The sequence below is a fragment of the Podarcis vaucheri genome (assembly GCF_965113315.1).
Source record: "Podarcis vaucheri genome assembly, chromosome: Z".
Lineage (NCBI taxonomy): Eukaryota > Metazoa > Chordata > Lepidosauria > Squamata > Lacertidae > Podarcis > Podarcis vaucheri.
Genome location: NC_138758.1, coordinates 44,493,945 through 44,566,033, shown reverse-complemented (window position 1 = coordinate 44,566,033; position 72,089 = coordinate 44,493,945). Strand labels below are relative to the sequence as shown.

At 45.3% G+C, this 72,089-nt stretch overlaps 2 long non-coding RNA genes across 4 annotated transcripts; one reads left to right on the top strand and one right to left on the bottom strand.

Moving 5' to 3' along the window:
- Nucleotides 1-3,669: 3,669 nt before the first annotated feature.
- On the bottom strand, nt 3,670-8,372 carry LOC309524433. Its single transcript, XR_014215920.1, has 3 exons — nt 7,782-8,372; nt 6,336-6,413; nt 3,670-3,717 (listed from the first exon to the last, which is right to left on the bottom strand). It is a non-coding gene; the product is annotated as an uncharacterized lncRNA (long non-coding RNA).
- Nucleotides 8,373-12,148: 3,776 nt separating this feature from the next.
- On the top strand, nt 12,149-53,685 carry LOC309524412. Of its 3 annotated transcripts, none has more exons than XR_014215895.1 (5): nt 12,149-14,486; nt 42,263-42,406; nt 47,355-47,436; nt 50,329-50,442; nt 53,614-53,685. It is a non-coding gene; the product is annotated as an uncharacterized lncRNA (long non-coding RNA). The 3 variants fall into 3 exon arrangements; XR_014215896.1 differs by lacking the exon at nt 53,614-53,685 and adding an exon at nt 50,951-52,343; XR_014215897.1 differs by lacking the exon at nt 53,614-53,685 and adding an exon at nt 50,951-52,343 and having other exon boundaries at nt 50,329-50,508.
- The last annotated feature ends 18,404 nt before the right edge of the window (nt 53,686-72,089 follow it).

The following is a 72,089-nucleotide window of genomic DNA, read 5'->3' as shown; positions in this document are numbered from 1 at the left end:
TCTACAAGGGCAATCTTGGGATTAAGGAGGAAGAAGTTGACAGGCAGTGCCATCCCTCCAGTGGTTGCAAGTAAGAAGGCAGGTAATCCTGGTGGGGCAGTGCCCCATTCACTCTAACAGAGAACCTTTCACTGTGGGAGACCTGCCATAGGATTTCTTTGTGAATCCTTTTCTTGCTGTGTATATGCCTATTTTATTGCTATGACTGTATTAGAACATGTTTCACTGAGTGGGGATATGATAGCAGTCTTTATATATCTGAAGGGCTGTCACAAGGAAGATGGAACAAGCTTGTCTTCTGCTGCTCCAGAGGATAGTACCTGTACCAATGGATTTGAATTACAAGAAAGGTGATTCTGACTAAACATTAGGAAGAACTTTCTGGTGGTAAGAGCAGTTCGAGAATGGAATGGGCCGTGTTGGAAGGTGGTGGGCTCTCCTTCATTGGAGGATTGTAAAAAAGAAGTTGGATGGCCATCTGTCAGGAATTATTCAGATGCAATTCCTGAATTGCAGGGGGTGAACTAGATGGCCCCTGGTGCCCCTTCCAACTCTACTGTTCTATGATGTATATTTATCTTATAAGTTTCATTATATGTTTTTGGCGCTAGGACAGAGGGCGGGCATTCGTGTGAATAAGGAATGGGCCGCCCAGATTGGGCCTGACTCTCAGGAACCTACGGGTATCACAAACAGGGCAAGGGGCATTGTATGGCGAAGGGGCCAGCATTAGGGTTGTGCCCCTCAACAGTTTTGGGAGAACTAATCAGTTTCGGAAGAACGTATTCTGAGCTTCAGAAAATGCCATGGAAATTTATATCCTTAATACTCAATCCAGCATGGGGCGATGATGCTGCACCCCCAGCGCACTCGCTAATACACAGGGCCCCAAGGAAGGCCAAAGAATATGCAGCTTGGAATAACTGGACTTCAAAACTGGACCAACAAATACTGCACAACTTGCCCCAAATCAGCTGCAAAGTCTTGACAGTAATAGACTTCCTTGTGTCTGGCAACACCAGGTGCACATGACGCCAGCCAGTGATTAGCTTTTTTATGTGAAAGGTATTACAGGGATCAGGTATCCAAAGACATTTGCTAAAATAAGAGATAGCCGCCCTGTGGAGGCTCATGGTGTTGATTGTCAAGCCTTTCCATTTAACGAAAACCAGGTGTTTTAGAATGTCAGATTCCATAGCGGAATGCCTGTGAGATGAGCAGAACTGGGCTCTGAACCCTTCAAAGGATGACCATGCTCTTGTGTAAGCCCGCATTGTGGAGGGTGCAAGGCCCTGCAATAGTCCCTGTGTCACTTCTCTTGTTCAATTTCCCAAGGCTCCTTCAGGAAGGCATCTGGTAGCTGGGAAGCCTCGGGTGCCAGGTCGCAAAAATGTTCCATCTGGAAACAAGACAAGGCATCCACAATGACATTATTAAGGCCAGGAACAAACATAGCTAAGAAGGAAATGTTACCTCGAACGCATTCTAACACAGAAGCAAAGCACCCGGATAACTTGTTCCAGTTTGGTTGACTGCTTGGCTTTTATTTTTACCACTACCTGGTTGTCAGACCAGAAACAAACCCTGTTGTTCTTGAACTGATGGCCCAAGTGTGACTAAAATTGGGGGGGGGGGACTCAAGAAAAGTTAGATCATGTGTGATGTCTCCAGAATGCCACAATGCTTGCCATGGATGGGCACACTAGTGGCCCCTGAAGTAGACTCCAAAACCGCAGCGAGCGGAGGCATCAGAGTGCACCTGCAGGTCCTCTTTTGTGATTAACGACTCCTGCCAAAATGAGCCCAATAATTATTGAGGAACGTTGAAATCCTCTTTTATGCTGTGTGTCACCCTAATATGATGGTGAGGAACAACTCCCCCCGCCATGAGATGTGCAAGAGAGGCACAGAAAGCTCTACCAGGCCAATGACCTAACATGTAAAATTGAGGTGCCCTAGAAGTGACTGCACCTGACACAGGGTGGTCTTTTTGAGAGAAATCATGGAATTTAACAAACACCTAAGAGTATCTAACTTAGTTTGTGGTAAACGAGATGTTTAGGCTCAATGCCCAAGTATGACAAATTGCTGGCCAGACCCTCTATTTTTTCTGCTGATAAGGGTATGCCAAAATCGGTAGCAATTTTGATAAATGAAGCTAATGCCCCAGAGCAAGCATCTGAGTCCGGAGGACCCATTATCTAGCAGTCATCCAAGTACTGAATAACATAGGGGCAGCCTGACTTTACCTTCATAGCCCAGTCAACAAATGTGCTAAAAGTCTCAAAGTTGGCACATACTATGGAACAATCCATGGGCACGGCCTTGTCAAAATACCACTGATCCTGAAACTTGAAACCCAGCAACCAGAAGTCATCCAGGTGAACCAGGAGTAGTCTGCGGAATGCAGATTCAATGTCACAATTTGCCAAGATGGCACCAGGGCAACACTCTTTAATTTATTTGATTGCATGATCCAATGAGGCATATTTAACAGAACACTTCTCTTGCGAGATGATGTTGTTTACTGAACCACCTTTTGGGTAAGATAAGTTGTGAATCATGCGGAATTCACCCAGGACCTTTTGGGGTATAATCCTGAGGAGTGACACTATAAATTTGTTAAAAGGCGGATTTGGAAACAGATCTGTGACCCTGCCAAGGTCGCACTCCTTTTCAATCTTCTTCTGAGTGATGTGTAGCATTTCCCTCACTGACTTCTGATTTGGTGGGTTAGTTGTAATCAGAGTACTTTCCACTGGGATATGAAAGCCTTCACGAAATCTCTCTTCCAGGTATCTTACCGCCTTCCTGCTGGGGTATACGCGCCAGAGAGGTAACATAGCTGCAAGAGAGACTGGGGAGGGGGCTAGTGAGAAAAGCATGCCATTTTTGAGCAGATCCTTTTGCTGACTAGGAGCCCAAAGTACCAGCAGCCACTCTAAACTCCTTCTCTCCTGAGGTGAGTCCTGAGTTCCAGAAGCTATGAAAAGAGGTCCTGGCATGAAAACATTTAGAACAGGGATGTGAACCACCACAGCACTCACATTCATGAGGTCTCCGCAGCAACCAAAGGGGGAGAAGCAATGGCCACCGAACGGCATGGATTCGGGAAGATGGCCACCACTCGGACCTGGTGAGCTGGCATTATTGATATGTCATTGGGATCTAAATATTCTGAGCAGGTATGAATAGTATCATATTTATTATTAACATTAGAAAGAGACCACACATTTATTTTATATCCCATGTATAGATTTTTAACTGGTCCAACCCCCATGGGAGGGGGGATTTTTCGCTGGGACCCAAACCCAGGCACTCCCACACACAATTTTTTAAGCAGGACACTCTTTGCATCCTCCTGACGTGTGGCATCCCATAACAGCTCCTCTTCTCTCCTAATGTCTTTGCAGTGTATCAGGCAAGCTGGGGAGCCATACACAGATTGGCCGTGCCAGCTGAGGCACTTTCTCTTCACAAAGAGAAAGTGAGAGAAACCAAAACTGAGATTATTTCTTCCCTAGCTGGGACTTCATTCATTTCCTATGGGTCTCCTGAATTACTAAGGTTGTGTTTCCAGTAGATAGCTGGATGACAGCAATAAATATTATATGGTGGTGGTTCTTCCAAGTCATTGTTCCATTCCAACGTCTTTTTCCTCCCCCCCCCCAGATCATAGAATCTCTTAGTTATGTTCAGTGTAAGACAATGTTGTATCTAGAATAGGATTTAAGGAGAAGAGAGGTGGGAGGTGAGAGTGGTGGAAATAGGGTGGTAGACTTGTATATTATTTTTATTTTTTTTCAAAATTGGTATATGATTTCCAGCAGTTTGTGCCAAAGTGATTCAGTAAATGGACTGGGCTATCAAATAATCCTTTAGCACTTAATACATTTTTGTGATACCAGAATGATGTTTGGTTTAGGGTCTTTATTTTCCCTTATTTTAAAGCATTTATGTAAATCTTGAAAATTAGTATTTTATCTTTTGTATTTAGAGCCCCATCACAATCCGAGGTCCTAAACTGAAGCTTATTTAATTTGTGCATAAATACAGACCTGTATGTTGGTGAAACAGGATAGCTGACAATTAGATATATAATAATTACTTTTTGCATTAACAGCCCAGCTTTCCTCTCTGAGGATCTCAACGTAGCATACACTGTTTTCTCCCCCCCCCATCTTATTCAATCCCCACAACAACCCTATGAAGTAGGTCAATCTGGGAGGCAGTCACTGGCCCAAGGTCACTACTGCACCAGCACTGGCTATATATAAGAGGAGGAGAGGAGATAGTAACAATAGAGCAACTATAGAAACCAAACAGTTGGAGAACACGTGTTCCTCTCTTTCTCCTTTTCCCAGCTCTTATATTTTCCCCTAAAGGATGCCTATTGGCCTGGCTTTCTGTTTTAAGCCAGGCCTGGAGTTTGAGGATCATATCATGTCTACTGAGGTGCAATTGGTGATGTAATGGTTTGACCTTCCCCCAGAACCTTGGAAGCTAATGGAGGGTGTGGAGATGGGGGGAAAGAGACAAGATTCTTGTCTGTTGAAAAAGAACAGTCTGTTTCTGTGCTTATGAAGGGCACAGTGTACAACAGTTAAACACTTAAGTGCCATCCATTAAATTTGTAATAATCTCTAGTGGCCAGAGATCCAAGAAATGAATTTTCTGCCATACTCTCTGTTCTTAACACATTGTGATAGGTTAGTGGAAAGCTCTCCAGAGAGCAGACCACAAAGATTAAAATAGATAGGGATGTTTCTAAAATGATCCCAGTTTCTCCTGATGTTGTGGAGTTTTGAATTATCTAGACTTGTTTCCAAAGTGGAAATGATTCATTAAGCAAACCTCCATTTAATTTTTTTAAAATGAAAAAACTACAAATTTGGTACAGCTGCATTGGGGAACTGGTGGTTCTCCTGATGTTGCTGGACTATAAGTCCCACAGTTCCTGACCAATGACAATTCTGGCTTAGGCTGATGGTACCTGTAGTCAAATAATGTTGATGTGAGACCAATTTGCTGCATCTTACAATTCATTTGTGCTGGTTTATTCCACACACCCCTCCACTACTGTATCAATCTTCTTGCATCAACTGATGAAACATGTCCCCTACCAAATCAAGCAACATGATGGTATGTGCATCAATAACATTTGCACACATTTTTTTATTCGGTATGTGAATCAGTAAAACAGGAATGGGGAACTTGTGGCAGTCCAGCTGCTGGACTCCAGCTCCCATCACCCCCAACCAGTATGATTAATGGTCAGAGATGAAGACCAACATCTAGCAACATCTTGAAGGTGACAGGTTACCCACTCCTGTACTAAAACACTGTACAAAATGAATCTTGATCAGTGATTACCCGTGTGTGTGTGTTTTATTCACACTAGTAATGTAGGTGTATGTAAATGAGGAGGGAATAATGCAGTGGAATGGAAAACCGTGCATGTGCCAAGTCTGGAATTAATCTTAGAAATTCTCCTATCTGAACTGGAATTTAAGAGGAGAGGAACCCCAGAAGAATAATCAAGGAAAGGAATAGGAGAAACCCACTGGTCCATTGAATTACACCCCTGCACCCCCAGGTTTACTGCTCCCTGTACCAACTATATATAGACACAGATCGCTATGGGTTTGGTTGGATTACCCAGAGGGATCTGGCAAGAAGGAGAATCAGAATTTGTGTTTCCTACAAAGGTCTGAGACCTACCTGACCTTGCTTCTGGAAATGTCCAGGATTTGGGGGTTTCTTTTGGGCTTGGGCTTGGGCTGCTCCACAAGCCCCAGCCGCTGCTAGCCCAAGGAAGGAAAGAGGTGCATGGCTGTGGGTGCTCTGTATGCTTTGACCACTGCTAGCCTGAATCAAGGAAAGAGGCACATGGATACAACTGTGGTGGGTCTGTGCGCTCATGCCTACATGCCTCTTTCCCTGGCTCAGGCTGTCCTCTTTTTTGCTCTTCAAGATATGGCAACCCGACATTCATGAGTACCATTAGGCAGTTCTGTCAAGCTATGTGTTCACCCTCCAGAATCTCTCTAAGTGATGCTAGGTCAGGGCATTACACTGTTAAATCCATCCACCTATCCATGGTAAATCCACAATATAGGCAGGGAACAGTCTTGGCAACTGCCCAAGGATGCCACGCATTGATGCCACTCACAGCATGGAGAGCTATGCTTTGGGCTACACAAGCAACAACACTTGGAGAATTTTAGATCACTAGTAGTTATGAACTAGGTCACCAATGTGGCATCTGCACATGTGCCAATGTGCCAACCAATATCTCCTTTGGCACCTGAGAAAGGTCTCAGACAAAAACCCACCTGGGCTGAGAAACAGTTCACTCTTCTGGCTCAATTCCTGCTTCCATTGTCTCAGCCTCTCCTAAATTAAACACACACCTTAAAAAAGAGACAATGCATGTACTTTTGTAAACCAAGAAAATCTTTAATAATTTATTTATTTATTTATTTGATTATTTGGTTATTTGGTTATTTTAAAAGGGCCAGGAAAAAAACCCATCAGCTGTTCCTTCTAATAAAGCATTGGAAAATGAATCAGAAAATAAAGAACCAGTCATTGTAATATAAAGAAAAAGTGTGCACAATTCTCCACGTGTCAGGATTGGACACGTATTCTGAAAAAGTGTAGCAGTTGGCAGGGCCATCTTAAGCATATCCAGCGTCGTGGTGCAAAGCTCCCTCCGACACCCCCCCCCCCATTTCCCAGAGTGTTTTAGGGAGGACGGCGCTGGAGGAGGCAGGCAGTGGCTGGAGGGCGGCTCCTCCAGCAGGGAAGAGGCAGAGGCTGGATGCGGCTCCTCCCAGCTCAGCTGGCCACTTCGTGCCGTGGTGGCAATGGCAGACAGAGGCTCTGGGCGCAGCACTGCTTTGGCGCAGCATGGCAGAGGTGGGCGAGGGCAGCGAGCTGATGCCGGGAGGTGCTGCGTCCAGCCTCTGCCTCTTCCCTGGCACCCTCCAGAACTTGGCACCCTGGCGCCCCGTGCAGCGGCGTAGCGTGAGTTCTCAGCACCTGGGGCAATGCAAATAATTTGCGCCCCCTAACCCGGGGCAAGGCAAGTAATTTGCGCCCCCCCTAACCCCTAACCTGTGAGTTGCCGCTGGCGCTGCTGCCCAAACAACGACGCTTGCCCGGAGGGGGAGGGGGGCAGAGAGGCGAGGAAAATGCAACTGCCCAGCAGCTGCAGCAGCACCGGCGGAGGCGGGGCTGTGAGGAGGGGCTGCCTGGCGCGTCCTCTGCGGCAAGCGCTGAGAGCCGCTGCCTGCCGGGCGCCTTCAGCCCGGACGCGCACACAGCTCGGCGGTTCCGCAAGACATGTGGCTCCGCTACAGCCTGCGCCCGAGGCTCTTCGGCGACTCCGGAGGCAGCGAGCGCACCCCCCCAGATGTTGCGCCCGGTGCGGCTGGCACCTCTGGCACCCCCCACGCTACGCCACTGGCCCCGTGCCACTATCCTCTATGGGTAAGACGCCCCTGGCAGTTGGAAATGTAGATAAGAATAGCTGGTGAGGGTGAAGAATATTGTTTACACTCTTTTTTCAAAACCCCTTTTAGATGTGGCAGTCATTCTGTGTTATGCTATGTACCCGACAGCAGCCACTTTGTGACTGGCATCCACAACATTCCAAATGTTCCCAATGGCCTCAAAAAATTGGCAACTCCTGCTGCCTCCTGATATAGCTCCACAGACAAGTATCATGGCATGCGTCTTCTGCTTTTCCAGGGAAGCAACAGAAGAGGCCCACCCACCTGAGAAATGTATGATCCTGAAAAGAGCCTGCAGACGCTTTGTGTTTTATGACTTCATTGTAGTGCTGTTGTAATGCCAGATGACACTGATTCACAGTGAACCAGTAAATGAATAAGTAAAGTATTTTGTAAATGTAATGAAGTCCTAAGAAATACGAGATCTTACTGAAGTGAGTTGACTGTTAAATCTGTGTCGGGAAGCTGTCTTCTTCTGCCAGAATCTTGGGGGATAACAGTTATTAGACTGGCAAACTGACAAAGTGGAGAGGAGTCAAAATCTATTACTCAGGTTCTGATTGCTTCTAGGTGGGCAACTAGAGGATGTGGGGGGGGGCTGGGAAGTACCCCTATAAATTCTATGTCACTATAAACACTGTAGCTCTGCTGATGCAACAGATGGAGGTCTTCCAATGGGGCACTTTAATTGGTCCCCCCATGCCCCCTGAGGTGCAGATGGCCTGTACCAGAACCCAAGACTTTTGCGTGGCTGGCCCTGTGGAACTCCTAGCCAACAGAGGTTCAGCCGGAGCCTATCCCTGCTTCTTCTTAGTCATCTTCTTAAAATGATATTGTTCAGATAGGCCTTTCAAACCTGAGATTATTTGATAACCATTTCGTATTGGTGTGTTTGGTGTACTTATTGTAACAGTGTGTTTTTCGACTGCATACTGCCTTGTGATATTTCATATGAAAGTATAGTTTACAAATATATAAATAAATATAATGGAATTCTGGAGGGTTGGAGGCACCCCAGGGGTGGGGAGGAAATGTGTCAGTGAAACTATGTGCATGGGGCACTGGATATATAGCGCATTGTTTTGTGCGCCCATGCACAAGCTGACAGTGTATGGGGAAATTAATAGAGGTAATGGGGTTTAGAGAGAAATTGAGTAAAGGAATTAAGGCAATATATTTGCAACAATTTGCAAATGTTATAGTAAATGATAATCTTACTGAAAAGTGTTCAGTTTTGAAAGGTGCAATACAAGGTTGCCCATTATCGCAATTGTTGTTTATATTGGTATTAGATGTATTGACAAGACGAATAAGAGAGAATTGTAAGAAAAACACTGGGGCCTAATTTGAATAGTAGAGTGCCTGGTATCTGGTGGGTGGGGCTTGTGTACTTTGCTCCAGAATCAGCCCCTCTCTTCAGGGTGTGTTCAGTTGAGAGTGTCAGTTATGAGGGACAAACTGCCTCTTCTTGTTTCTTGCCTCAGACTTGCCTCATGCTATATTTAGCTCCTCGTTTCATGTTATTTTGTTGTAGTTTTCTTTATTACTAAAGCTTAGTTTACATTTACATGAGTGACTTATTCTTCTCAAAGAGAAAGAAAATGCTGAGGAAAGGTGTGGAATGTCCTAAACTGCACGACTGAGGTGATATACCCAGTTTGCCAGGAGGATTGATTTTGTTAATCATCCCCCACTGCACAACAATTGGGTTATGGGCCCCGTCTGGCAGAGAGAAAAGAAATTATGGCCATGTATATAAAAGCTGTGGAAGCCCTAGAGCCTGCTGTGCCTGTTCTCACTTCAAGTAAGCATCCTTTATGGAAATCTAGAATGGAGAATGAGCTGGTGAAGAAGGATTTGTGGGAAACAATTGAAAAATCTGCACCAGCAGAAGAGGCAGAGAAAGTGAAATGGGAAAAGCAGGACAGAAATGCTAGGGCAGGCAGACAGTTCAACTCATGTGAGTGACTTACACCACATAAGCAATTTTAAGATTGCCATGGAGTTGTGGCAAGGTCTGAAAGAGTTGTATGAGAGGAACACTCTGAATGAGAGACTGTATTTATCAAGAAAGCTGTTTAGTATTAAATTGAAAGAAAATGGAGATTTAGAAAAGTCAAGTGATAGAGTTGATGGATCATTTAAATACTATAGGCAAGAAATTTGAAGAAGAGGACAAAGTGATTTTAATTCTGCAAGTCTGCCTGAAAGTTACAATTCTTTGATATATGCACTAGAGACTAAAGATAAACTTGGGATAAAAGTACGTTGTATCAAGACTTAAAGAGGAGGCTGCTAGGAGAGCAGAAAAGGCAGCAGAGGGTGAAGTATTTGCTGTACAAAAGATTGGTAAGTATAATTTTAAAAATAAAAGTGCTTTTCAAGGCGCAGACAAAAAAGAAACAACTGGATGTTTCTCATGTGAGAAAATGGGACATTTTGCACAGAATTGTACAAAACAAAGTGGCACTAATAAAGATAGGTTCCAGGGTGGTACTATCAGAACTATCTAGCAATCTCAGGTTATAGGAAAACAGATGCTATTAACAGTAACTCCTCTAGTTGGTTAATTGATTCAGTATCTTCATTGTACATGACGTGTGATGCTAATTTTTTCAGAGAGTTAAATGAAAACGCATCAGAGACAGTTACAGTTGCAAATGGCCACAAAATATCTGTGCAAGGAAAAGGAGCAGGTTTGGATAAGTGTGTTGAAGGCAGAAAAACTGTTTGTAATGAAGTGAGAGATGTAGTTTACTTGCCAGAATTAACAGACAGTTTGCTGAGTGTGTCAACTCTGACCAAGCATGGTTTTGATGGAAATTTTAATCACAACAGATGTGCAATTACCAAAGATGGAGTTCTGTATGCACAATATTTTGAAAAGAATGGAATCTTTGTGCTAGATATAGGTCAAGAAAGGGTGAATATGGTCAAAAAGAATTCAAGTGCAACCTGTATTCCTCAATGGCAGAAAATGCTGGGACATAGAAACTTCAAGATTATTGCAGACCTGCCAAAGAAAGGTTTGGTGAGAGGAATGGAAATTAAACCTTGTAAAGTTGACCTGAATTAGTGAAGTATGTGAAAGTTGTTTGCTGGAGAACAATACCTTCTTTCCCCAAGCAAAACTGGAGAAGCTCAGCAGAGCCTTTGCAACTTATTCATACTGATATATATATATCTGGTCCAATTCAACCGATGTCTCATGGGAAAAATAAGTATATCTTAACATTTATTGACGATTATTCCAGATACTACACAACTTATCTTTTAAAGGACAAATCAGAAACTGTAGAAAAATTGAAGATGTTTGTTGCAAGCGTTAAAAATCAATTCAGAAGGAAGCCACAAGCAATACTTTCAGACAGCGGTGATGTTAAACATTTGCACACTACCCCATTTACCCCAGAACAAAGTGGAATAGCAGAGAGAAAGAATTGCTCTCTGATGGAGATGGTCAGATGTATGCAGAACAGACTGCCAACAAAAGCTGCAAATAAAGCAGCATTTGAACTTTGGTTTGGAAGAGTACCGAACATTAGTCACATTAGAGTCTTTGGAACAAAAGCTTTTGCATATGTGCCAGCACAAAGACATACCAAACTTAGCACCAGGACTGAGTTAGGAATATTTGTCGGCTTTGAGAAGGGGTGCAAAGGTTACATAATTCTTAATCCATGGACAGGAGAAGTGAAAGTGAGTAGTGTATTTTAGAGAAGGAGAGCAATCTTGTGCATGTGTTCCTAATCAGAACAATTTTAAAGAGAAACAGACTAATGCTGATTTGGTAACTGAAGAGGTTCCAGTAAAACTGATCACAGAAGTTGAAAGAACAGAGAAAACTAGTCCAAATAAGATACCGTACTTTACCAGGGGAAACAGAGTCAGGACAAGATGCTGCGTGTGATGATATGGATGAACAATTAGAACCTTTAATCAGACACTCATCATGAGTTAACAAAGGTGTGCCAGCAGAGCAACTATCATACATCACAAAAGCAGTGCCTGTGTCGACCACAGCAAACTATGGCAAGTTCTTAAAGAAATGGGAGTGCCTGATCACCTCATCAGTCTCCTGAGAAATCTCTATGTGGGACAAGAAGCTACAGTTAGAACTGGATATGGAACAACTGGTTGGTTCAAAATTGGGAAAGGGGTACGACAAGGCTGTATATTGTCTCCCTGCATATTTAACTTATATGTAGAATTCATCATGCGAAAGGCTTGGCTGGATGAATCCCTAGCCGGAATTAAGATTACCGGAAGAAATATCAACAACCTCAGATATGCAGATGACACAACCTTGATGGCAGAAAGTGAGGACGAATTAAAGAACCTTTTATTGAGGGTGAAAGAGGAGAGCACAAAATATGGTCTGAAGCTCAACATCAAAAAAAAACAAAGATCATGGCCACTGGTCCCATCACCTCCTGGCAAATAGAAGGGGAAGAAATGGAGACAGTGAGAGATTTTAATTTCTTGGGCTCCATGATCACTGCAGATGGTGACAGGACGCCTGCTTCTTGGGAGAAAAGCAATGACAAACCTAAACAGCATCTTAAAAAGTAGAGACATCACCTTGCCAACAAAGGTCTGTATAGTAAAAGCTATGGTTTTTCCAGTAGTGATGTATGGAAGTGAGAGCTGGACCATAAAGAAGGCTGATCGCAGAAGAATTGATGCTTTTGAATTATGGTGCTGGAGGAGACTCTTGAGAGTCCCATGGACTGCAAGAAGATCAAACGTATCCATTCTTAAGGAGATCAGCCCTGAGTGCTCACTGGAAGGACAGATCGTGAAGCTGAGGCTCCAATACTTTGGCCACCTCATGAGAAGAGAAGACTCCCTGGAAAAGACCCTGATGTTGGGAAAGATGGAGGGCACAAGGAGAAGGGGATGACAGAGGACAAGATGGTTGGATAGTGTCTTCGAAGCTACCAGCATGAGTTTGACCAAACTGTGGGAGGCAGTGGAAGACAGAAGTGCCTGGCGTGCTCTGGTCCATGGGGTCACGAAGAGTCGGACATGACTAAACGACTAAACAACAACAACAACAATGGTGAACCTGACACATGGAAAGAAATTGACAAACTTCCTGCAGAAGAAGCTGATAAGTTGATAGAAACAGACAAGGAAGAAATTGAGCGTTGAATAAAACAACACTTGGACACTTACTAAATTGCCAAAGGGTAAAAAGGCTATAGGGTGCAAATGGGTGTTTAAGGAAAAGTTAAATGAGAATGGAAATGTACAAAGTATAAAGCAAGGCTAGTAGCAAAGGATAGACACAAAAATATGTTGAAGATTATGATGAGACATTCACGCCTGTAGTTAAATATAGTACAATTAGAATTTTACTTAGTGTTGCAGCATCCAAGCAACTTGTGTTGAACAACTGGATGTAAAGTCTGCTTTCTTAAATTGGGAAATTGAAGAGGAATTGTATATGATTCAGCCAGAAAGATTTGAAAGAGATGAAGGGCTGGTTTGTAAACTGCGGAAGGGAATGTATGATTTAAAAAAGGCTGAGAGAGCATGGAATGAAAAGTTAAATAATCTGCTTTTAAAATGAGTTTTTTTAGAAAGTAAAGTAGATCCATGTCTCTATACAAGACAATGAATTGAAAAAAGAATTATTTTGCTTGTATATTTAGAATATATAATTTTGGTTACTGAAAACAAACAAGAATATACAAGAATTGAACTTCTGGCTTTTTCTACTAAGAGCAACACCCAGCTGCACAGATGCGAGTTGTGTTCCCTTCTGGATGCGAATGGGGCTCCAGAATGGATCCCATTCGCATCCAGAGGTACCACTGTAGAAATTAAAAGACTAGGAAACGTATCTTATTTTTTGGGGCATGCAAGAAGAGAGGGAGGAAGATGGTAGTTTTCTTCTTAATCAAAGGCAGGAAATAATTGACAATATAATTTTTCAGTTTGAAAGAAGCACATTCTGTGTCAACTCCAATGTACTAATTTTCTTTCCAGAGAGGTTGAGTGTGAATATTTATGTAATAATGAATTGTGCAGAACTGTAATAGGTAAATTATTTGTAGCTACTACATGTAGGCTTGATATTGCCTCAGCAATGGGTATACTATGCAGAAAGGTGAGTTCACCTACCCAAAGAGACTGGACTGCATTGAAAAGTAAGATATTTAAAGGGAAAGGTTGATCTTAAATTAAAATTGTCAGCTGCAAAGGATCCCAAATTAGTGGGATACTCAGATGCAGACTGGGTTGGAGACAGAGAATGAAGCTGTAAGTTAGGCAAGTCATAAACAAAGTTCAGTAGCTCACTCTTCAACAAAGCAGGGTATGTTTCTGCTGCAGAAGTGTGCAAAGAAGCACAATGGCTTAACCAAATTTTAGAGGATTTGGGAATGCCAGATTCGAAGCCCATTAAGCTTATGAAAGACAATCAGAGTTGCCTGAAATTGGTGCAATCAGAGAAGATAAATTGATGTACCAAACATATAGACATAAAATGTCATGCAAGAAGAGATTTGAGCCAGAAGAGATTTATAGAAATGCAATATTGTCCAACAATAGAAATGACAGCTGACATTTTAACAAAGCCTTTGTCTAAAGAAAGTTTTGAAAAATTAAGTGCTAAATTAAATTTGATTAATTCCAATTAGGCTCAGGGAGAGGGGATTGTAAGAAAAACACTGGGGCCCAATTTGATCAGTAGAATATTTGGTATCTGGTGGGCAGGGCTTGTGTGTTCTGCTCCAGAATTAGCCCTTCCTTTCAGGGTGTATTCAGTTGAGAGTGTCAGTTATGAGGGACCAACTGCCTCTTGTTTCTTGCCTCAGACTTGCATCATGATGTATTTAGCTTCTCTCAAGTTATTTTGTTGTAGCTTTATTTTTTATTAAAACTTAGTTTAAGGGAGCCACTTATTTTTCTCAAAGAAAGAGAAACTCTGCTGAAGAAAGGTGTGGAATATCCTCAACGTAGGTGAGTGAAGGGATATTCCCAGTTTGCCAGAAGAATTGATTTTGTTAATCATCCCCACAACACAACAAGCATAAAGAGGTACAATGAATCCAATTGAGGCAACAAAGTTATAAACTGAAGGCATTTGCAGACGATGTTGTATCAATGTTAGAGAACCCAGGGGGGAATTTACCAAATATAGGGTTGCCATATTTCAAAAAGTGAAAATCTAGAAACTATATATATATATATATATATATATATATATATATATATAAGCTTTTTTGACAAAATCACAAAAAAGTCATTTTTGAACTATGTTTTAGGAAAATTGGCAAAAACTACACAGCCGGCATGGGGTTGCCATATATCTGTATTATTCTGGTCAGTATTCCAGGTATGTCCTGGAAATTCCAGCCATATGGTAACTCTAAACAAAGCTGTAGGAAATGATAAAACAATATGGGGACTTGGCAGGTTTTTATGTAAATTAGAATAAAAGTAAAATGTTAGCTAAGAATATAGACGTGCAAGGAAAATAAGCTTTACAAGAAATAAGCGGAATTAAGGTGGTGAAGACTATAAAATATGTATTTGGTTAACCACTAACAATCTGCATTTATTTCATGATAATTATGTCAAAGTATAGACTGAAGTAAAAAAAAGATTTTGAAAGATGGGGGAGAATGAAACTCTCTGCAATTAAAACGGACCCTTTTATAAGAGGTCTTTTATAGAGAATGGGGAAATGGACTTGATCTAGCAGGGTTCTTCTTACATTCTCAAAGCTCAGTCATAGTGCCTATGGTTTGGATGCAGGGCACCCTGTCTTCACATCTTGGCATCTCCAGTTAAAAGCATTTGAACTAGCTTGAGCCACAGCATCCAGAGTAGACCATGCTGAGCTAGATGGAACAACAGTTGGATCATATACAGCAGCTTCCAAATGCATTTTTTTTAAATAACCAAGTTAAATTTCTTCATGTAAAGGCAAGTCTGAAGAAGGCATTTTTGTCCTATTCATCTTCTAAGACACGCCTTTCAAGGACTCAGATTGAAGGCCCTCAGATGAGGAAGGACATCTACTTTGGGCTCAGTGTATATGGAAAGTCCTTGGTCAAATTCCCAGCATCACCAGGTAGGGATGGGAAAGACCCCTGCCTGTAATAACGGAGAGCTGCTGCTTGTGAGTTTAGACAATACTGGGCTAGATCTACTAGGCTGAGTCTTAAGGCCACTTCCTATGTTCATTCCAATATGTGTGTAGCTGCTCCATGTGGTGAGCCAGAGAAGTACAAGTTGCTGCATCTGCATAACATCTTCCTGAATTTTCATGCCCTCTGCCCCTCCCGTTACTTGAGTACCTTGAAAGGAAAGGGGAAAATCTGAGCATATTCAAAAGCCTGGCTATGCCATGTTTTGGGTGAAGTCAGACTTCATAAAATGATTTTTAGAGGGGAAACCTTAGCTTCTTGAAATGCCACCTATGTTCACCGTAATTTCAGAATCCTCCTTGCTGGGAGGGGATGCTTCTTGGTATGGCATTTCAAAGCACTGCCTGTTCAGCAAGGGCATTCATTGCAAGCACACCTGAGACTCACCATTTCCTATTTTTAAATGAATATGAAAGGGGATAGCAGTACAGTTCAAGGTGATGGACTGGGCCATTAGCAGAGGGGATCCATTTACACTCAGCAAAACACTCCTGTAAAGGATTTACCTGCTGGCAAAAAGTGTTAACTTATCACTTGCTTGAAAAGGCATAAGCAGAACTAGAGAGAATCTCCAGGATTCCAAATGACCTTGGGCTGGTTTCTAACTTGATCTGAAACTGAAAACAGACTGTTGATGCCAGCAGTACTAGGTGGCCAATTTCTGAAAACAGTTCCTCATTTATATCCCACTGGTCTAGGGGTTAGCCAATTTTTCATCATAAGGACCCTGTGAAGAAGGCTTCCAATGCATTTCTGTGGGCAGCTTAGAAGTGTGGATATTTACTAAGTTCAAGATGAAAATGGTCACAGCTATTATTTTTGTGATTTTCAACGGAGGGATTCAGGCTCCTGAATATGGGAAAGGTTCACTGAGGGTTTTGTTTTCGTTTTTTGGTGGTGGGATGGTAGCAAGCTGCTAGTTGCCCAATAGGCAGCAGTTCATCCTTGTCCTGGGATTAATGTAGATGTATAAAATGACCTCCCCTGCAGGATCAGACTAATCAGGGAGACCTATAGCTCAGTGGTAGATCATGCTCAATCCCAGGCTCAATCCTCAGTTTCTCTGGATCTCAGGTAACAGGTGATGGGAAAAGTCTCAGACTCTGGAGAATCTTTGTCAGTGAAGAGTAGACAGTGCTACTGGAGAACTAGGGTGGTGCAGTAGTTAGAGCATTGGATTAGGATCTGAAAGACCAAGGTTCAAATTCCCACTCAGCCATGAAACACACTGAGTGACCTTGGATCCATGGGCATAGCCAAGGAGGGACAGGGGGCAGCTGCCCCCCCTAAAATGAATAAAAATAAATAAAAATACATTGTAAACTGAGGTTTGCCCCCCCACACACACAGAAGGCCTGCCCCCCCAAGGCCTACCCCCCTAACAAAAATCCTCACTACGCCCATGCTTGGATCTGCCATGGGTTCTCAGCACTGCCTACTATTGAACAAAATAAGAGAGAACAGAATAAGGACTGGGGAAAGCCACAGGCACCTCATGGAGCTCTTGCAGAGAAAGGTGGGATATGTGTGTGTGCGTTTTTGTGTACTGGTAGTATAGATGGACAGAACTATAGCTGAGCTATAGCATTACATTAGTCTGATCTTGCAAATTTGGGTTCAGATTGACTGGAGATGCTTCTGTCTCAATGAAGTTGTCCACTTCTGTCCAAGCTGCATGATTTGGGACTCAAGGTAGGAGCTCATAGGATAGGATGCTCCTCCATAGAAAATGAAAATGATACCATGCATGTAGAAAACTTACGTCTAGCCTGGGCCTCTTCCTGACATGCTGGTATTTTCATGTGGGCCTCCACCTAAACTTGCATGCATGCAGTCTGAAGTGGTATAGCCCAGACACAGGTTGACTTGGAAAATAAACAGGTTTTACTTACTAGGCCACAGTATAAAATGATTGCTGAACATCACCTGAGACACCTTTGCCTATATTTGCCCAGAGTTTCACATTGCTTTGGAAAGGAGACAAGGAAGTTTCCTCCTTATGTGGTGAACAAGAAACGGACAGTTAATTTTCTCTCTCAAAAGGCTGCATAACAGAAACAGCAAAAAGCTATTTGAGGGCATCTGGTGAGAAAAGTGGAGCGCTGCTGCCAATGCACTGCAATGTGTGCACAAAGCTTTACCCGACACCACCTTTTCTGTATCCATGCGCAAGCAAACATGCTTGCATGTATCTAAGCTCCATCCATCATATCACTTGCACCATTTATTAAGACCTCATTGTAAAGCTCTGGAAAAGGGATGATGGTGACACCCCCACCCCTCACTTCATTGTGGCGTGTCAAAGTCACATATAGAGTAACTGACATCTGCAGATTTTGCATGCCAGGGTGACTGTAACTTGAACTGACAATATAAATTGCTGTTCGCATGCTCCCAATGACTTTGCTGTGTCCCCAGAGCCTGACGCCTTTTTTCAATTAAAAGCACACATCCCATCCTTTCACAGGGTTGCAGATGTACTGTAAGCGGCTGGCAGAAGGGGTGGGGGGAGGCTGACATTCACAGCTGGAAGTGGGAACTGAGAAAAAGCTCCCGGCATACGCACGAAGAAATGTGCTTCTGGCTATGGATAAGAAGAAGGGATTCCATTGCCTGTGGGTGGTTTGTGTGCCTTTCAGGGGTGCCGACTAGCCCCCACATCTGGGGAGCATGTCATGTGACACATCATGTGATGTATTGTGCCCTGCCCAGTGCACAAGTGCTTGCACACCAGGCTGGGTCAGGCTGCGTTGGCATCCTGCCCCTGCCGCCATGATGCCAGTGCTTGCATATGAGGTAGGGAATGGGACATCTTGTGGGGATGCACCAAGTGGGGGCGGGATGCATGGAGGGTGATCTTCAACCTCACGCGTCCCAGCTCCCTCCCAGCTCCTGGGCTCCCCAGGAGAGGTGGGAGGCATGTTGTGGGCTACCGTCTGTGGGGGGTGTCAGCTCCCTCAATTTTGGGGGTCCTTGGCCTCCTGCTTCAAAATATTGAGGGGACTGATGCCCCTTGTGTCCCCATATCTGGTGCCTCCCCCCCCCATAACACCAAAGGTGCTATCAAGTCTAGCACTCCATATCAGGCGAATGCTTTTGGGTGTAGTGTATGTTAATTTCAGTAAGGCTTTTGACAAAGTCCCCCATGGTATTCTCATGAGGAAGCTGATTAAATGTGGATCGGATGAGATAACAGGTGGATTTGTAGCTGGTTGGCTGACCAAACCCAAAGAGTGCTCACTAATGGTTCCTCATCATCCTGGGAAAAAGTGACAAGTGAGGTGCCACAGAATTCTGTCCTGGTCAACATCTCCATAAAGGACTTGGATGAAGGAATTGAGGGGATGCTCGTCAAATTTGCAGATGGCACCAAACTGGGAGAGGTAGCTAATGCCACAGAAGACAGAATCAGAATTCAAAATCACCGTAACAGATTGGAGAACTGGGCAAAACTAACAAAATAAATGCCAGCAGGGACAAAGGTATGGTACTGAACTTAGGCAGGACAAACCTGCTGCCCCAATATAAAATGGAGGACACCTGAAAAGGATCTTGAGGTCTTAGTAGAATACAAGTTTATCATGAGTCAAGAGTGTGATGCGGCAGCAAAAAAAGAGAATGCTATTCTAGGCTTTATCAACAGAAGTATAGTGTACTAATCAAGGGAAGTACCGGTAATAGTCCCGCTCTATTCTTCCTTGGTCAGAACACACCTGGAACATACCTGGAATACTGTGTCCAGTTCTGAGTGCCACAATTAGAGAAGGATGTTGACAGGCTAGAATGTGTGTAGAGGAGGTCAAGCAAAATGACCAAGGGCCTGGAAACTAAATCTTATGAGGAATGGTTGAAGGTATTGTGTATGTTTAGCCTGGATAAGAGGAAACGGAGACTGATAGCTATCTTCAAAAGGGTTGTTACATGGAAGATGGAGCATGCTTATTTTCTTCTGTTCTGGAGGATAGGACCCGAGCCCATGGCTTCACGTTAGAAGAAAGGAGATTCTGACTAAACACCAGAAAGAAATTTCTGACAGTAAGAGTTGCTCAACTATGGAACAGTCTCCCTCAGGAGGTTGTGGACTCTCCTTCCTTGGAGGTTTTTAAGCAGAGGTTGGATGGCCATCTGTCATGAGATTTAGATGAGATTCCTGCATGGACGAAAAGACCCTTCGGTTCCTTTCCAGCTCTACAATTTCTTTGATTCTTTGATTCTATGATATGTGCTTAAATATTCTCTTCCAGTTGAGTTTAGGCAGGTCTCCTCCATGTTGAACTTCCGACTTCTGATTTGTTTTTGAATTGTTATCTTTATTGTTGTTCATTTGGCATGCTCAGGAAATATGGCATAGAAATAGACTGTCAGGGAACTGCCATTGGAAGGAAAGGAGGTGGAAGGGCTTACACAGGTTGGGAGAGACTCAGCAGCTGAAGAGGGAACCAGCAGGGGGAGAGGAGGTGAGCTGTAAGCAGGAGGGATGGCTCAGAGACACTTCCATTTGAATATTTAGTTATGTCCTTCGGCCTACAAGCAGGCTCCGCGTGCTTTCAATCGTTTATGAACCACGTCCTGGGGCCTTTGCTTTACAAGAATTGTGTGGCCTTCTTAGATGATGTGTTAGTATATTCAGAGAATGAGGAGCAGCATGTAAAAGACGTCAGGGAAGTGTTGGGCAGACTGCAAGCCAATCAGGTGTGGGTGAAACTAGAGAAGTGTCAGTTTCATACCAAGGAGGTGGAATTCCTGGGGTACCGCTTGTCGGACAAGGGATTGGCCATGGATCCTGGCAAGGTCCAAGCGGTACTGGAATGGAAAACACCAAAAACAAAGAAGGATGTGCAAAGGTTCCTTGGATTTGGAAACTTCTATCGGAAGTTCATCAGAAATTTTGCCCACTTGACGGCTCCCATTATGGACTGTCTCAGCAGTAAGAGGAAATTCGTTTGGACGGCGGAGGCGGAGCGAGCTTTTGAGGAACTGAAAAGGGCGTTCGCTTCGGAAGAACAGCTCCTGCATGTGGATTTACAAAAACCGATGCGAGTGGAAACGGACGCATCAGACCGGGCGGTGGGGGCGGTGCTTCTGCAGCCTGGGAAGGAGAAGTCGGAGTGGAGACCATGTGCCTTTTTCTCGTGAAAGCTGAACAAATCAGAGAGGAACTACACGGTGTATGACCGAGAACTACTAGCCATTCATGAAGTGTTCATGAGATGGAGGCATTTATTAATTGGGGCACAACATAAGGTGCAAGTGTGCACGGACCACAAGAACTTAGAGTATTGGAGAACGGCACGAGTGCTCAACCAACGGCAAGTGAGATGGGCCCAGGAGTTCTCCAAATTCCACTTTGAAATTTGTTATGTGCCAGGTCCAGAAAACGTTAGGGTGGACGCTCTCTCACGCAAACCTGAATATTTGGAAGGGGAGGGGGCACCCGAAGAGAGACATGTCATCCCAGAGGACCGCTGGGTGTGTGGGGCGGCATTGGTGGGGCAAAGAGAACTGGTAGAGGAAACAGAGAATGATGAATACGCCCAGAATAAGCTCAGAGGTCTTAGGGGTGAGGGAGAGGAACCAGGGGGTTTCGAGGAAAGAAATGGAGCTTTGTATTACAAAGGGGCACTGTATATACCTGAAGGAGAGTTAAGGGGGAGGGTACTCAAGCAGTTGCACGACAGCCCCACGGCGGGGCATTTTGGACAACACAAAACCATGTGGTTGGTCACCAGGGAATTTTGGTGGCCTAAGGTGAGGGAAGATGTACGGGAGTATGTAAGAGGGTGTGAGCAATGCCAGCGAGCCAAAGGGGAGAGGCGGGCGCCGGCGGGGCTATTAGAACCCTTACCAACACCAGAACGACCTTGGGAGGCAGTGTCTATAGATTTTATGACTGATTTGCCGAAGTCCAAGGGGAAAACAGCCATCATGGTCGTGGTAGACCTACTAACAAAGATGTACCACTTTGTAGCCTGCTCGCATGCAGTCACGGCGGAAGAGACAGCGAAGTTGTTTGTAGAACACATTTTTAGGTTGCACGGGGTGCCATTGAGGGTGGTCTCAGACAGAGGAAAACAATTTACTTCCAGGTTCTGGAGGAAGCTCATGAGCTTACTGCAGGTGGAGGTCAACTTTTCGACTGCCCGGCACCCTGAAACCAACGGGCAGGCGGAAAGAGCAAACGGTGTTCTCCAGCAATACCTGAGGTGCTATGTCAATGACAGAGAGAATGACTGGGTAGAGAAGTTGGCGCTGGCGGAATTTGCCTACAACAATGCAGAGAATGTGTCCACAGGGATGAGCCCCTTCTTGGCTAACTATGGGTGTCATCCCAGGGCATTCCCAGGGGGCGGAGGGGAGAGATGGAGCGTCCCGGCAGCCGAGCATTTTGTAGAAGAAATGGAAGCAATCCATCGTCAGCTCCAACTCAACATAGAAAGGGCGAAGGAAGAATACAAGAGGCAGGCAGACAAGAACCGAAGGGAAGGTGAAACCATAAGGGTGGGAGATCGGGTGTGGCTGTCAACCCAAGGGTTGCCGTTCAAAGGGGGTTGTAAGAAATTAAGACCCAGGAGATTGGGTCCCTTTGAGGTCATTCAACAAGTCAACCCAGTGGCTTTCAGGCTCCGGTTACCCAACCACATGAAACTGCACCCAGTATTTCACAGGTCGTTACTGTCACCGTATGAGGGGGGGACGAGAAGGGATGCCCACACGGGAACCGGTCATAGAAGAAAGGGAATGCAGCAGCCATGTGGCAGAAATCCTTGACGCCAGGTGGAAGGGGGATCAGGTGGAGTATTTGGTAGCGTGGGAAGGAGAACCGGAGTCAGAAAACACTTGGGTAATGGCAGAAGATATCAATGACGAGGTATTGATAGAAACGTTCCATCAAAGGTTCCCAAGGAAACCTCTGTCTGTGGAGAGGTTCCGGAGGGAATACTTTGGGACCACCGATGAGGAGGAGGAGTTGGAAGGATTCCCAGACTCGGAAGGGGAAGGGGAGATGGACTCTGAGGAGGAGGAGTACTTCGAGACCAGGAACCGCAACAGGTGGAGAGAAATGTTCGAGACGTCGGAAGATGAAGGAAGTTCCTTTCGGGGTTTTGCCTCCTCACCGCCCATAGAGGAGGGGGCGGGAGGGGGTGACGGGGGCCCTGGAGGGGAGGTGGATGTCAGGGAACTGCCATCGGAAGGAAAGGAGGTGGAAGGGCTCACACAGGTTGGGAGAGACTCAGCAGCTGAAGAGGGAACCAGCAGGGGGAGAGGAGGTGAGCTGAGGGAAAGTAAGCAGGAGGGATGGCTCAGAGACACTTCCAGCGAAGACAGTGGGGAGGTTTCAGGACCTCCTGTAGGGACACCCACTCCTCGCCGGAAACTGTCACGTAGAGAGTCCAGAAGACGTGTTTCCGTTAAGGAGCTTTTATGTTGGAAGCGATTCCGAAAGCAACCACTGTCGGAATCTGCTAGCGACTGACGGAGCCATGTTTAAGGGGCTCCGTTACAGACAGAGGTTTGCAAGCTTGACCAAACTCTGAGGGACTTGGATTTTACGCACAAGCAGCTCCTCGTCCCATCACATAGACTAATGATTATTTCCATTTATTTCAGTTTGGGAGATCCATTGAAACTGATTAGGGCCATTTATTTCCTTAAAAAAAATTTTTTTTAACCGGCCAATCAAATCAAATTAAATCACATCACATAAATTCCGAATTACAAAGCCGAATTTTAAATTTTGTTGGGGGGACCCATATTTCAAGATCCGAAGGGGGATTCTGATCATCTTCTTGCTACTGCGTTAATGTCCAAATCAGTCCAAATCAGTCCAAACAGAGTTCATAATTCTATCCAGTCTTATCTTGCTGTTTCCACATCACATCTTGTTTATATATTTTCTCTTTTTTCTTTATGATCTCTTCTGATAGTCTCCTTAAGCCGATAAACGCCAATAATAATAATAATCGTGTGAATTTTCCGTTCTTCCATTCCTCAAATCAAGATGGTTTCCATATATCATCACCTTCATAGATAACATCGCTCTTTCCATCTCGCAAAACTGTCGCTCTTAAGTCCCTCTGAGGAGTTTCACCCACAATATATAAACAGCTCTATTTCTCTCTCCTCCCATGTTTTATTCTTGTCTTGTTTTATCAGAGATCTCTTCTATAGCAGTCTTTACTCCCCCTCCTTCCTTAAAATATGTGCATTCCTTCATCCAAATTGTTTTCTTTTGAAGTTCTTGCAGCTAGTGGTGCGAATCAGGGACTGCGTCCAGGAGCGCCGGAATCCCACAGGAGGGCTTTGTGCCTATTACCCCCATCCCCACAAGTTCGGGGGTGGTATAGGGCAGTGTTTCCCAACCGGTGTTCCGCGGCACACTAGTGTGCCGCGAGACGTTGCCTGGTGTGCCGTGGGAGGGAGGCGGGCAAGTCGGGCGGCGAGAGGCGGGGCGGCGGCGGCGAGGATCCGCGTCGAGCCGGGGGCGGCTCCACGGTGGTGGTGCCGAGGTTTCTCTCTCCATTCTCCCCTCACACACACACACAGGAAATAACACAGGATCAGCTGACAGGACCCGGCCAATGGGGCGGCGGCGGGGCAGCGCGCGCAAAAGGGAGGAGCGCGAGACAGCGGACGAGGAGGAGGCCGGCATGTCCGGGCAGCAGCAGCAACAACAGCAGCAGCAACTCCCGGCGACGGCTCCTCAAGCCCCGAGCAACCCTACTCCCTCACCGGCCTCGGCCGCCCTACTGCTCCACCCGCCGCCGCCTCCCCCGCCGCCGCCGGCCACCTCAGCCCCGCCGCCGCCCCTCCTCCGCCCGCTATCGCCGCCACCACCACAACAGCCGCCGCCGCCTCAGCTGGGCCCATGCCTGCCGGGAGCGGCGGCGGCAGCAGCAGCAGCAGCAGCAGCGCCCCGGCGCCCTTCCCTCACGGCAGCGACCCGGCCCTGAACGAGCAGGAGAAGGAGCTCAAGCGGCGCCTCAAGCGGCTCTACCCGGCCGTGGACGAGCAGGAGACGCCGCTGCCGCGCTCCTGGAGCCCGAAGGACAAATTCAGCTACATCGGCCTCTCGCAGAACAACCTGCGCGTCCACTACAAAGGTAGAGGGACGGAGGGAGGGCGAGGCCGAGGCCACCGCCATCCCCAGGCCCCCTCCGCCTCTTCCTCCGAAAGGCAGGCTGAGAAACTCCCAGGGAAGCTCTGAACGTCTCCCCCGAAACCGTCGGGAGGCTTCGGTTGTTGCCTTTCTCCGCCGAGGTTGGTGGACCCCGAGCCTAGGCTTCCTTCCCGCACCCCGCTTTCCGAAGACCGCACACCAGTTGGGCCAGTACATATTCCCCTCCCGTGACTGGAGCGGAATAGCCCTTTCTCTTCTTCCCCAACCCTTGTCGTCCCTCAGTCCCTCGCTTTGCTGCCTCCTCCCCCCCCACCCCCAAAGCTTGGAGGTTCCCCGGCAAGGGGGAGGGGAAAAAATTGAAACTTACACTTTCGTGCGTCCCTCCCGGCGTGACGCTGCGCGCTGACGTCACAGGGCTGTAATGGTGGTGTGCCTCGATATTTTTTTCATCAAACAAGTATGCCTTTGCCCAAAAAAGGTTGGGAAACACTGGTATAGGGCACAGCAGGCAAGGGCAGTCCCCCCCACCGTCCTGGGGGGGGGGTAGAGAGGCTAATTACTCCCATCATAGCCTCCAAATTACCTCGTGTGGGTCGGAGAGATGTTATTGTCAGCCATCTTCCGATGCGTAGGGCCATTTATTTCCAAGTGTCATATTCAACTAAGTTTTGCTCAGAGTACACTCATTAATTTCAGAGGGTCTACTATGAGTAAAACTTAGCTGAATTATGGAAAAATAGTGAGTATCACTCAATGCTAGTCCTACTCAAAGTAGAACCATTGAAAATGATGGACTAACTTAGTTTCAGTGAGTATACTCTGAGTGTCTAGTTAAAACATGATGGGTTGGAGCCAATATTAGTCCTATTCAGAGTAGAGGCACTGACATCAATGGACATGAGTAATTTGGTTTAATAATTTCAATGTGTCTTCTCTGAGTATAACTAAATGTCAGCCCAATCGTATCTTAGACCCCAAATGCCTTGCGAGTCGACCATGTTGGCTCCCAAACGCCGCAAAACCAGAAGTGAGTGTTCCAGTTTGGGTTCCAGTTCTTTGGAACCCAAACATCCGATGTGGCTTCCAAGGCTTCCGATTGAGTGCAGGAAGCCCCTGTAGCCAATCGGAAGCCGTGCCTTGGTTTCCGAACATTTTTGGAAGTCGAATGGACTTCCGGAACTGATTCCGTTCAACAACCATAGGATGACTGTACAGTGAAACAAGAATTGTGTTACAGTTGTAATTTATACCTCTGAATTGGAAGGAAATGGATAGTTCAGAATAACTTTTTTTTAAAAAAAAAAAAAAAGCACTACAAATAATTAGTGATATCTTCTGTCACTGCTTTAAAACCATTATATCAATAGCATAGCAAAGACAAAGGTTAACTAGGAAACCATTACAAGTTTGCAGGCTTTATCCAATGCTAATCCTACCCAGATTAGACCCACTGAAATCGATGAACATGACTAAGGTAGGTCCATTAATTTAAATGGATCTGCTCTGAGTAAAATATAGTTGGAGACAACCCTAGATTCCTAGCCAAGTGAGAGTAAGTTTAGGCAACATGGCTATAACAGACAGAATATTAGCCTGTCAGTGTAGACAGTACTGAGCTAGAAGGATCAATGGTCTCATAGAATCACAGAATTCTAGAGCTGGAAGGGACCCGAGAGTCATCCAAAACCACTGAGCTGAGTGAGCCTTTTGGGGAACAATAAACCCCATGTGGGGAAATTCTTCTGGTTAAGCTACTTTAGATGATTCAGAATCAAGTAGTTAATTAAGAGTGGCAATTTAATTTATATTGCCAGATTAAGCCCATTCTTTGATTTAATTGGGTGTTTGATAGGTAGATAAAGAAAATCTGTGTTTTGGAAAGGACACATAAGAAGGCAGAGGGTTGTTTTCAATTGTCAATCACGAGGAATCACACCCCTCTATATTACTTTGATGAAGTAATGAAATGAGATATAATCCGGAGATCTTTTCAACAACTCTACTACAGTGCATTCCTCCTACATTCAGCTTCACAAGAAAATTTGTATTTTCTTTCTGTTTAATGGGTTGTAGTTTTTTCTTGGCTATATTGTGAGTGGTTTCCTGCATATGGTGTAATATGAGTCTGTTTCACATATGTTTTTATGTACTATTGCCATAGCCTCTTTTGGACAGACATTACTTGGCCGTGGCACTCCATGCTCTAGTAACTTCCAAATTGGATTACTGCAATGCACTCTGCGTGAGACTGCTCATGAAGAAGACTGGGAAATCTGAACTGGTCCGAAATGCAGGTTGGGGTTGCCTTTAAAACTCTCATAATCTTGGTTCTGAAACAGCTGCATTAGCTGTCACTTCAGATCCAGGCCCAATTCAAGATGTTCAAACTAGTGCTTTAAACTCTGTGTAACTTAGGCCACAAATGTCTAAGAGACTTCAATAACATATGGGGACACAAGTTTGAGAAAGGCTGCTGTAGACCCTTCCAGGGGTGATCCTCTTGGTGATTCCACCAGCTTCAGATGTTCAAGGAGGGAGTGGTGGCCCAGAAGAAAGACTTCTCTGTGTCAACCCCCAAATTGTTTTCAAGACCCACCCTGCTCCTGTAACTGTACTTTTTTTAACTGTTTTTATTTCTGTTTATCATTCACATGCCTATTAAGGACAATTATTATTGTTGTTGTTATTTCTACTAATTACATTGATGACCTATTAGAAAACTGATTCCAACTGACTGCCTTCACTCAGAGTTGGCTTCAGGTATGGCGTGCTCTGGTCCATGGGGTCACGAAGAGTCGGACACGACTAAACAACAACAACATCATCATAAGCAGTGTTTTTTTTCTAGAAAAATAGATGCCGGTACTCACCATGAAGTTGTTACAGTAAGTGTCATACTTTTTAACACCCCCCCAAAAAAAACACCCGGATGCCAGTACTGCATATACTTGAGTACACCATGAAAAAAGTACTGATCTTAAGAAATAAAGCAATAGACAAAGTCAATAGGACACATAAACATAAGGGTTGTACCCAACTATATCATATTCAGGGTAGACCTATTTAAATCAATGGACATGACTAAATTGAGCCATTGCTTTCAATGGGTCTACTCTGAATATGACTTACTTGGATACAACCAATATGTTGTTATTGTTGCTGTTTTTTTATAGTTATGTTTATTTATGTACCACTTTTTTCCCTACTGGAACTCAAGGCAGGGGTGGAGCTACCTGCCCTGGCACCCGGAGCGGTGCAGGGGTGGTGCTAGCCGGCCCAGGGGGGGGGGGCTGGCTGGCAGCACTGTGTGTCCTTAGCCACCCGCTTCCCATGTGGTGAGCATGGGGGGGCTCCGCTTGCCTCCCGCATGGGGAGCTTCCCTAGCCGCCTGCCACTTGCACGGCGAGTGTCGGGAGGAGTGCCGCTAGCCGCCCACACGACGAGCGTCGGCGGTGCCGCTAGCCGCCTGTGGCAGTATCATCCCTAGTGGCCCACCGCCTGCGTGGCGAGTGTCCAGGAGTGCTGCCCATGCAGCAAGCAGCGGTGGGGGTGGTGCGGCGATGTCACCTGCCCTCACGGCTGACACCTGGTGCGCACCACACCCCCCACACCTGCCTTCCTCTGCCAGTGACTCAAGGCAGCTTACAGATAAAAATAAGAACAGCTAAAAGTGTAGAAAAAACAATCATTACAAAACAATTGAACAATTGATAGAATTAAACCTATATACATATATGGGACACAGGTGGCACTGTAGGTTAAACCACAAAGTCTAGGACTTGCCTATCAGAAGGTCGGCGGTTCGAATCCCCGCGATGGGGTGAGCTCCTGTTGCTCAGTCCCAGCTTCTGCCAACCTAGCAGTTCAAAAGCATGTCAAATTGCAAGTAGATAAATAGGTACCACTCCGGCAGGAAGGTAAACGGCATTTCCGTGCGCTGCTCTGGTTCGCCAAAAGCGGCTTAGTCATGCTGGCCACATGACCCGGAAGCTGTACGCCGGCTCCCTCAGCCAATAAAGTGAGATGAGCGCCGCAACCCCAGAGTCAGTTGCGACTGGACCTAATGGTCAGGGGTCCCTTTACCTTTACATATATAAATCTATTAAAAACATACAAATAATTACCATAAAAGTAGAACAGCATCCAGCTCTTTCATTAAAAGCAGTCAGTTCCAAAAAGCCTGTTGGAACAAAGAATTTGTCACCTGCCAGTAGAAGGACAACAAGGAGGGAGCCAGTCTGGCTTCTCCAAGGAGGGGGTTCTGGAGTCTGCCAGCAGTCACAGAGAAGGCCTTCTCCCGCATCCCCACCCAGTATGCATGTGGGGGTGGCAAGACCAAGAGAAGAGCCTCACCTGAAGATCTCAAAACCCAGGCAGATTCATATGAGGGAATACTGCCTTTCAGATACTTTAGTACCTTGCTTCTCAAACTTAATCCGTTCCGGAATTCTGTTCCAAAACCAAAGCATTCCAAAAGCAAGGCACACTTCCCATAGAAAGTAATGCAAAACAGATTAATCCATTCCAGACTTTTAAAAACAACCCCTAAAACAGCAATTAAACATGAATTTTACTATCTAACAAGATCATTGATCCATAAAATGAAAGCAATAATCAATATACTGTACTATTAAATAAATAATTGTCCAGTAGTACCTAAGCCTTCGTGTGCATGCACATTTCTTCAGATACACTTCTGTATCTGTACACTTCAGGTACCTGAAGAAGTGTGCAGGCACATGAAAGCTCATACCTAGAGCAAACTTAGTTGGTCTCTAAGGTGCTGCTGGACAATTTTTAATTTTTTAAATTTATTTCGACTGTGTCAGACCAACAGGGCTACCTACCTGAAAATAAAATAAATAAGACAGTACTGTAGATGATAAAAATTATTATTATTATTATTTCCTTACCAGCACTGCTGATAGTCATTGTTTGGATTGGGGGGGGGGGCTTTTATCCATTTCCACAGTCACACAATCAATCAATCAGTAGCTGAGCTGGGTTCCACACAGTCACAAAAACAAATTAACTGAAAAAGCCTCAAAAACAAAAACGCAAAATAAGCCTCAAAAACAAAAACGCAAAATAAATAGCAAATACAAAAGTGCCAAGCTTAATCCGTTCTGGAAGTCCGTTGGCTTCCGAAATGTTTGAAAACCAAGGCACAGCTTCTGATTGGTGCAGGCGCCCCGGAAACAATAGCCGACAACTGAATTGAATGTTCAGCTTCCAAAAAATGTTCGAAAACTGGAATACTTATTTTTGGGTTTTCGGTGTTTGGGAACCACGGCATTTGAGTGCCAAGGCATTTGAGAACCGAGGTACTACTGTAGCTTATACCTTAGGGTTTTGTAGGTTGTAACCAGCACTTTGAAATGTGTCTGGAAACAGACCAGGCCAGTGATGCTGTTGTAGCAAGGGAGTCATATGCTCCCTATAACTGGCCCCAGTCAAGAATATGTTTACACATTCCCAGTGACTTTGTGTACACTTAGGAATTGCTCATAAAAGGTAGTCATCCCCACCCAACCCTGCCCGCAATCTCTCTGAGAGTGACAGCACCACATCTCACTGCTCCTAAGAAGTATTGCAGCCACGTTTGTTTGTTTTTGTTTAAATTTATATACCACCCTTTATCCAAAGAGCCCAGAGGAGTATACAACATTAAGGACACAATTTATGAAGCATGATAATAAAGACATAATACACAATATAATAATAAAGTAATCATAATAACAGTTCGCCTTCCCACATTTACCAGGCCATAGATTATTTAATGGCCAAAGGCCTGGGTAAAGAGGAATAGTTTTGCCTGGCACCTAAAGACATGTAATGATGGTGCCAGGTAAGCCTCTCTGGGGAGAGCATTCCACAGACAGGGAGCCACCACAGAAAAGACCTCGTCTCATGTTGCCCCCCTCCGAAACTCTCGGGTAGGGGGACGTAGAAGATGGCATTGGGTGATAAGCGCAGGGTCTGGGTTGCTTCATATGGGCAGAGGCAGCCCTTAAGGTATTGAGGTCCTGAGCTATGTAAGGCTTTATATGTCAACACCAGCACTTTGAATTGAACCCAGAAATTAATCGGCTGCCAGTATTGTTGTGACAGGATTGGTGTTATATGCTCAAACCATCTTGTTCCAGTGAGCAATCTGGCCATTGAATTTTGCACCAGCATGTACAACGCATAGCAGTAATCCACCCAAGAGGTTACCAGAGCATAGACTACAGAACCTAGGCTATCCCTGTCCAGATAAGGACAGGGATAGCCTAAGTTATCTGCTTCATGAGACCAGGGCCCTGCAGGATCTGATTTCTTTCCGCAGGGCCTGTAAGACAGAGTTGTTCCGCCTGGCCTTTGGCTTGGAGCCAATTTGATTCCCTCCCTCCCTCCCTCCCTCTCTTTCTTTTTTCTTTTCCTTCTCCTCCTGCAATGAGGCTACATTTTAATATTTTAATGTTCCATTATTTTAATGTTGTATTTTATTTTTGTTTTTAAGTTGTAATCATTCATCTTTTTTTTATTATTGCTTGTAAGCTGCTCTGAGCCCAGCCTTGGCTGGGGAGGGCGGGGTATAAATAAAAAATTATTATTATTATTATTATTATTATTATTATTATTATTATTATTATTGGGTGCAGCTTGGATACCAGCTGAAGCTGACATAAAGCACTCCATGCCAATGAGGCCACCTGGGCTAAAGCAACAGCACAGGATTTGGGAGCACCCATAAGCCACACTATGTATCTGCTCCTTAAGAGGGAGTGTAACTTCTGCAAGAACTGGCAGTCTCCCATGCATCCAGTCAGTGGCATAGCGTATGCCCATGCTGCCCCGGGGCAGGGGCAGGGTCATGCCCCCAAGGGGGGCAGGGGCACCCTGCGCATGCCACAGTTCGGGGTAGGAGAGGGGCGGAGAAACTGCCACCTGACCTGGGGTAGAGCTGTACTAAGCACAAGTGCTGCAACCAAGACATAGTTCCTTCTTGCACAGAGCTGGGCTCCAATGAAGGAGCCTGCTGTGGGGGCGCCTGTTTCTGTCCACTTACAAAATTGCGCCCAGGGCCACAGTCCCCATGCCCCCCCCACTACACCTCTGCATCCACTAACAATGCCTCTATCTTATCTGGACTGAGCTACAGTTTATTGGCTCTCATCCAGTCCATTACCAAGGCAAGACACCAGTCCAACACATCCACTGTCACACCTGTGGATATTAAGGGGAAAGAGAACTGTGTGTCATCACCGTACTGCTGACAGCATATTCCAAAACTCTTGATGTCTCTACTCAATGGCTTCATACAGATATTAAGCAACACAGGGGATAGAATTGAACACTGAGGGACCCCACATTGAAAGCCCCGTGGTGGAAAACACACACACAACAACAACCCTCCTCAACCATCAGCCACTGAAGATGACCATCCGAGTAGGACCTGAACTACTGCAAAGCAGTGCCGCCCATCCCCAACTTGGATAGCCTCTCCAAGAGAATACAGTGGTCAATGGTACTGAAAACCACTGAGGAGGCAAGGAGAATTAACAGGGACACATTACCCTGTCTCTTTCCCAACAGAGGTCATCACATAAAGTGACTAGGACCAGTTTATGTGCCAAAGCCAGGCCCAAACCCCAGTTGAAATGGATGTAGGTCAGCAACCACCTCCTCAAGAACCTTGCTCAAAAAAGGGAAGTTGGTGGGAACTTCCGGGAGAAATGCATGGCAGTTCAGAGATCATACTGGTAGCTTCAGCTGACTGAAGATAATTACATGGTGACTGATAATAGCCAGACAGATAGTCTGGATCTATTAATCACTCTGGAGATACCTCAAGATGCTTGGATCAAAGCCATATTTCTGCTGTCTATGCTTTGCAGTTTGGACAGGAATTATAACAAACTGGCAAGCCCAGGAGAATGATATGGTACTTAAACGCCATGCAGTCACCTGAAAACAGGTAATAAGAATTACACCCTCTTTTTTCCTTTTTTTTTTTTAAAAAAAACAACCTTTAAAACATATTTGGGACAAGGAAGAGACCCCTCCTCCATCTGCTGGGAAAAACCTGAGTACCACCTTCTGTTGCTGAAAAAAATTGTTAAAAGTAGCTAGAGCAAGGTGGAAAGCTTGGACAAGAAAGATTAAAATGGATTATAGGAATACTAGTATCGTTTTCTTTATCTGGAGCAAATTCAGAGAATGTTGCTATTAAAGTTATGGTATTACCTCTGGAGAAAGACTGGAAAAAAAATGAAAATGGAATGTCGTAGAGGAGATCAGGATACTATTGTAGGCACAACAGGAAATGGAATACAGCAGGTCATGGAACTGAATATATGAAACTGGACATGAATGAGCAGCTATATAATGAGAAAAAAATGGAATACTAGGGAGACTTTAATATGGACATGGATGGAAGCATTTAGTATTATTATATATTGCATAATGGTGTTGGGAATTAATAGAGGTAAAATTAAAAGGGGAAAAACGGTTAATAAATAACAATTAGGGAACCTACCTTGGACTTTATGTAGGAAAAGGAAATGAATGATTCTGAGACACTTTAACATAAAAGAAATATTGTTTAACAGAAAGTGAAGTTGGATGTTCCCATGGACCGAAAGTTTTAACTAATCATATTTTCTTCTTTTCTGTAAAGGTGGAAAATTTGAAGTTCCTCTTTGGTATTTTTTGCTAATCTTTCCTTTCCTTTCTTTATTTTATCTTTCTATTTCTTTCCTCTCTTTTTCTATTGTCCCTTTATTATATTCTTCCATTTTTCACCTTTGTTTTGTAGCTGCAATTTTACTGTATTATGGGAAAATCTCAATTAAAAATCATGTGTGTGTGTGTGTGTGTGTGTGTGTGTTGGCAGCTGACCTGTGGTTACCTAAGTTCTCAGAATCTATAGAATGGTTTTGTCACTGCCTGCTTTGAACAGGCAGAGACCAACCCCCTCTTGTAAAGATGCATTGGCCATGTCTCTGCCCCAGACAGCTGTCTCCTCTCTGCTGGATTTTATCAGCCAAGAGGGGCAAGGGTCCAGATTACAGGTAGTAACCCAAATCAATCCAAGTGCCTTGTCCACATCCTTGAGCTGCATCAACTGAAACTCATCCAATAAAACAGGAATAGACTGTGCTCTGGGCACCCCATGAGAATGATCTGCTATAACAGCAGAATCAATGTCTTAATGAATGCAAGTGATTTCAACCTCAAAATGCTTGGCAAACAAATCGCAGTGAGCGACCATTGGTTCCACTACTTTTTTGGGGGGCCACTCTGCAAAAGGCCCCACACTACCTGGAAAAGCTCTGCTGGGTGGCATAGTGAGGTGGTAGCAAAGTATGCCTTCTTTGCTGTCTTCACTGCCACTGAGTAAGCTTGAAAATACACACTTACCAGGGTTTGGTTGTATTCATCTGGAGTTTTCCTGACATGCATTCGAGCTTTCTCCTAGATTGCTTCTTTACCCTAAGCTTGGGAATATACGGGCTCTATGAAATGGGTAAGGGTGTTCAGGGGTAATTGTGTCTGCAGCCTGAACCACTGGATGTTCCACAGATCGTCCAGGGCTTTGACCAGCTATATTGGCTGGATTAAACCCCAGAGCTGTTTGGAAACCACTCGGATTCATCAACCTCCAAGGGCAGACCATCCTAAAAGGTCCCCTGTCTCTGCATAGTGGAAATGGTGCTGAAACATTTCAAACCCACATAGCAGGGGCCACATATCTAAAGTGCTCCAAGTGGCTCCAGTTTCAGTGCCTGGCAATACATGCTGCATGGCATGCATGGCTCTGGGAACCCACAATTTGGCACTCATGGTAATGCCTGTGCATCAAGCAGGCTTCAGGGATTGTGAGGCTGTAGGTTTGAAAGGGGCTGGTTCTACTGGAGAATCTGGCTCGGAGCATGCATTCTCCAGGGATCCCAGTTTCTCATGACTGACAGGCTCTACTGACAGCCTGTGAACACAGTGATCAAGTTTTATTGGCTGGGGTCAGTTGTTTTAGGGGGAGCTCTAACAAAAGCAAAGTGCAGAGCAAACTTGCTAGTTGTTGCTGGACTTCTTTTCTTCTTTTGCAACCCACAAGGCTCCAGAATGTGGGGTCAAGAATTGCCTTCACTCTGATTTGGCTTCATAATGATGTCATGGAATGACAACTGAAGCCAGGTCTTGGTGGAGGCAAGTTTTGTATTTATTCTGCAGCTTTGTAGGTTACAGGAAATTGGCAGCCAGGAGCATTGCTGCTGCCACTGACAGGACCATAATAAACAGCTGGAACATGCATTGGGATATTCACACAACTATTTTCACCCCTCCCACCCACCAGTTCTCAAAAAGGATGTATGATGACTGAAGTATGATAGGTTGTTTGAAGTAACCAACTCTTGTATGCCATTAATGCAAGGGGAAGAACTCCACCACCTCTACCTTTCCTTTCCCTTCCTTATGCTTTTCCTTGTCTGCTTCCCTCCTTGCTTGCTTGCTTCTGCTATTTTCCCTTAAATCCACAATGCCATCTTGTGGCGGCAAGCAATGAAAACATCTAAAGGACCAAGTCATGGCAACAATACTCAGGCACTTTCATTTGACTCTGGATGCAGCCGTGTGTGTGCTTGTGGGGTAGGGGAAGCATTTGGCGACAAATACTAAGCAAATAGATCTTCAACCATAGAGAAGCAGGGGTAGAGTGATTCATTCTATAAAATCATAAGATAGGCACTTATGGATCAGACCAGCATCCCATCTACTCCAACATCCTATTCTCTCTCTCTCTCTCTCTTGGATATATTTTTAATTTGCTTTTCTGTTTTGTCATATCATCAAAGCATACTGTATTATATACAGGATAATAAGAAAAAATAAGGGACACAGGAGGTGCTGTGGTCTAAACCACAGAGCCTAGGGCTTGCCAATCAGAAGGTTGGCGGTTCGAATTCCCACAACGGGGTGAGCTCCCGTTGTTCGGTCCCTGCTCCTGCCAACCTAGCAGTTTGAAAGCACATCAAAGTGCAAGTAGATAAATAGGTACCACTCCAGCGGGATGGTAAACGTTTCCGTGCACCGCTCTGATTCTCCAGAAGCGGCTTAGTCATGCTGGCCACATGACCTGGATAAACTGTCTGTGGACAAATGTCAGCTCCCTTGGCCTATAGAGCGAGATGAGCGCCACAACCCCAGAGTCATCCGCGACTGAACCTAATGGTCAGGGGTACCTTTACCTTTAAGAAAAAATAACATAAATATAAGACATATATAAATGAATACTAGTAGTAACATAACTTACTCCTCCGATTTGTTTGACTCTTATAAACCTTACTTTTGACTCCCCTTCCACTCTTTCCTTAGTTTTCTAACTGCTATCTTTTCAACTGCATTTTCTTACTCTACTAAGTTCTTTTCATTACCTTATATAACCTCTACTGCTGAGTATTTTTTGGCAGCCTGTCATGCTTATTTTTTTGTTATAATGTTTTTCCATATAATCTATATAAAATGTCCGACCCTCTTTTAATTTTTTGTTGTCTTTGTTTCTGAATCTATTTGTTATGCTGGCAAGTTCTATATATTCTAATAATTTAAGGTGCCGTTCTTCATGTGGCAGTACTTCATCTGTTCTCCACTTTTGAGCTACCAGAATTCTGGTAGCTGTGGTCGCATACATCCATAGAGTAATTTGATTTCGTGGGATTTCTGTTGTTATTATTCCCAGAAGGAAAGCTTCTGGGTTTGGGGAAAACATTCTTCTAAACATTTTCTTAAGTTCATTATACAGCATCTCCCAAAATTCTTTTATTATTCTACAAGACCACCATGAATGATAAAATGTGCTGGTTGTTTCTTTGCACTTCCAGCATAGATCACCTTTAGAACTAGACATTTTGGCTAATTTGCTTGGTGTCAACTATCACCTGTGGATACCACCTGATTCTTGCAACGTCCATTTTCATTGGGGACCTGAGCATTGCAGTAATGCACTGTGGGCATTATTGTGGCATGGATAACGGGCAGATCATCTCCTTAAGTTCATAAGAAGAGCTCTAATGGATCAGGCAAAAGGCCCATCTAGTCCAGCATCCTGTTCTCTCAGTGTCCAATCAGATGCCTCAATGGCAAACTGACAAGCAGGACCTTGCTGCATCAGCAATTTCCTCATTTGTGTTTCACAGCAGCTGGCATTCAGAGGCAAACTGTTTTGGATACTGGGAAGCCTGGGAGGGTATCACCACTCTTCCAGAAGGCAGGACTCCATCCTACAGGTTTATATTACCAGGAGGTTTTCTATCTCTCTCCTTGTAGCAGCCATTTACTGTAGGTGTTTGCAGAAGGTTTTGATGTCCTCCCTCCCTACTTTACCTGACCTTGAAAGCCACTTTCTGGGGCTATTAATCAGCCAAACAAAAAGCATGGGAAATCCAAGCCATCAACCCACATCACCTAAAGGCTGAGGTTTGGTTTGGTTTTTAAAGACCCAGCCTACGTTCTTTTGTCTCTCGGTGAATTTTTGTTCCCAGTTTCAAGAGCCCTGAGGTATTGCCAGGCTCATGCATTGGCAAGGTGAGATGGACAAGGATGGAGAACAGAAGGCTGACATGTGTTGGAGGGGGTTGAGACTAGGGAACAGAGCCTGGAGGAGGCAGTTACTTCCCTCTCCCAGGATGTGCCTACTCTGGTTGGGGAATCCACCCCCACCCCACCCCAGCTAGAGATTCATGGGAATACAATCTGGGGAGGGAATCAACCAGTATGATGTAGTGGTTAGAGTGGTAGACTAGGACCTGGGAGACCAGGGTTCAAATCCTTAGTTGACCATGGTGCTCACTGGGTGACCTCACAGGTTTGTTGTAAGGATATAATGAAGAGGAGAACTATGTGTGCCACCTTGAACTCCTTGGAGGAAAGGTGGGACACAAATATAACAAACAAACAATCAAACAAAATTAAACCAATTGCTAGTAGTGGGTGAATGAGAGTCAGAAGGGGGTGGGTCACAGACTGGTTGTCTAGGACTCAGTGATGTTCCTATCACTGGGAATTGTCACATTCCCCTGTGATGTAGTGAGCACTTGCATGCTTAACAGTCTCAAAATGCTTGGCAGGTGGCCATGTTAACTCATTGGGATGCCACTGCTTCCATACACCTCTGAATTCTTCGCCCTGATCTTGCATTCCATCAGCTGGAAGTGCTGCTTCTGGCCTGCCTAGTCTTGCCTTTCTAGTCACTAACCTGAGCATAATGGCTGCTGAGACTTGCTACCTGTTGCTGAGCTTGTAATTCTACTCTATCTCAATAAAGATATATGCCTTAATCTCAAGTAAGAGTCTCTGTTGTGGGATCCAGGACACCATAGCCATTTAGAAAGCTGACCACAGGCAGTTTTGATTCTTTTATTCCCCCCTTCTCTGTTTAATTGCATTGGCAGTCAGTTAAGGTCCTTTTTGGCTGGAATGGAATTTGGATAAGCATTTGCTGATACTTCAGTAAAAGTGAAGCTCTGATCAATACCCTGTCTTCCCTATTTCCCTCTAGAGTAGATGAGGATGGGACATTTTTCATCCCAAGGGCCGCATTTCCTTTGGGGCAACTTTTGCGAGGCCACATACCAGTGGGGCCAGAGATGAAAGTGGGGGGGGGGGACAAATGTTAGTGTTACCTTTGCATTAGTTTCTACACACATTCTCCCACCCCTTTCCATCCTCCACCCAGGTGAAATAGAGGCATTATCAGAGTTAAATGACTCATTTCAGCCAGGAGAAAGCACTCAAGGTGGATGCAAAGCAGGAGCACCAAGGACCATGGGCTGGGGAGAAGAGTGGCTAGTGAGGACCTGTAGCATGTGAAGAGCCTCAAAGGACAGACAGAGAGGCTACAAGAACCACATTTGCCCCCTGGGGTTGAGGTTCCCCACCCCTGCTCTTCATTGTCTGCCAGTAAGAGTACACATTCAGGATAGTGACTGGCAGTAGTTCTCTAGGTGTTCAGACAGGGAGTCTCTCCCAACTCTGCCTGGAGGTGTTGGGGATTAAACCTGTGGTCTTCGGCATGCAAAGCAGGTGTTTTACCACTGAGCTACAGCCCTTCCCCGATGCTGTAGCAGTGGATTTCCTGCATTTGCTGGGGCCTAGACTAGATGACCATTGGTGCCCACTCTGACTCTACAGTTCTGTGATTCTAATGTACGCACATATTTATCAGTCAGCTGATAAATGAGTCTTTTTAAATCCACACTCCCATCTTCCCATTTTCTCCCCACTGCTAATGGTTCCCCATGTCTGGCACAGGATGCCTATGGTACCCTTGTCACAAACATCTGGAGGGATGCATGGCATGAGAAAACATAGATTTTGACAAGGGTGCTGAGCAGGCAAGTGGGAATGAGGCTCCACATTATGGGCTTAAAGGTAAAGGTAAAGGGACCCCTGACCATTAGGTCCAGTCGCGGACGACTCTGGGGTTGCACGCTCATCTTGCTTTATTGGCCGAGGGAGCCAGCGTACAGCTTCCAAGTCATGTGGCAAACCAGGGCAGCACACGGAAATGCCGTTTACCTTCCTGCTGGAGTGGTACCTATTTACTTACTTGCACTTCATGCTTTCAGACTGCTAGGTTGGCAGGAGCAGGGACCAAGCGACGGGAGCTCACCCCATCACGGGGATTCGAACTGCCGACCTTCTGATTGGCAAGCCCTAGGCTCTGTGGTATAACCCACAGCACCACCCGCATCCCACTTTTTTACTATGGGCTTTCATATGGTTAAATGTGTGTGCAGGGGCTGGGGGATACGCCAGTGTCAGTGAAGAAGACCCAGATTGAATCCATGGCATTTCCAGGGTTTTTTGTTTTTAAAAAAGAACAGGTAGCAGGGTGATGGGGAAAGCTCTCTGAAACCATTGAAGAGCTGCTGACAATTGGAGTAGAGAATCTGTGGTGATTGGATAGATAGCATGACATAGTGTTAAGGCACCTTCCTATGACTCTCCTTCACATGAAATGAGAAGACAGGAACGTTAAGATGTCCCTAGTACCTGGAAAGCCTTGAGGGCTGGGTGAATGGCACGCTGTGTGATAATCAATTTAAACTCCCTAGTATATTACAACATATGAACCAAAGAGAAGTCTTGCTGGATCAAGCCAGTGGCAGCATCCTTTTATCACAGTGGCAAACCAGATGCCTTTGAAAAGCCTGGAAGCAGGACCCAAGTGCAACAACATTCCCCTACTGTGGTTTCCAGCAACTGGTAATCAGAAACATTATTACCTCCAACTGTGGAGGCAAAGCAAATGGACTGGCAACCACTGATAGCCTTTACCTCCATGAATTTGTCTAATCCTTTTTTAAAGCTACCCAGGTTGGTGGCCATCATTGCCTCATACTATGCATGGTATTAAGAAGCACTTCCTTTCGTTTGTCCTGAATCCTCCAACACAGCCAAAAGCTAATCACCGTATTCCCCAAACCTGTGTTCTTGGTGGGCTGCAGCTCCCATCATTACTGACTATTTGTTATGCTGGCTGAGACTGATAGGAGTTGGAGTCCAATAACACATCAAGGGCACCTATGCTGGAGATGTCTGAGCTACCAGATTCAGTAAAGAGAAGGTTTGGAGAGCTCTCGTACTCTTCCCAAACCCCATTCTCAACTATTAAGTTTCAAATTCTGCCTGCAGCCTACTCACCATCAGAGCTGCTCCCTGCCCCCCACAAGCCCTCACAAGCTGCTTTTTCTGGCAAAGAAATGGAAAGACCTGATGTGAAGTTAGTCTTATTCACCCACTATGGCAACTAGGGCCTCATTGGGCAGGAGATGGGTGGGGGGGTAGAGGGCCTAGGGGAGGCATTAGCACCCTGGAGGATTGCCTTCTTCCCCCCACAAGCTGGTTCCTCAATCAATGTGTCTTGGTCACACTCCAGTGTGACGTGAAATTATCAGAACTGACTGTTATAGTCACTGATATGATCCTGGCACCCAATCTGTTCACTGGGCAAGACAGATTATGGGTCAGATTGAATACCACTGTTCTTATGGTAAAAACAGATCTTGCCCCATTCCAAACAAAACATTTATCATCTTTCTTAAATGGTTAGAAAATCTATTTTGTTTTGTTCTTAAAAAAAAGAAGAAAGAAGGGGAAATATATCAGAGAAACACCAGAAACCAACTGCCTTTTTTCATCTGCTGCTTGATAAAGTAGAGGCTTCAACCTGGGGACAAATCAGGCAGCTCGGGGCCTTGAATACAAAATCCAGGGCTGTGTTATTTGCCCCCAAATCCAGCTGTTCTTGCTGAAGTGTCAGAAAAGTTCATCTGAGGATATGCAAACATCTTTACATTAAACAGATGCCCCAGCATCCTATACAGAGAAGGAGGATATGAAAAACAGTGCAAATTCCAGGGGACAATCAACATTTGTATGTGTGCATTGTGGAGGGTTGAACTGGTGAACTTTGAAGTGGAGAAAGTGTTATTTATTCAGAGCTGTAGCGGGTTTGGTGGCCTCCCCCAGATACCTAAAGGACTTGTTGAGATAAGGCAGGCAGAACTCTGCCTTCTGCAGCAGACTGTGGTGCAGACTCCTCTGCCATTAGATGTGCCTCTTGCCAGGAAAGCAGTGCAATAGATTCCCTTGTCAGTTACATTGCCTCTGATTAATACAAATGTACAAGGCGGTTGATCCCAGAGAGCACCCTGTGGATTTATTTGCATAATTACAGCAGAATGTGCCCCTCCTGGTGACTTGGTCGCATGATACATATTTATTTGTGCATTTTTGTGCTGCCAACCAAGCCTAATTATATTCTTTCTCCTCTCTTCTTTCTGGAAAGAACCATAACTGCTCCAATGAGACATTATTTCAAGATGACACTGGCATTTGCAAAAGGACAACTGAGCAAGGCCTGTTTTCATAGCAGGCCCAGTGCTGGTGGTCAACATAATTAGGGGACTTACTCAGGGCCAGTGTCATGGACATAGCTTCCCACAGTCCAGAGGAACAGTCCGAGCAGGGGGGAAGGCAGCCAGTCAGAAGGGGGAGATAGAGACGTGCCTTTCTCTCAGCCAGCCAAAAGCAGTGGGTTAGAGTCCCCCTTTCCAGAAGGAGGCGGGAATGTACCTTATCAATACAGTGAGATTGGGCTGGATGCAGGCCAACCCTCTGGTGAGCGGCCATTAGTCACCTCTCAGGGGAGGGGAGAATCTTCAGCAGAAGAAGGGGTGGGAGCTGACCCTGAAAGTCTAAGAGTTTGCAGAAGAACAAAGGTCAAAGAGAGGCATCAATCAAAAAGGAGGAGGGGTGGACACTTTCCTGTTTCCTCTCGGGGATGCGATGATGGCTCAGATGCTTCAATTGAATTGCGATGGATAGTTGCTAGTGTGTGCGGCTCTGAGGCTAATGACTGTATACAATAAATCTTATTGTAATTACCACCACTGTGTGCTGTTTATCTATGCCAATAGCCTGCCAGCTCCTGCCAGCTTGAAGCATCTCCACTCTTCACATCAGATGGCCAGGAAAGAGTCGGGATGTCTGAAGAGCAAGGAGCAGCTGGAGGCGCGCTGAGGGGGGCAGGGGTGACGGGCACTGAAGCTGACCCCTATATGGTAACAATATGTGAAACTTAAATCACAGCTCGATCATCTAGCAGGAGCTTTTGGGGAGCAGAACAAGCAGTTAGCTCAAGAAGAGGACTTGCAAATGTCTAAGTCTCTAGTTGGCCCTCCCCCCAAGTTTTCTGGGGGAAATTTGGACTATTTATCGTTCAGGGTGGGATTTCTTTGGTTCATGAAGATTAAAGGTAAAGGTACCCCTGACCGTTAGGTCCAGTCACAGACAACTCTGGGGTTGCACTCTCATCTTGCTCTATAGGCCAAGGGACAGCTTCCGGGTCATGTGGCCAGCATGACTAAGCTGCTTCTGGCAAACCAGAGCAGTGCATGGAAACACTGTTTACCTTCCCGCCGTTGTAATTGCCTGTGAGCCAGAAAACGGAAGTTGACTTCCTGTGTTGTTTCCGTTTCCGCCAAATCAACTTTTTATTTTAAAAGCTTCCAATTTTCTCCTTAAATAAGATTTAGATCCAAAGACCTTGCTGGAAAATCTGCTGCTTTCGGTGACAACTTGTGGCTTTGACTGTAGGGTTGTGGTGAAGCCGTGAGCAATCTCAACTGCTTTTCCTCCCCCGCTCCACTCACCTCGTGGCAGCAGCGGGTTCACAGGAGGTTGCGGGAGTATAATCACTCCACTGGTCCTCTCAATGCTCCACTTCATCCATGGGGTTCTCTAGGGGGGTGCCTAGCCCTGGCACTCTCTCCTAATGCCCAAACAGCCTCAGAACGGTCTCCCTTTAATCAGACGACATGAGCTGCTCCACCATTTCCGATCCACAGCAGACCGGAAGTCCCCCAATTTTTAAAAAAGATTATGTTGCAATTCCACCACATGTGATAAAACATGCCTTCCTTCTCTTTACACTTCCAACATTTATTGGAGCCTGTTCTATACATTTTTGCCATTTTTATGGGCATGATATACCATCGATTTCCCTCAACTTCCTCTTCTGGTTCTTTACATAATAACTTCTCCTGCCTGTTTTATTATATCTTAATATTGCATTCTTTAGTTTGAACTTTGTTCCATTCTTGTAATTACCACCACTGTGTGCTGTTTATCTAGGCCGGCAGCCTTCCAGCTGCTGACAGCCAGACAAGCAAGCTAAGTAAGCTATGGCTTAGAGCAGGGTTAGCTCTGGAGGTCTGGAGCTCTCCATAGCTGACCTGAAGTATGCAGGTTTACCTGGCCCCCTCTAGGTTTGCCTGAATCTGCAGGTGGGTGAGAGTGGCTTGATTTTTTTTTTAAGAAGACTTATGTGTGCAGCATGCAAGCTTTAGCCTAATAGGAGCCAGCTGCAAATTATGGCTCTCTGGGGATCTGCCTTCCTCTGATCCTCATCCCCTCCCCCAATTAACCTCCATCTCCATGGCTCAGTAGTGGGACATCACCAAGACCGTCTCCCATGACATCCTTGATTCTGGTTTGGATCCTGAAATCTCAGAGTCTGGGATGCTCCTGATCAGGCAATCCTAGCTTAGAGCCTCAGATCATGAAGGTCCAGGTAGCAGCAGGGGAGGGCACCACTGTTTAGGAGGTCCCAAATTGAATTGACTACTGACATAGGGAATGAAACTAAAGAAGAGGTTGGATGATGCATTTTGTGGCTGCTGATTCTGATGCTGTTACCCTTCACCACCACTTCTGTCCGGGCTTCATTTCCTGAAGTCCCATAACCTTGAGATCAGATTCCTCTTCCCGAAGGGATAAGGCTGAAGTCTGGAGTAGTAGATGTGAGTCTTTTCTTATATTTGGGTTTTGTCACACATGTGGGGTTAAGCAGGGCATCTAGATCACCTGGTGCCACTTTGACATAGATTTAAACTCTAGTGCATCTCCTTATTTGGAAACCAGCTGCTTTTGTGAAGTCTGTTACATTTTGGGTGGCATGTATTTGGGGAAGAAGCTTCCTCATTTGTTCTTCTAATGAAACCTGCATGTTCCCCATAGGCATTAATGCCTTTGCAGTATTTGTAAAACCAAACAAGAAGGATTTCATGTGTCCAAGTGGGAAAGGAGACCTACCAAGGGAGAGGTCCAAGTTTAGGGTGATATAGTCAATAGAAGATTTTACCACATGTTGGCAACAGTTTCTTCAGTAAAACAGAAAAGCTGATAAATGAGCCAATACATATTAATATTGTTTAAATTGTGCAAAACACACACACAGAGTAGCAACAGCCCTATAAGGTTTACATGAGTAAAAGAACAAGCCAACTAAAAGATGGTTTGGCTTTTATCAGAGGTTCTGCACTGTGTCTTTTCCCAGCTGTGAATTGATGGGGGAAAGCTGGTATGAAGGTATGGAAAGAACAATAAGCAATTCATTTCCTACTCCCCCCCCCCCCGCTACTGACTCAAAACACTATTTGAGGTTAAGCAACAAAATGTCCTGTGGAACCTTAAAGACTAACACATTTATCATGGCATATACTTCCATGGACTAGAATTATATGCATATGGTATAATTCTCATTGGCAAGTATATACTGTGGTACCTCTGGTTACATACTTAATTCGTTCCGGAGGTCCGTTCTTAACCTGAAACTGTTCTTAACCTGAGACACCACTTTAGCTAATGGGGCCTCCCACTGCTGCCGTGCCGCCGCCGCCCGATTTCTGCTCTCATCCTGAAGCAAAATTCTTAACCCGAGGTACTATTTACCTTTATAATATATTTGAAACACAATAAAACAGACAGTGATGCAAATAGCCACTGCACCAGGGCAAATATATATGTGAGGCTCCCACCGTTTGTTCTCTGATGTTCCAGCAAATGCCATTCTGCTACTGAGTCTACTGGCACATGAGTCCATTGAGTGACGAAGAAGCTCGACCGGCCAGGAGTTCCTCCCTGGGTGGTGGCTGTTGCTCTCATAGCCCCAGCCCTGGTGGCAGATACAGGAAGTGCTGGGGGAAATGAAGATGGTCCATGCCTCCCTCCCAGTTCTCAGATGCTTCAAGTGCCACCAAAGATGTCCACCATAGAGCATTCTGAGGGAATGAAATGTTTTCATAGAATCATAGAATCATAGAGTTGGAAGAGACCACAAGGGCCATCGAGTCCAACCCCCTGCCAAGCAGGAAACACCATCAGAGCACTCCTGACATATGGTTGTCAAGCCTCTGCTTAAAGACCTCCAAAGTAGGAGACTCCACCACACTCCTTGGCAGCAAATTCCACTGTCGAACAGCTCTTACTGTCAGGAAGTTCTTCCTAATGTTTAGGTGGAATCTTCTTTCTTGTAGTTTGGATCCATTGCTCCGTGTCCGCTTCTCCGGAGCAGCAGAAAACAACCTTTCTCCCTCCTCTATGTGACATCCTTTTATATATTTGAACATGGCTATCATATCACCCCTTAACCTCCTCTTCTCCAGGCTAAACATGCCCAGCTCCCTTAGCCGTTCCTCATAAGGCATCGTTTCCAGGCCTTTGACCATTTTGGTTGCCCTCCTCTGGACACGTTCCAGTTTGTCAGTGTCCTTCTTGAATTGTGGTGCCCAGAACTGGACACAGTACTCCAGGTGTGGTCTGACCAGAGCAGAATACAGTGGCACTATTACTTCCCTTGATCTAGATGCTATACTCCTATTGATGCAGCCCAGAATTGCATTGGCTTTTTTAGCTGCCGCGTCACACTGTTGGCTCATGTCAAGTTTGTGGTTAACCAAGACTCCTAGATCCTTTTCACATGTACTGCTCTCAAGCCAGGTGTCACCCATCTTGTATTTGTGCCTCTCATTTTTTTTGCCCAAGTGCAATACTTTACATTTCTCCCTGTTAAAATTCATCTTGTTTATTTTTGCCCAGTTCTCTAATCTGTCAAGGTCGTTTTGAAGTGTGATCCTGTCCTCTGGGGTGTTAGCCACCCCTCCCAGTTTGGTGTCATCTGCAAATTTGATCAGGATGCCCTTGAGTCCATCATCCAAGTCGTTGATAAAGATGTTGAATAAGACCGGGCCCAAGACAGAACCCTGTGGCACCCCACTAGTCACTCTTCTCCAGGATGAAGAGGAACCATTGATGAGCACCCTTTGGGTTCGGTCAGTCAGCCAGTTACAAATCCACTGAGTGGTAGCATAGTCAAGACCGCATTTTACCAGCTTCTTTACAAGAATATCATGGGGCACCTTGTCAAATGCCTTGCTGAAATCAAGGTAGGCTACATCCACTGCGTTCCCTTCATCTACCAGGCTTGTAATTCTGTCAAAAAACGAGATCAGGTTAGTCTGACATGACTTATTTTTCAGAAATCCATGCTGACTATTGGTGATCACAGCATTCCTTTCTAGGTGCTCACAGACTGTTTGCCTAATGATCTGCTCCAGAATCTTCCCTGCTATTGATGTCAGACTGACTGGGCGGTAATTATTTGGGTCCTCTCTTTTCCCCTTTTTGAAAATAGGGACAACATTTGCCCTCCTCCAGTCTGCCGGGACTTCGCCTGTTCTCCAGGAATTCTCAAAGATGACTGCCAGTGGTTCTGAGATCACATCTGCCAGTTCTTTTGGAGCCAGTGTGGTGTAGTGGTTAAGAGCGGTAGTCACGTAATCTGGGAAACCGGGTTCGTGTCTCCGCTCCTCCACATGCAGCTGCTGGGTGACCTTGGGCCAGTCACACTTCTGTGAAGTCTCTCAGCCCCACTCACCTCACAGAGTGTTTGTTGTGGGGGAGGAAGGGAAAGGAGAATGTTAGCCGCTTTGAGACTCCTGAAGGGGAGTGAAAGGCGGGATATCAAATCCAAACTCTTCTTCTTCTTCTTCTTCTTCTTCTTCTTTTAATACTCTTGGATGCAGTTCATCTGGCCCTGGAGACTTGAATACATCTAAACTAGCCAAATATTCTTGTACTATCTCCTTAGTTATTCTGGGCTTTTATTCTTAGTTTTCCTGCTGGCTTGTTTCTGATGCCAATTCTGTGCCCATTTCTTCCTTTGTATAGGAACTGATCTTCTAGTCCTATGCAGAATGGCAAAGGGATTTGCTGGCAGGTGACAGAATACACCACACTGGAAGATAAGCAGGTGGATTGATCTTTGGTGTTGCGGTCTACATTATTAGATGTTGCAATAGCAGTGCCCTAGTAAATGTAGGAAGAGAGTTAGCATATAGGTTTGTTTATGTTTGTCTCTATTATGTGGCTTTTTGAGTAGTTTAAACATGTGGTTTGCTGTAGCCTTCACTAACACTGTCACTCGTTAATAAACCCACATGGCTTGAGCTGGTTGGATTTTGCTCTTTTTTTTTTGGAGAAACTGTTGTTCTGTGGACCAAAAGAGAATCCTGGGATATTTTTAGGTAGCCCTTGGCTCTGGGCAACCTTCCAAGAGATGCATTCTGGTGGTGGGTGGTGCCAGAGGTAAAAATTGGGGAACTGGATGAGACTCTCATCTTTTGTACAGTGGGCTGCATTCCAGAATGCGTTCATGCAAAAGCCAAAAAAAGCCGTTCATGCAGCACCCACCAACATGCACAAACATCTCTCAATCCTGGCAATCAACAAGCATTATCACAGTTCAAGGAGACATATATTCCAGGCAGGCAAAAGCACTTGAGGGGAGCACGGAGCAGGGCTGGCAAAGGGTTGAGGTTCCTCACCTCTGCTTTAAATCATCAACAAATGCCTGAGAAGGGGGGGCACCAGGTGGCGCGTTGGAATATGGCTGACAATAACATCTCTCTGACCCATACGAGGTACTAAGGGGCTGCTATGGGAAGTATGCAGCCTTCCTAAGCCTCCCCAGGATGCGGGGGGGGGGGGACTGTCCTGCCAGCGGTGTTCACAATGCACCCCCTGATACGAGTGATGGGGGTGCCGAACACTTGGCACAGGCCCTCGGTGAAGTTGAATCTTCCTGACGCCGATTCCAATCAGCGCGTGCTGGTTGCTGCAGCTTGGAATTATAATTGGAAACATACGATTGGAAATGAAGCTGAAAGCACATACATCAAGTAAAGCTCGACTGATAAGACTGCTGATTAATGGATCTCTGCGACTAGGAGTGACGGACGGATAAGTAAATCTTCTGATGAATTACCACAAGGAGACTGTATGTTTGGAACAAAGGGGGGGGGGTGGAGGAAAAAACTCTTTTTTCCCCAGCATGATGTGACATAAATAACCCTTCACCCCAGATAGAAACAAGATCGTTGCATTTTTATGAATCACAGGCAGGATTTTAAGAACTATGTGGGATGGATTAAAACAGGAAAGAAGACTGGAGAATAGTGAGAAAAGTGGAAAATTCTTATGACGCAGTTAAAATATGGCGTCTCGCTAAGACAGGCTTGTCGGAGGAAGAAGGACTAGGGGAGGAGAATCAGGACTGTTTGAATGAGAAGGAATGTTGGAATGCAAGTTTGACCTGACAGAGCCCCCAGACTCATTTGATTTATTTGAAAAATAAAGGACAGATCGGAGACTAATCTTGTGTATGGAAGCATTGTACAGAGGCTGTCCCTGATCGATATGATTTTTGGAAGAGTACAAAAATCCACATAGAATGCCAGCTTTTAACCTGCTTGTGAAAATCATCAGAGATCGCAAAGAAAGGAATTTATGATAACAACAAGAAGAGAAAGGAAGTAATAAAGGACTATCCGGATCAAACTGGACAGAACTGTCTAATGAAAGCAGTATGATAAGTGCTGCTGTTTTGGACTCGAGCGGAGCTTGGTGTATGGGCACCCCCAACAAAATTTAAAATTTGGCTGTATAATTTGGAATCAATGTGATATGGATAATGTGATGTGACTGGTCTGTTAATAAAAATTATTTTAAAAAACAACAAATGCCTGAGAAAATTAACTGAGGAAGCTATCTTAATCTGAGTCAGACCACCTACCCAGCTGTTGCCAACACCGACTGGCAGTGGCTCCCCAGGGTTTCAGACAGGAGTCTTTCCCTGCTTTAACCGGAGATGCTGATGACTGAATCTGGGAATTGTCTTTTTCTGGCAAGCAAAGCCTGTGCCCTACCACTGACCCATGATGCCTTCCTACCTTCTTAAGATCCCAAGAACATGAGAAGCATAGTGCAGCATCCTGTTCTCATAATGGCCAAGCAGATGCCTGTAGTCAACCAAGAAACAGGAGCCAAGCACAAAAGCACTCTCCCTCACCCCCATGGTATCTCTGACTGTGGAGGGAGGCAGAACACAGCCGCCAATGGCTAGTAGCTGCTGATAGCCTTATCCTCCATGAATTTGTCCAATCCTCTTTCAAAGCTCTCCAAGTTGGCGACCATCCCTGCCTCCTGTGGGAGTGAGTTCCACAGTTTAACAATATCATGCATGAAGTTCTTCCTTTTGTCTATCCTGAATCCTCCAGCATCCAGCTTATTGGATGTCCATAAATTCTAGTGTTCTTCACTTTTACACAGTTTGGGAAATATTTTACCCTTTCATTTTTGTGTCGATTTGTGTGTGCAGAAATCAATAACCACCCATTACTTCTTCATCTTCAAATGCAACATCACCTTTCGAACAAATCCTAATAAAAAGTGCTACTGGAACTCTTGACCCATCCTTTCACATCTCGCATCACGTCCCTCTAATAGGCTTGCACATTCTACTACAAGCATAAAAACAATTGTTTCACTTGTATTACTTTGCCTCCCAACAATGTCTGGATGGCTGATGAATGCATGGTTTGAATTTTGTCAGGCATAGCCAACATTGATACAACATTTTAAAGAAATCCACTTGCATTACTGTGTTAATTAGACATGTAGGGCCAGTAATGCATATGTAATCCCATTGGGACTAGGCTTTCCACCTTTTCCTTATTTCAAGGAAAGGGTCTTTATATAGTATTGAAATGCATGTGTTCTTTTTCAAGTTAATGGTAAAATAATACATGGCAAGAAATAATATGTTTTCTTATTAAGAACTATTTTTTTAAACTCTCTTCTTCAGCTGAAAAGACTCCTAGATCAGCTGCCAAGGATCAGTGAAAAGACAGTCCCTGCGCTCAGGCTCACAGTTTAAAAGGGACAATACACAAGGAAATACACAAATAACCGCAACGGGGTGAGCTCCCGTTGCTCAGTCCCAGCTCCTGTCCACCTAGCAGTTCAAAAGCACGTCAAAATGCAAGTAGATCAATAGGTACTGCTCTGGCGGGAAGGTAAACAGCGTTTCCGTGTGCTTCTCTGGTTCGCCAGAAGTGGCTTAGTCATGCTGGCCACATGACCCGGAAGCTGTCTGTGGACAAATGCTGGCTCCCTCGGCCAGTAGAGCGAGATGAGTGCCGCAACCCCAGAGTCGTCCACGACTGGACTTAATTGTCAGTTATACAAGGAATGGGGATTGTGAGGGAGGAGGGGATATGTTCATGCAGAAATCGAGGAAACGAGGTGATGCAAATGTTGCCAGTTAGAGCAGAACTGATAGAGTTGCCCTGTTTCCCTCCTATCTGTCTGCTGCAGCCTTAGTCCTCTGGCTGCAAAAGTAAATGCTGTCTTTCAGTCCTCAGGGCACAGTTCATTCATTTGTTAATGTATCTTTTTTCTGATTTGGCAACCTTCTTGTGGCACAGGAGAAGCCAACAGGCACGATTGGTGGAGACAACCTGGAAGAAGCTGCACTGATGCTGTTCACAAGACGCAATGAGCAGCAGAAGTTTCTGACAAACTCCACCACTCAAATGACAGCTCATTTGATATCTTGCCTCCTTGCTCCTTCCCTTTTCCCAATAACATTTTGCGACTCATTAGGAAATGATCTATGACTATCCATCCCTGTGTCTTCAAAGCTACAATTTATAGCCTCTTGTATAATTAAAAAAACCACAAAATTTGGTTAAAATTGGTGTAGTGCCGATATGCAAGTGGGATGAAGCCCTCTGAGCTTCCAGGGAAGAAAGTTCCAGTGTGAGAGGGTTATTTTCTGAATTGCTGTCTCTGGGCGGAATTAAATTGCCTTGACACAGATACCCATTTTAATCTTAATACAATGACTCTAATTTCTTTGTGCCACATTGCATCAGGGAAATGAATTCAAAGAGGAGGGGGAAATACGTTTTTCAGATGAGAGTCACATCCTCTTTTAGGTGTATTACCTCATTGCCAGGGAGATAACAATGAGTCATCTCATTCCTGCTTTTATTGATAAATTCCATCCAACCCAGCCAATCCAATGAAAAGGTGGATGAGCTCATAAGGGTTCCTCCCTAGAAGGATCCATTTTTAGAGTGCTAGTTTCATGGATGGCTTACTTCAAAGCACCATCTGGAGCTATCCCACTACCATAGGAGCAAACTCCTAGGGGACGAGGGGGTATTCAGACCCCAAATAAAATATTTGAGGGGACTGCCCCCCCCCAAAAAAAATTTGATGGGCATTGCCATTGTAAAATTGGTGTCCATGTGCCATGCCCCTCTCACAATATTTGAACTTGTGGACATCCAACAAAGCTGAGTGCTGGAAGATTCAAGATAGATAAAAGAAAGGATATCTTCATGCAGCTCATAGTTAAACTATGGAATGCCTCACATGAGGCACAGATGGCCACCAACCCCGATGACTTTAGAAGAGGATTAGACAAAAGCATGGAGGAGAGGGCTATTGACGGCTACTAGCCATGATGACTATGCTCTGCCTCCAAAGTCAGAGCCAGTGATGCTTCTGAATGCCAGCTGTTGGAACCAACAGGAGGGGAGAGTGTCTTGTGCTCAAATCCTGTTTACAGGTGCGCCACTGTGAGAACAGGATGTTGGACTAGATGGGCCATTGGCTTTATCCAGCAAGCTCTTAGATTCTTATGCCTACCCTGTTCAGTCCCAATGGATCATGACCTGAAACGAAACAACGGTCCACTTTAGAATCCCCAGTCTAGTGGGTTATTTTACAAGGTGGCCTTGTAGGTTATGTGCTATATCCATAGCACCCCTCCTATTTCATTTCTAAAATAGGGTATACAGCTGCCCACAATCTGAGAGGCTAGTGCACAGGGCTCCTTGCTGTCATGTGCATTGAATGCGTGTAAGGCAAGGCCCCTAGGAGGAACTAGGTTGTGTTCTCAGAGGGAATTGTATGGGGAAAGAATGGCTGCCGCTGTCCCTCCCCCTGCTCCAGGTGTGATATTAGCAGTTTAGAAGGAAAAACTTTAATGGGGGTGGGGATGGATGTCTTAGAATTTTTCATAAAAAAACCTGCCTCAGAATTGCATGGGATGGAAGTAGTCCCATTATCTCTGAAAACTGAGATAGACCAGATCTTAATGGGTCCTTCTCTCCATCACTTGGCACTGATGATCTTTGAGAATTATTGGAGAACAAGTGAAGTCCCTGCAGACTAGAGGCAGGCAAATGTTGCTCCCATCTTCAAAAAAGGGGGGGAAAGAAGACCCAGGTAACTACTGACTGGTAAACTTGACATCGATACCAGGAAAGGTTGTAGAGCAAATAATTCAACAGTTGGTCTGTGAGCAGTTAGAAAATAATGATGTGATTACTAAGACCCAAAACAGGTTTCTTAAAAACAAGTCATGTCAAACAAATCTCATTTCTTTTTTTGATGGCATTACAAGTTTGGTGGATTACAGTAAGAGTTTTGACAAAATAAAATAATTCCTTCCAGTAGCACCTTAGAGACCAACTAAGTTTGTTATTGGTATGAGCTTTCATCTGCCATGACATTCTTGCAAGGAGGCTGGTAAAATGTGGGTTGAACAAGGTAACTTAGGTGAATTTGTGGCTGGTTGGCTGACCAAACCCAAGGATTATGGTACTCATTAATGGTTCCTCATCATCCTCGAAAAAAATTAGATGTGAGGTGCTGCAGGGTTCTGTCCTAGGCCCATTGTTCAACATCTCCATAAATGACTTGGATGAAGGAATTGAGGGTATGCTCATCAAATTTGCAGGTGACACCAAACTGGGAGAGGTAGCTAATGCCACAGAAGACAGAATCAGGATTCAAGATGACCTTAACGGGTGTGAGAATTGGGCCAAAACTAACAAAATAAATGTCAGCAGGGACAAAGGTATGGTTCTGAACTTAGACAGGACAAACCAGCTGCACCAATATAAGATGGAGGACACCTGAAAAGGATCTTGGGGTCTTAGAAGAACACAAGTTTATCATGAGTCAACAGTGTGATGCAGCAGCAAAAAAAGAATGCTATTCTAGGCTTTATCAACAGAAGTACAGTGTACTAATCAAGGGAAGTAATAGTCCCGCTCTATTCTTCCTTGGTCAGAACACATCTGGAACACACCTGAAATACTGTGTCCAGTTCTGAGTGTCATGATTAGAGAAGGATGTTGACAGGCTAGAACGTGTGTAGAGAAGGGCTAGCAAGATGACCAAGGGCCTGGAAACTAAGTCTTATGAGGAATGGTTGAGGGCATTGTGTATGTTTAGTGTGGATAAGAGGAAACTGAGACTGATAGCTAAGACATTTAAGACATTAATGGAATGACTGAATAGAGCTTATACCTCCTCATTCCCTTGCTCTCTCTTCCCTGCTTCTTTTCATACTGTTTTGCCCTTACTAAGACTAAGAACATAAGAAGAGCCATGCTGAATTAGGAAAAAGACTCACCTAGTCCAACATCCGCCTCTCATAGTGGCTAACCAGATGCCCAAAAGGGAAGCCAACAAGTAGGACTAGAGCGCAACAGCACACTCCCCTTTCATGCTTCCTGGAAACTGGTATTCAGAGAGTAACTTGCCTCCAACAGTGGAGGTAGAGCATAGTCACCACTGCTAGTGTCCATTGATAGCCTTAACTGCCATAGATTTGTTTAATTCCATCCAAGTTGGTGGCCATCACTACCTCTTGGGAGAACAAATTCCATAGTTTAAGTGTGCTATGTGAAGAAGCACTTATAAAATCATAGAACTGCAGAGTTGGAAAGGACGCCAAGGATCATCTAGTCTAACCCCTGTAATGCAGGTAAAGAATCTCTGGCAGATGGCCATGAAGGAAAGTCCACCACTACCTGAGGGAGTGTGTTCCACTGTTGAACAGCTCTTACCATCAATGAGTTATTCCTAATGTTTAGTTGGAATCTCCTTTATTGTCACTTGAATCTGTTGGCTGGGGCCCTTGGAGCAGCAGAAAACAAAGCTTGCTCCATTTCCCATGTGACAGGCTTCCTTTTGTCTGGCCAGAATCCAGGGGTACCAATGTTGCATATAGAGACCTTCAAGCCAGGCTATACTAATCTCGTACCATGAGCTGTTATCTTTGTCTTGCAAAAACACATTCCAGAGTGTCTGCATAAGAAAGGAAGATGTGCCTTGCTCCATGTCCTAAACTCCCTTAGGTAAACCCATATAAGAAAAGGAATGCAAAGGGATCACATGCAAAGTGCAGCCAGGTGCTGCTTAGAGGGAGTTCTTTGTGTGATTGCTTAATGTACAGTGGTGCCCCGCAAGATGAATGCCTCGCAAGACGAAAAACCCGCTAGACGAAAGGGTTTTCTGTTTTTTTGATGCGCTTCGCAAGACGAATTTCCCTATGGGCTTGCTTCGCAAGACGAAAACGTCTTGCGAGTCTTGCGATTTTTTTTGCTCCCCCCTTTTTCTAAGCCGCTAATAGCCTTTTAGCCGCTAAGCCGCTAAGCCTTTAATAGCCGCTAAACCGCTAATAGCGCTAATCCGCTAAGAGGGTTGCTTCGCAAGACAAAAAAACTGCTAGACGAAGAGACTCGCGGAACGGATTATTTTCGTCTTGCGAGACACCACTGTATATGCAATTAAGGAAAGACCATAAATGGTATGCTAATAGGGCGATGTAGCCTAGGATTGGAAGGATTTTGCTGCAGTTTATGCATATGTAGTGCCTTAAGAGATAACAGAAATGTATATATGAAGGAGCCCGTCCCTTTATTAGGGGGCTCGGACTTTGGAAACTGATTCCTCTGAGTCAGCTTGCTGGCTAGCCAGGCAATAAACCTTTTGTTGTTCCTCATTTGCTGCGTGGAGTTTTCCTTCAGCCCAGACACTGCTGTTCTGCAACACCAACTTGAGTAAAATATTGGGTGGTGGGCAGGTAAGCCCCACCCTGCATAATCGATCACATGATGCAGTGCACCCACACCATTTGCATGACAACGCCCATTAACTTGGGGGGTCCCCCTCAAATATTTGGGGGGGGGTGAAGGGACTTTGGCCTCTAGGAGTTGGCTCCTATGCCAGAATCTCTCACCATTCTGTATCTCTCTAAAAATATCCCTGTAAAAGCTTTTCTTTCGTGTGAACCCCCCCCCCCGCCCAAAGAGAGTACACGAGGCACTTAACCTGAGGCAACTTTGTGTGTGAAACCCTCCAAGAACACTTTAAGAACACAGTGTCTTTCCCCCTAAGGTGCAGGCTTGCTCACAATTTATTTCCCATAGAGTTTCATGTAACATCTTAGATAGAGGCTCACCGTGTATGATCATCTGCCAGGGCCCTGTTACATGTTCTTTTGCTATGAATGGCCAGGACATTTGTGACAAGGAACATGGCCTTTCTAACCAGAATAGGCCCAATTATATTTGGCAAACTTCCCAGTAATCATTGGATCTACTGACAAGCACGGAATCTCAATAGTCCCATTTTGGGCCTTGCATGTAGGACATCCCATGTTCAAATTCCAGTATGTCCAGTTAAAGAAGCCCCCTTTATCATAACTTCCTCCCAGATTCAAATAAAATCAACATATACAGCCACAGCAGGGAGTCTTTTTCAGTGTGAGGGCTGCCTTCCCTTTCAGTCCACCTGAAGGTGGACTGAAGCATCTGCGTTGGGCAGCAGAATCCCACAGAAACAAGATCACATGGAACTTTCACAAGATCTCACTGCTGCTGCTTTTCCTCACTTCTCCCATGGTGTGGGGGGTGTGGTGGGGTGTCCTGCTTGCCCTCTGCCACTGGCACCAGAGAAGCAAGGAGAAGCAGCTGAGGCTTCTGGGTTCTGGCAACATCTCACAGACCTCTTGTGAGAACCTAAAAGCCTTAGTCATGCAGACTCAGTAAGCAAGACTACAATGGGGGGCAGGGGCAGTTGGGGGCAGCAGTAGTGCAGAACCTTCCTATACCCTCCAACTGACCTTTCCCAACCCCCCCATTTTTGCCCCCCATCATTTCCTACCAGTAGGACAAGTACCACCTCCAGTACATTAACAGGACACACACCCTTCTTTAGTAGATTTAGTAGATTTACGTAAAAAGGAATACACCCCAGTGAATAAATAGAAAGGGGCAAAATTAGACATGGACACCTGAAGCATTTTTTTATTTTTTAAAAAAAATCAAGATTGTTTGCGCTGTGCTCTGCTCCTCCTTTCTTCCCGCCCAGCCCTCTGCCTGCCCCTCTGAGCCGGCATGTCACACAGAGCTGGCCTCTGCATTGCCAGCCTCTCCTCCTTGCCTGCTCTCCAGCAACCACAACGAGCTTCCCAAGGGAGGAGACTGCCAGCAGTGGCCATGGAGAGGCCGTGGGTTGCTCCCTTGCAGCCATCATCACCACTGCTCAGGACAAGCCCAGGCTCATCCTCCTCTCTGAGCTCAGTGGCGGCAGCACTGGCAGGGAAATAGGAACATTCTGGGATCGAATCAGAAGCCAGGATGGCTTTTATAATTCCAGGACTGTCCCTGGAAAATGAGGACACTTGGGGGATATGCCTTCCCGTTTCACCTCAGGCATTGAAATAGGATGGGTGACTCCTGCTTGCAAGGGAGCATATAACAGTGGTGGGCACAAAGTCAAGAGGGGTGGAGAAACTAATGTAAATTTGACCTCTGTATAGCAGTCAGTATAGCGTGGGTGGCACTGTGGGTTAAACCACAGAGCCTAGGGCCTGCCAATCAGAAGGTCGGCGGTTTGATTCCCTGTGACGGGGTGAGCTCCCATTGCTCGGTCCCTGCTCCTGCCAACCTACCAGTTCAAAAGCACGACAAAGTACAAGTAGATAAATAGGTACCACTCTGGTGGGAAGGTAAACGGTGTTTCCGTACGCTGCTCTGGCTCGCCAGAAGCAGCTTTGTCATGCTGGCCACATGACCTGGAAGCTGTACACTGGCTCCCTCAGCCAATAAAGCGAGATGAGCGCCACAACCCCAGAGTCAGCCACGACTGGACCTAATGATCAGGGTTCCCTTTACCCTTTACCTATAGCAGTCTAGTTTCTACACACACTCATACAGCCCTCTCTATCTTATCCATCTGGTGGAGAATGAAAGAAGATGCAGGGTGGGGCGAGTGAGTGGTGTGGTTTGGGGACAGTCTTGAGGGCCTGACAGAGAGCCAAGGTTTTATTTGGATGTTATCTTGAGGGAATCCTCTTGCAGCCACTTACCACAGCCTATGGGCACTGACTGTTTTTCTGGGTTTTTTGTTTTTGTGTGTGTGTGTGCACTGTGGTAAATATTTGACTCACTCCATCTTTAATCCATCAACACATCTGGGTCAAAGAACAACCTCAGTGACTTCTCCGATTTTAAACAATTGAGTAACAGAAAAAAGCAATTCCCACAGTAATCACACTTTAGCTTTCTAAGGACAATGGATGCAACCTTCTCAGAAAGTTGACATGACAGGCCTTGTAATCACATCCAAAAATAAACTTACAAATGCTAAGATAAGCAATTTGTCACCCTTTTAAGAACAGTGGAGTGGGAAGCCTGCATGGGGCAAAGCCAGCATTTTGTAGAATTTCCATCTGAGCTCCAATAGCAAATATTGTCCTGGAAGGCTTTTTGTTTCCCTCTTTGTCATCGTCCAAAATATATAAAATTAATTGTTTTTGAAGAAGAACACCATTCCCTCCATTTCACCCCCAATGTAAGCCTCTGTGTACATATTCTCTCTCTTACTCTCTGTTTCTCTTTCCAAATAATATTACTCTTGGCTGGGTACATAAATTTAGACTAAAATAAGAGCAGGCTAGAACCATCAACCTGACTTGGAAACACCCTGACATTTCTCCCCAGCATCTCTACTCCAAGGTTCAAATGAGTTCATGAAACTTTTATTTAGGTTTCCTTCTTAGATCGAGGAACACAAACTAGAAACATTGCAATCAATGTTATTTAATAAAGGTTAGGAACTTAGGAAGCTGCCCTGCACTGGGCCAGACCAATTATTTCATCTAACTCAGTACTGCCAACACTGACTGGCAACTGTTCGCCAGAATTTCAGATGGAGGTTTCTCTCAGTCCCAGCCTACTGTACAATGGTACAATTTGAATACATTCCCCCCCCCCACACACCTATTTTGTCCCACCCACCACAAGGCATGTGACCACTGGATGTTTGCCAAGAAAGGCATGCAGCTCCTGGGCTGAAAACATTTCCCCAATCCTCCTCTAAGTTGTGTATGTAATAAAATTATCAATAAAATGCAGCGAAAATCCACAAAACTGCTAGCACAAATAAATACAGTGGTACTTCTGGATGTGAACGGGATCCATTCTGGAGCCCTGTTCGCATCCTGAGTAGAACGCAACTTGCATCTGCGGGTCACGATTCGCCGCTTCTGCGCATGCGCGTGATGTCATTTTGAGCATTTGCGCATGCGCGAATGGCAAAACCCAGAAGTAACGCGTTCCATTACTCCCAGGTCGCCACAGAGCGTAACCTGAAAACGCTCAACCTGAAGCATATTCAACCCGAGGTATGACTTTATGCATAAAATAATCACCAATATTCAGTAAATCTTTGAAACAGAAATATAGATAACTAAATTACAGTACTTTTCTTTGTATAAGATGAGGTTATTTTACTCTAAAAGAAGGTGTTTTCTTATGTGATGCGCACGATTGGCAGCGTCGAGTAAGTTATTTTTGGGGCATTCCCCTCCCAAGAAACCTTGGCAATCCTCTCCCCATAAAGCTCAACAACTCTGAGCCATCTCTGTCTCTCTCTCTCCCCCCCCCCATTTTCTTAATTTGGGGTCCCCAAAAGTAGGGGGCGTCTTATACACGGGGGCATCTTATACATGAAAAAATATGGTACATGCCTGGGTAGGCCTGCTCAGTGAGTGGGGTGGCTTCCAAAGGATAGGAGCTGCACTTGTAGAAGTGCAAGTTCTACAGATCAAAGTGGTTAAACAGGCATGTATCAGACAAAGTAATCCATCAAATAAACTGGCCCCAAGCCATGAAGGGCTTTATATAAAGCCTTGAACTTGGCCTAGTAACAAATGAGCAGCCGGTACAGATACCTGAGCACAGATTTAATATGCCAACAGGATCTCACTCCTGCCAGCAATTGCGTGGCAACATTCTGAGGTACCCAGAGTTTCTAAGTCAACCTCAATGGAAGCTCCACATGCAGTGCATTATAGTAGTCCAATTTTGAAATTACCAATGCCCGAACTAATGTGATCAAGCGGTTCCAGCCCAGGAACAGTCACAACAGTCATAGCAGTCAAAGCTATAAAAAGGCACTCCTGGCCACCAAGGCTACCTAAGCCTTCAGTGACAAAGCTGGATCCAGGAGCCATCCCAGATGGCATACCTCCTCCTTCAGTGGGAGTGCTTCCTGCTTCAAACCAGGCAATTGGTTGATTTTTCAAAGTCCACTCATCTCTCTCTTGCCAGAATTCAAGCTTGGTTTACTTCCCTTTCTCCAGCTCACTGGTTCGTCAAGGCACTGGTGCAGGGATGCTATGGAAAAACAGAGCTGAGTGCAAATCAGTACAGAGCTAGATGAACCAATGATCAATATTAGGCCTTTTCCTATGCTCTTTTTGGCACCCAAATATCCTAATGACCACCAACTTCATGTAGATGAAAAAACAGGAATAGGGATGAAATAGTGCTTTGTGGCACTCCATACCATAGCTGTCAGAGGGCCAAAAACCACGCTCTGAACTTGACCCTGTAGATAGGAACAGGGCCACTGTAATGCAATACCCCTGCTGCCTATCCCACAGAGCTGTTCCAGGAGCACACCATGGTCAGTGATATCAAAAGCCACAGAGAGATCTGCACACAGAAGGTCTCATGTTCAAATCCCCAGCATCTTCAGGTAGGGTTGAATATGTCCACTGTCTGAGACTTCCGGGTTAGTGCCTCTGGCAATGGCGGATTTCCTCTGATCGGGAGGACTCCGCTCCGTGGAAATCAGGGTCTGGACCGCCACGGCGAGGTGGAGACCCACTAAAAACCACAGGCGGGAGAAGCCTGTGGACATGGGATTTGGCTGGCACCTTTTGCGCCTCCCCTACTCACGGGGGAACCCGGTTTCGGGGATCCGGAGCAACGTGGGGTGAGCGGTGCAGTGCTTCGAATCGACTGCTTCTTTCACGGAGTGAAGCCGCATTGCTGTTGCCGGAGAGCGCTGACTTTTTCCTGTGGACAATTGGACTTTAAACAACTACCCATGAGTAGAACGGAAAATTGGATCTTTAAACATCTTAATTTGGCACCGAAACAGGAAGGTTTCAAACAGGAAGTCCGCCTTCCTCTTTTGTAAATAGATTGAAGCAAAGGCGCTGCAAGCTAAAGTCTTGGAAAGCCTTTTCTAAAGGATTAAATTTCCATCGGTTAAAACTACTAAACCCCCCTTGGAAGCAGGAGAAGAGGGGGGAAATTCTAGATTGCCTAAGCCTGCAGGAGAGAGAGTGAAGAAAGATAAATTACCACCGTTTTGAACCTGGGAACGGGCTGCCAGTAAGATCGATGTTTTGGGAAAGTTCATTGACTGTGAATAAAACGTATGTTGACAAATAGTTAAATAAGAGAAATATATTGTTTCCATTGTTTCCTTTTGCACTTAAAAAGGAGCAAAAGTAGCTGAAAATTGAAACTAATTTTGTTGCTGGATCTGCGTTTAAAAGGACGGATACAAATAGAAATTGTTTCCTCTAGAGGGAGCTTTTGAAACTGTTGCAGGAGTGGAGCTGGGGAATTTTCTAGCTGCAGAGATTAAAGACTGTGAGAATCAGAGATTGACCTTGGACAAGAATGTCGACAGAAGAAGCCTTAGTGAGTGCATTTTGCAAGATAAGTGCTTTATTGGAACAGCTTCATGAGAAGACGGATGTGATGACTACTAAAATTGATAATTTGGGACAAAAAATGACTGATTTGGGACAAAAAGTGAATACCTATACAGAAACTACTCAGGAATTGATTCAGGAATCCACTTTGACATGGCAAGTTGTGGAGAAGACGAGGGAGAAAGCTATTGTTGAACCTCAAGTAATACAAGTGGAGAGAGCCTCAGCCGCTCAGAGGCAATTTGATGAATATAAGCTGTTGCCTTCTACGATTGAATTTAGAGAAAGCCAGATTTGGAGGGATGGATTGGAGAAGGAAAGTTGGATAGATCCCCATATGCAGGGATGTTCTGGCTTTTGGGATCTGGATTTGGGTCAGGGGGAGATTGGAGTTGTGGGGGCCTTTGGCTTCGGAGGGATTTTGAAACACGCTCTGAAATATCTTATGGACTTTAGTTTTGACTATGGAGAATGGGCTGACCTGTCGAGAAGGTTGGAGTTTCGCTGAGATCTACTCCTCAGCACCAAAGGAAGGAAATTAAGAACAAGATCAGCAGAAGATAAAGTTAAGTGCATGTATAAATATAAAGAAGATCAGCAGAAGGGACATGGAAAAGAGTTAAGAGCCTCGGACAGAAGATCACCAGGTTGATGGACCATATGGAATTGATAGAAAGGACTGACAGAATCTGAGACCAGGGAGAAGAGACGGTGAAAGAAGATTGGAAAAAAGTTTAAAATTTATTTAGAGAAATATTGTAAAATTAATGAGTGTTAGAAAAATGTTGGAATGAAATTACATGGCTTTAGTAGAAACGTTATAAGGAGTTAAGTTCAAATAAGTTTTAGGGTTTTAATGGTAAGATAAGGTTAAAATAAATCAAGACAATTAAATGACAGAAAACAGTGAAAGATGGAAAGGATTTGCTGAAATAATTAATAACTAGAATACAAAAAAGGGAGGTGTGAGGAGGTCGATGAAACAAGTTAATGAAAGACAAAGATATGGAAATATTGGATGTGTTTTTAATGGTTTTTGCTTTTGTTTTTGTTTTGATGTATTGTGTCTTTTGGTTTTTTATGTACTGTAATGTATTGATTTGTATTGTTTACTTTTTCACTTTTTCACTTTTTCTCTTTTTTTACTTCTTTCTGTAATCTTTAAACTTTTAATAAATATTATTATTATTATTATTTTTAAAAAAGAATATGTCCACTGTCTGAAACCAGCAACCAGTAAGTTATCTTTCAGAAAAGTGCAGTTGAATTTTTTCCTGGCTATGTAGCAACAGTAGGATCAGTAGTGGAGGGAGGGAGGAGGAAGGGTTTTCCTTAACCCTCACCTAGTATCCTGCCATCCAGACCTGGCATCCTGGCTGGCTGATATGCATGGATTCAGCAATTGATGGGACATGGAATTCTCCAGAGTGTTAGTTTAATTGTTGCTGCCATTCCAGGTAAAATGCCAACCAGGGAGGTATTTAGGGGAGTAGGGAGCTGATACACAGAGTGGGTGGTGGTGGTAGGAACATTGGATGCTGCCTTATACCAAGTCAGACTATCAATTCATCTAGATCAGTATTGTCTCCAGTGACTGATAGTAGCTCTCCAGTGTTTCAAACAGGGGTCTCTCCCAGCTCCACTTGGAGATGTGGAAGATGCACCCAACATCTTTTGTATGTACCACTGAGCTACAACCCATCCCCAATAATTCTTCTCTAGCTCAAATTACTATCTGAGCCAGAAAATAATTTCAGAGCTTTGAAATCTCATTAGAATTGGGCTTTTAAGATCTGCTGAAGTTTGTTTTCAAGCCTGGCTTAGCAGTCACACCAGCATTTTGAGTTGTGTATGGTTGCCTTTATCCAGCCAATTGTAGCTTCTTATTGGAACAGATGTGAGGGGCAACTCATCTCTGCAATATGTCCCCTTCAGGAAAAAGTGACATCAAAAGTGATGTTTCCTTGCCAGATGCACCAAAATAGTTTATGAAATGTGTGTCTAAAGCTTATTCCTTTGGGAAGTCTAAAGAGGAATTTCCATTCTGACAAATGTGCCCCTGATGAGCCTTTACCATCTGCTCTGATGACTGGAAAGGCCCCAGATTTCTTGCAATCCAAACGTGCTGAAGTGCTTCTCTTAATGACTCTCTTAAGCAAAAAGCGGAAACCTCAATGACTTCAATTTATGTGTCTACATATTGCCAATTAAAAGCTTATTGCAAGAATACAGTTGTGAATGAATGGCAGCAGCAATCAGCACTGGGGTATTGTAACAATGAAAATATAATGATTCCTTAACCCATCCCTTTAATTTATCTTCATTTACACATGAACTACATCTCAACAACCAGGTCAGTTTTTCTACCTGTCCTGAAGAAAGGGTAAGGGGAGGGTAGTGGCTGTTGCTAATTTCATACCCTCCCAATAGGGATGTCCTAAATAACAACCACAACACACACACCCCATCTGACTGGGTTGCCCCAACCACTCTGGACAGCTTCCAACATATATAAAAACATAGTAAAGCAATAAAAAAATTAACAAAACTTCCCTATACAGGGCTACCTTCAGATGTCTTCTAAATGTCTTCTAAAAGTTGTAGAGCTACTTATCTCCTTGGCTCGGGGGTTACATAACTCTATAAACTCTTCAATATTTCTCTGATGAAAATAGGAACATCCTACCATACCCGCCAACATTTTCCCAATGAAAATAGGTCAGTGAAGGACTCTTGCTCCCTCCACCTTCTATGAGACAAAGAGCATTTAAGCATCACCTTAGAACTTGGCCCCTTCAAAGGTGAAGATTTAGGTTCTGCAGCACCATGCTGGGCCTTTGGGGAGAATGCTTGGCGCAAGAAACGTCTGGGACGCAGGTGCGATCAAGTGAAACAAATATCCCAGTCAACTGTGAAATCAAGCCTGCATTTTGATTTATCGCCCAGCAAAATAAAATTATGGTTTGTCAGGTTTCTTTTGGCATTCCCATTACTCATAGAGAGTTTGATTATTATTCTTTTTTTGAAAAAAAATAATTACCATAATTATGGAAACACACTTAAGAAGTGAAAATGCCATTGGGAATAATGAAGGAAACTCACACAATCACTGCTCCATAAATTCACAGCAAGTGGAACATGGGAGACAGGTCAGTATGAAGGATGATGCTTCTGTGCCGATCCTCCTATAGAGTAAGCAGGTACCCCCTGAGTTTACTTGTTAAACTATTCTGCCCCCTAGTGTCCACATCCCAGCATTACTTTGGCTCAACTGGTTGATATTAAGTATGGTTTCCATTCCACCTTCGGTTCCTTTGGGGCTGTTGGATTTTCACTTTTTGAAAACCCTAGTTCCTTTTAAGGCATCCACTAAACATGTAGTTGGAAGGCATCACTAAAGGTCATGTAGCCCCACCTCCTGCAATGGAAGAATCACAGCTAAAGAATTCCTGGCAGATGGCCATCCAACCTCTGCTTAAAATCCTCCAACCAAGGAAGACCAACCACCTTCCAAGGATATCCATTCCCTAATGTTTAGTTATAATCTCCTTTCTTGTAGTTTGAATCCATTGGTTTGGATCCTGCCCTTCAAATATTTGAAGATGCCTACCATTATTTGAAGATGCCTACCATACAGTGGAGAAGGGACGCGGGTGGTGCTGTGGGTTAAACCACTGAGCCTAGGGCTTGCCGATCAGAAGGTCGGCGGTTTGAATCCCCACGACAGGGTGAGCTCCCATTGCTCGGTCTCTGCTCCTGCCAACTTAGCAGTTCGAAAGCACGTCAAAGTGCAAGTAGATAAATAGGTACCACTCCAGCGGGAAGGTAAACGGTGTTCCCGTGCGCTGCTCTGGTTCTCCAGAAGCGGCTTAGTCATGCTGGCCACATGACCTGGAAGCTGTCTGCGGACAAACACCGGCTCCCTCGGCCAGTAAATTGAGATGAGCACAGCAACCCCAGAGTGGTCCATGACTGGACCTATGGTCAGGGGTACCTTTACCTTTACCTTTACCATACAGTGGCATAGCATGGAGGGGGCAGCTGGGGCAGGGGGCCCAGGTGCATTTTGGGGAGGGGGCACATTTTGGGGGCCCTGCAGCCAAGGGAGGACTGGGTTCTCTTGGCCATGGCATCTCATTTCTCCCTTGGAACGCAGGGCTGGGTGCCACGCCAGATTCCTTCACCCTCGGCGCCCCGCTCCCCTGGTGCTTGCTTATGCCCTCCCTCTCCAGGTGCCATGAGCTCAAGCAATGCCTCACCTACCACATCACACTATGGAATGCTAGCTCTGATGTGACTCTTTCTTTTGCACTGTAGGCTATGTTAAAGTAGGGTTGGAGGAGAAATTTGCTCCTATTCACATTTAAAACTTGATTTTACCTTACTCATACTCTCCAAAAAGAGCTTGAGAACTGGAACACGGCCACCCTCTGAAATTCACACACTTCCAAATTTTGCAGTGCAGATCTCTGGCCACATAATGTGTGTGGAAATAGATATGCTGTGCATATTTCCACCCGTCACATAGTTAAACCATGGAAATGGCTCCCACAGGAAATGGTGATAACCAACCGATATGACCCTGAGATCATCTTCTGAGGCCCTCCTTCGTGTGCATCTGTGGCAATCTCACAGGGTCCCTGGAGGTTTCACCTTCTATTGATCCCTGTGCCACCACTTTATTTCTTGCTGCCACTACCCAGGCCGTACCTGGTAAAATACCGAGTCCAGTCAGGGTTAAATTGGAACATAAACTTCTGTTTATTTATTGCAGTTCAACAAGCATGTGGTTTCATAAACGGTATCAGTCAATTACAATCATGGGGTGCCTATCCAGACCTATAACTTCCGCTACCTGCTCTCACTCACTAAACCATCTCTCAGATATTTACTTGTCTTCCTAGCTCATAACTGTTCCTGACTCAGCTTATTTCGTGACACTAACTCAACCTATCCACAGACTCTCTCCCAATTCACTCCCACTCCAACCAACCACCCAACTCCCAACGAACTCCTATCTTTGCCCCTCCCAGAGCTGGTTTTATAGTCCCTCTGATTCCACCCCCCCCCCCGGGTTCTGATTGGGTAACCTGTTTAACTATTTCACCTCCAGCACTCTCATATGTTAACATCACAGCCTCCTCCTCAAAAGGTTTGGTGGGTGAGAATGAGGCCTTCTCTGCAGTGGCTCCCCGTCTGTGGAATGCTCTCCACAGGGAAGTTCGCCTGCCACCTTCATTATACACTTTTAGGCGCCAGGCAAAAATGTTCCTTTTGAACCAGGCCTTTGGTTAATCTGATTTACATCCTTTGCCCTTTTAAAATGTGGGGTTTTTTGGGGGGAGGGGGGCTATTGGGCTGTTTGTTTTATTTTTATTAGGTATTTTGTGGTTTTATTCTGTGAACCGCCCTGAGACCTCTGGGTATAGGGCGGTATATAAATTCAATAAACAACAAACAAAACAACATAAAGATGCAGATATTTATTAAACTAATAAGCCAAAATGCATTATATTTTTTTTGGGGGGGGGGATAATTGCAAAGATGAGCACATTTGGTAAAATTGTATACAAACATTATGCATTAGCAGACATTCACTCCTAAATGCAGATACGGTTTCACATGAGCAACTTTGTGTTTTTTTAAACCACAAAGTAATGCAGAAACGTGAGGAACCGAAGATTGAAAAAAATGAGGAACTGAAATGGGAAAATCTTCCCATACATCCCTACATTCAAGGCATGCGAAATAAAGTGGTTTATACAAACATACTTGGGAAAGTAAGAGGCATTATTACAGCAAGGGCACAACCCAGCCAGGCAAAAGCCCTCTGGGAGTGGGTGGGACAAGGCCACTGACAGGCTGTAGCATAGAGGGAGGGGACATGCCCTCAGACACATGTTTTTTGGGGGGTCGTGATCAGGTGCCCCCATGACAGGCTACCTCATTGGATCCTGAATCGGCCCAATGCTGTCAGCCACAGCTCCACCCCTGGGTGAAGACTAACCAGGGGTGGAGAGAGGAGAGTTGCAGCAACGCTGCCACCCACTCTCCTCAGTTGTAATGTGCCAGCTGCGGCAGCTCCACCCCTAGGTCAGGCTTGACCCAGGGTGCAGTGGGCTCCCTCAATGCCCCTCCCCCTTCAAGGGTGCACAATCTTGCCTGTGCTGCATTGCTGGTCACAGGTGTGCTCTGGGAAGGAGCATAGGCTCAGGAGAGCCCTGAGGGCCGGACACAGAGGCTTGGAGGGCCACATTCAGTCCCCAACCTAAGCTTCCCCACCTCCTAAGCTATAGCAACTTCAGAAGATGACAGTCAAGCCTTTGTCTGAAAGCTTTCATCAAAAGAGATCTCTATGCCCCTGTAGGTAATTGATGTCAATGTAAACTGCTTTTATCCTCAAGATGTTTCTCCTGATATCCATGAGAACATATTAAAATCCTGCTTGATCAGGCCAACATCCCACCTGGTCCAGCATCTTATTTTCACAGTGGCCAACCAGATGCTTATGGGAAACTTGCAAGCAGGGCTGAACCACAGCAGCACTCTTCCCTCCTGTGGTTGCCAGCAATTGTTATTCAAAAGCATTGCTGCCTCCAGCTGTGGAGGCAGAGTATAGCTAACCTATCTGATAGCCACCAATAGCCTTCTCCTCCATGAATTTGTCTGATCGTCTTTTTGAAAGCATCTAGAGTGGTTGCCATCACTGCCTCCTGCGCAAGTGAGTTCTGCAATTTAATTCTGTGCTGTGTGAACAAGGACTTTTTCATCTGCCCTGAATCATCCAGCATTTGGCCCTATTGGGTATCAACAAGTTCTAGTGTTATTATGTCCCATGGACTGCAAGAGTCCCATGGACTGCAAGAAGATCAAACCTTTCCATTCTGAAGGAAATCAGCTCTGAGTGCTCACTTGAAGGACAGATCCAATACTTTGGCCACCTCATGAGAAGAGGACTCCCTGGAAAAGACCCTGATGTTGGGAGAGATGGAGGGAACAAGGAGAAGGGGATGACAGAGGATGAGATGGTTGGATAGTGTTCTCGAAGCTACCAGCATGAGTCTGACCAAACTGCGGGAGGCAGTGGGAGACAGGAGTGCCTGGCGTGCTCTGGTCCATGGGGTCACAAAGAGTCGGACACGACTAAATGACTAAACGACAACAACAAAGTGTTATTATGAGAGAGGGAGAAAAACCTTTCTCCATTCACTTCTCCACGTCATGCATCTGTCATGTTGTCTTTTCTCCAAACTAAGAAGTCTGTAACCAAAGATTAAAATTTCCAAGGCCAGCTCTGTGGCACATTCAGCCTCGAAGCCATTCACATAACTGTTTTTGGTTTGGTGAGCTTCACAATGAAATCCTCCCCTATCCTTTCTGACGGTGGCACGCAAAATGTTTTGAAAAGCCTATTTGCAGTGGGGGGACATGGGAGCCGAGAGGCGAAGCCTTGAGTTCTGTAAGAAATGGGAAAGAAATTCCAAGCTTTGGAAACAAGAGCAAACTCCAATGATCTATAATGGGGTGGGGGTGTCACCCCCCCCGATTCCATACAAACCTGGTCTCTCCCCCAGCCCACTCTTCTTTTTCTAAAATTGCCTTCATTTGCAATGAAGAAACCTGAGGCTGCCTTCACAGAAACCAGGTTCAAGCTGAAAATGACTTCATTCAGATTTCCATGATTCATGGAACTTCCCATACATGAAACCTGCTCACAGTTTCCAGCTTCCTCAAAGGTCTTTTGAGATAGTTTGACTGAAAACAAAAACAAGGAACAAACCCTAAGGGTACTGCAAGGGGGAGCTCTCAGGTCTCCTTGGTGGCAGCAGTGGGGGGACAAGGAGAGGCTTCACCAAGGCTTGGGCACCCTTTAGCGAGATGCGGGTGTTCAGGAAGTTGGCAGTAAAACCTCTCCCCAAACACCAGGAGCCTCACCTGAAAATAAAGGATCATTCAGCTGGATTGAGCCCTGATCCAAATGGGCGTGCCACTACATCACAAAAGGATATTACCCAATATATGCCCACTCGACCACACTGATTTGTGGAACTGGCATATAACAAATGTCATATAACATCGGCACTGAGCTTTCAAGGAGTTGATCTTTCACTCTGCTACCACCTTTGGAAACACATTGATATCAGGCAGGTTCCTTCACTGTACTGTACTGTATTCAGTGTCTACTAAAACCTTATTTGGTTTAAACAAGCCTACCCAGACATGTAAATATGACATGTATTTCAATATGCAAGTTTATTTTATAAGCAAGCGTCGTAGGTGCCTGTCTCATCTAATCACTTTTCTGTTGTCTTGCCCAGATCTGCTTCTCATGCCTCCAAGAAACAGAAAGAGAGAAAAAGGGCTGGGCGATATCAGCTTTTCAACATCGCAGTTTATTGCCAGCCAAACATTGCGGTTTGGCGATACACTGCGGTGTTGAAAAAATAAGTTGTATTGGCCTCTGCCTGTGAGGCACCTGGTGAATCTGCCCTAGCTCTCACCTCGGGAACCCAGGCAGTTTCACCCAGGCACTAACAGGCTGGGTCATTGCAGCTTGTCTGCGCAGCTCAGAGTGGTGATTAGGAAGATTCCCCCTCCCCAGCTGAGACAGCCCTGGAGCTCCTGCTGCTTGCACGCAAGGGGCAGGATCACCAAGCGTGCTTTGCGCAGCTCAGCTGGGGAGGAGGAAGATTCCCGCTCATGGGCAAGTGGGCAGAGCATTGGGGATCCTTCAACTGCTCTGTGCAGGGAGCGCCAACCAAGCAGAGCCCCCACCCCGCTGCCGGCCCACAGGAGCCAGTGCTGCACTGGAGGCTTTCTTAACAGCTTGGCTGAGGTAAGGGCAGCTGCACACTCCTCAGTCGAGCAGTTTAAAGATGCATAGGGAGGAACAAGCTGTATCGGCGCCTTGCCAGTACAGCTTGTTTCTCCCTCTGCATCATATGTCAGCAGAGTGCAATGGTGGTTTCTCTCAGTGATATATGCTACCGCTCCTGAGCCCCTCTGCTAGTAGCACCACTGGAGGAAGGAAGGACACTGCTGGCAGCGGGACTCGGGAGTGGTGGTAGTTTCACCAGCAATATACCACTGAGTGAAGCCAACATCATGGTCTGCTCCTGATACCAGTCCTGGGCTATATATTGATGTATCACCCAAGCAGAGCCGTCTTTCCCATAGAGCTTAGTGGTGTGTCGCACCAGGACGCCAGCCTCTCAGGGGCGCCCCAGCAAGTGAGGGAGCTGCATGGCTTTGCTGGCGGCCTCCCCTTTCCCTGCACACCTGCCAGCTGCGCCCCACCAACCATAAGGCTGGCGGGTGTGCAGCTTCCCTCCCAAGCCTCTGTGGGGATCGCTCTCCTCCCGAGGAGGCTTGGGAGGGAAGCTGCACTCTCCTCCCATGGAGGCTTGGGAGGGGCACAACTTCACTCCCAAGCCTCTGCAAGGATCACTCTCGTACCGCAGAGGCTTGGGAGGGGCGCAACTTCACTCCTAAGCCTCTGCGGGGATCGCTCTCCCGTAGCGGCATGGGGGAGAGTTGTGCCCCCCCAATGGCTGGCAGTACGCAGTTATGGCCACCCTAACACTATCTGTGGTAATTTCGGTAATTTCTATTTGCACCCCAGCACTGCATCTGCTAAAGACGGCCCTGCACCCAGGCCTAGAGAGAAATCACTCATTTACACACTTATTCCAGGGAATTGGGTAAAAGTCAGATCTAGTAGAATTCAGCTGAGCTTTCAAAACATAGTTGTAAAAGGAAGTAGGGAAGAGTGTCACTCTTTCAGGTTACCCCTTCAGCTCTGGACCAATGGAGTAGTGGATGGGTGGCAGATGAGAGGCTCAGAGGTCATCAGGATCTAGCATGGTTTGGTAGCGCAGATAAATCAGGAGGCAGCAGGAGAAGGAGCAGATTGGTGTCTGGAAAGCTGGCACCCAAGTATGAATGAGAGAGGTCCTCTCCTTGTGACTCTGGATGTCAGAAAAGAGAAGGCAGATGTGCCGGCCCTCTCTACACTGCTCTGAGGAGTGCAGAGTCTCACCACAGAGGACTTGGACCAGCCTGAGGGAGGAGTTGAACAGGAGGAGGTGGCATCAATGCTGGAAGCGCGATAGGAGACAGTCTTGCCATCAAGAACTAGGCACCAACTTTGTAGATAGAATCACTTGTGTGCTTGAGCAGCAGACTCATAGGGCAAAAGGGTTCCATGGGTAAGCTTGCCTGGTCTCATCTTTAAAAGTTTGGTGGGAGGGCCATATCAATTGTCGAGACATCTTCGTAGTTTCCACTTGCAGTTATGATTCTTTTGCCAAGCTCATGTATCTTGGACTCTTGACATCTGGACCTTGTAGTTGCTGCTGCTATTAGCCAGAATAAAGATAATAGAATTGTAGAGCTGGGTCTCAGAGAGTCATCTAGCCCAACCCCATTCAGTGCTTGCTTTCATGTAACAGTTGCTCCAGACAAACACAAGTCATTATCAGACTCAAGCACACATCCCAGCTAGACAAAAACACACAGAGTGCAAAGCAAAGGCAGCAGGGTATGTAGCCTGTGGGCAGAAGGTGTAGCTGAGGAAGTGTCCCAAGGGCCAGATAGAAAGACTTGGAGGCACACGCCTTGTACCCACAGTTGAGGGGGCCTAGGGCTGTGCAACATCAGCACACCATGCACACACTCCCTGTGGTGTGCTAACGTCACTCACACAAGCTGCTGGACATGAGAACGCCACCCAGCATGCA